The following is a 68,153-nucleotide window of genomic DNA, read 5'->3' on the forward strand; positions in this document are numbered from 1 at the left end:
GCCCTCCCAGTGACCAGTTTAAAGTTCTTCTATTTCAGGCATATCAAGATGAAGACCCTCCTGGCTTTACAAGTGCAAAATAGAAAACTTCCCCTTACCAGTTGAAGCCTCTTTTTTTGTCCTTTTTTGGGGGGGGGGAGGCTGCCTTCTGGAGCATCTCCAGCTCCATCGGATCAGGACCCTTCTGGTGTCCTCACATTTCCCTTTGCCTGGCCTGACTAGCAGCCAAGGCACATCTGCCTACTAGTGAGTAAACACAACCTTGAGGCTGCTTGGCTTTCAATAGGGCTCAAAAGACTGCAGCTGGGAGGGAGACAGGAACCTCCTTCTCCCTTTTGTGTTTTTGGGGGCTGCATTCATTGGATCTGACCATTCTGCTTGGAGTCCTCTCATTCTGCCCTTTCCGACGGACTACTCGCAAGTAAACGTGGCCACGTGGCTTCGTTTGGGCTCAGACAGCAGCTGGGAGGGATGGGACTTTCTCAGGTGTTTTTTGGAGGCTGCATTCATTGGATTGGGACCATTCTGGTGTCATTGGATTCTTCTCCACCTGCCCTTTCCAACGGACTATGGCAAGTATGCCTACTCGCGAGTAAACGCGCGATACGGCTCACTTTCACTTTCCATAGGGCTCCATGCATTTTTCCTTCCCGTTTTTTGGCCATAACTTTTGAAGGAAAGGAGCGATTTCCATTCTGCTTTTCGCACTGCACTCCGCTGGCCATTCCACATCCAACGGTGTGTGGCATGATAGCTCCTAATGCTGTGAAGTTAGCACATCCTCCCCCCAGGGTACGTCTCCCCCCCCCCCCCGCGCATCACCCAGTGCGGCCTGCACGCACCTCGCGACACCAGTGGTCCTTTGCACCTGCTCCCTGCAGTGGAGGGATACTGCCCTGCTGGTGCTACCTGAGAATCTGGGGGCCTTTTGCACACACAGGTAGACCTATGGCCTGATCCAGTGGGGCTGTTCTTATGTTCTTATGTTATGTTCTTATGTGGTACCACTGAGCTCTGGTACTGCACCTGCTCCCCTCAGCATGTGAACTTGAGGTGGGCAAATTGGTCACTGTTTCTCATTGTCCTTCCTTGGCCCAGCCTAAGCAAAAATGGTTCCTGCCCCCAACCCAACTGAGCAATCTGACCATCGCTGCCCTCCTCTGAAGCTTCCTTGGGTGTTAGATCAAGGCCCCAATCTTCATAAGAACATAAGAACAGCCCCACTGGATCAGGCCATTGGCCCATCTAGTCCAGCTTCCTGTATCTCACAGCGGCCCACCAAATGCCCCAGGAGGCACACCAGATAACAAGAGACCTCATCCTGGTGCCCTCCCCTGCATCTGACATAGCCCATTTCTAAATCAGGAGGTTGCGCATGCGCATCATGGTTTGTAACCCGTAATGGATTTTTCCTCCAGAAACTTGTCCAATCCCCTTTTAAAGGTGTCTAGGCCAGACGCCATCACCACATCCTGCGGCAAGGAATTCTACAGACCAACCACACGCTGAGTAAAGAAATGTTTTCTTTTGTCTGTCCTAACTCTCACAACACTCAATTTTAGCAGATGTCCCCTGATTCTGGTGTTTATCCTTTATCCTTCCCGTGCATAATTTTGTATGTCTCAATTATGTCCCCCCTCAGGCGTCTCTTTTCTAGGCTGAAGAGGTCCAAACGCTGTAGCCTTTCCTCATAAAGAAGCCTTTCAAGAAGGCCCAGTAATCCTGTCTTGGGGGAGAGAAGGCTGACCCTCTGCCTGCTAGAGCCAGGAAAGTTATAGGGTCTTTTACAAAGGAAAAAAAGGAATTTTTGGCAGGACAAAGGAGTTTGCGGACCTTTTATAGCTATGCATCTTGAGCTTCTGGGTTTGACTGAGTCCTGCTGAACAATGCAGTATGGCAGGGTGTGTTGCCTCAGATTCAGGCTGAGACCTTGACCCAGAGTCAGAAAAGAACTACCCAGTTGGGCAACTGTAATGTAAGTTAACATCCAGGCAGGACTTTGTTCTTGTTGACTGTCCTTCATCCTTAGAGGAGCCCCTCCTTGGAAGCCAGCAGATCTCGCCCCCTTTCACAGGTTAGGGGGCCTGCCTGACTCTGAAACCAAGACGAGATCAGTTTGAATTGCACTTGTTTGGGAAAGAGGGTGTCCAACAGGAGTGCTCCCTCCAACCCCTCGCCCCCCTCTCAGCTCAGTGAAGGTGAACCCCTTTTAGCAGGCTTCATGATACTGGAAAGGGCAATGGGGGTGCTGGGAACTGTGGGGGCTCACCGGCTTTGTTTTCTTTCCCACCGTCTTATTCTCTTCCTATAAAAAATGAAACAAAAGAGGGTGACTGGGTGGGAGGTGGGAAATGGGAGGCATTCGACAGCCTGCAGCTCTAGGAGCAGCGTGGCACAGCCGCCTACATGTGAAGGCAGGGGTGGGGGAGGAGAACATGTAGCCCTGTGGAAGGCACCGAGGTGGGTGGTGGTGATGGTGATGATGATGGAGGGCCAGAGGCGGGAATAGAGGGGTCGCTTCAGTGTAGGTGGAGCTTGGGGGGCCTGAGCAGGTCACCCATTGCATGAGGGCAAAGCAGTTGATTCTGAACAGGCCATGAATACCTGAAGCCTTCAGAGAGGCTGAGGACCAGCCGAGTCACTCTGCTGTGCCTTTGTTTCCAGCGCAGAGATATGTTCAGGACTAACAGAAACAGCACCATGTGTTCCAACCACTCAGCCTCCAGTCCTCCAATGTTCCTCTTGACAGGCTTCCCTGGGCTAGAGGAACATCATGCCTGGATCTCCATCCCCATCTGCTCCATGTACCTGGTGGCCATTGCAGGGAACTGCACTGTCCTCTTTATCATCAGAACAGACCAAGCCCTCCACGAGCCCATGTACTACTTCCTCTCCATGCTGGCATTTGTGGACCTTGGCTTGTCTGCTACCACTTTGCCCACCATGTTGAGTGTCCTCTGGTTCAACCACCGCACCATCAACTTCAATGCCTGCCTGGTCCAGATGTACTTCATCCACACCTTCTCCATTGTTGAGTCAGGCGTTCTGCTCTCCATGGCCTTTGATCGCTTGGTGGCCATTCAGAACCCTCTGAGATACACAAGTATCCTGACCAATGAGACCATCGTCAAGATTGGCACGGGGGTGGCCGTCCGGGCTGCCTTCCTGGTGTTCCCGGCCTCCTTCCTCTTGAAGAGGCTGCAATTTGGCAGAGAGAACGTGCTGTCGTATCCGTTCTGCGTGCACCAAGACATCATGAAGGCTGCACGTTCTGACAGGAGAGTCAGCAGCACCTACGGCTTGCTGGTGATGCTGTCATCGACTGCTGTGGATTCACTGCTGCTTGTCCTGTCCTACCTGGTGATTCTCAAGAACGTGCTGGCCGTCGCTGCCCAGGGGGAACGCTTGCGGGTGCTGAACACGTGCGTCTCCCACATCTGTGCTGTCCTCACTTTCTACACCCCCATGCTCGGCCTGACTATGATCCACCGATACGGGAAGCATGCACCCCCCATGGTTTACACCCTCATAGCCAATGTTTACCTGCTGGTGCCCCCTGTGATGAACCCTGTCGTGTACAGCGTGAAAACCAAGCAGATCCGGACACGGATAGTCATGAAGTTTCAGAGGGGGGAGAGGACTGCAGGAATGTCAATGCGGCCGAATCCTAGCTGCTAAAAGTGTGGGGCTGGATGTGTCCTGTCCCCTCCACCCCCCTCCCGGAAATACCCTCCAAGCATCTACTATGGCAAGAATGACAATGAACTGGAAGGGAAACGCCAGCGCTTGGAAGGCCTGTGGTGCCAAGAGGAGCAGCGCTCAGGGCCGGAAGGCAGCTTAGAGGCGATGATATTAGGAAAAGCTCCTGTGGCGAAGCTGTGTGGAGAGGAGCAGCCGTTCTGGCGCACCAGCCATGTCATGTGCACATGTGCCGTTTCCGTGGAGATCACCTGCTTGCAGCACAAAGAGCCAGTGTAGGCTTGTTACCAAGAGCTGGCAGTGGGCATCCGAGTAAAACATATTTCTCTGGAAAAGCATGGGGGGGGAGAGCCTTTACTGTGACCTGCAGAAAGGGGGGGGGGGAGAGAGAGAGAGAGAGAGAGAGAGAGAGAGAGAGAGAGAGAGTGGAGCCAACAGCTGGATCAACAGCTCTTGGCCTGGATAGCAGATCTGCATCCTGCAGAGAATCCCCTCCTTTAAAGAAAAGGCTGAGAGAGAGAGAGAGAGAGAGAGAGAGAGAGAGAGAGAGAGAGAGAGAGAGAGAGAGAGAGCTTCAAAGCAAGGATCGTGGTCCTAGTATAATAGGACAGGAATACAAGTGCTGTTTCCAAGTATTTTCAGCCCAAAGAATGAACAGCAAGCTGTGGCGCAGCATGTTCCTGGCCCAAAGCTCCTGGCCCCACTGCACACCACCCTCCTCCTCCTCCTCCTCAAGACTCCTCCACTACAGTCCTACCCCAGCCCCTTCCTCCTGCCTTCTGACCTCAGGGCTCCCTTCTGGTGCTGCCCCCATGCTCCAACCCCCCCCTTTTGAGGCACTCCTTCCACCCCCTGTCTGCCACCTCCACGCCCTGCCAGTGTTTCTGAGCACTGGGCTGGCATGTCATGAAGGGCACCTATTGTGGCAGCCTGCCCAGCTGGGCACACCCACACCCACCCTGTGCCCTTTGCTGCATCACTGGCAGCAGCTGGTGTGGCTGTCAACCTGCTGCCCCCCTGTTCTCTTGGCACTGCCCACCATGGCAGCAGAGAACAGGTGGCTCGTGATGACCGAGGAGCAATACCCCTTGGAGCCCAAGAAGTAATGGAGTGAGGATGCTACAGACCCTGTTTGGACACAAAGTGGAATGGGAAAAGCCTTGGTAGAATAGCCCTGTGCCACCAGCCCAAGCAATCAGACCAGGTGTGGGGAGCGGCAACTGGGCAAAACCCCTCCCAAGAAAATACAGAACCTCAGGGATTCCTATCAAAACCAGTCTCATGGAGACTGCGAGGAGATGTGACAATCCATGTACTTCTTGTACCAGAAACTGGACAGACTGAGGGTTAAAATATAACACTTTATTTAAGCTTTTTTGGCCCAACATTGCAGATACGCTACAGGGATGTAATACGTACACCTGCGGGCTGGGCAAAAATGGGGTAAAATATTAAACAAAAACTCCACTGTTATTTAATTATTACATCAACTCGATGGTGAGCTATCTAAATAACAGCGGCTTTCATTCCCCCAAAATGGCAGGGAGGCATATAACGACCTTGCTATATGCCGATGATGCCCCAATTGGCCTCAGACGAGCTCTGAGGGCCTTGGCTTTATACTGTAAAGGGAACTCTCTGATCATCAATTGCCATAAAACCAAAATTATGGCCTTTTCTAAAAGACTAAAGACCCACTCTTGGTGGATTAATAAACATAAAATAGAGCAGGTAACTCATTTCAAGTATGTGGGTGTAATATTACAGTCAAATGACTCGAGGAGAGCTCATGGGGAACAGGTAGCATTAAGTGCAAGTTCCTCACCAATTCTACAATTTATGTATACCAAAGGAGGACAATATTTCAAGCTTTTTCAAGCTAAAGTGTTATCCCAATTATTATATGGTGCGCAACTGGGACCTCTACCTAATATTAGAACCCTAAAATGTGTTCAATCTAAGTTTCTTCAGGCAGCGTTGGGGATGCCTAGGGGTATCTCAAACTCGATGTTGTGACTTGAGACAGGAAAAATAAATACTAATAATAATAACTTTATTTTTACCCCGCCTTTCTCCCCGAAGGGACTCAAGGCGGCTTATAACAGGTTAAAACAGATTAAGAACATAATTTAAAAACAGATAAAAGCATATTAACACATATCATAAAAATAGTAGTCAGATAAAAAGTAGTAAAAAGGTAAAAAGAGCATAGAGCAGCAAGTCATAAAAGAATCAGGACAAATTAAGATAGAGGCCAGAGTATGGATAACAATCTTTTCATACTGGTTAAGGCTTCGTTCGATATCCAATGGACTTGCCCGACTAATTCTCCAGGATTAGTGCAGGTGCACTAAGCGACTCCAGGTGCAAAAGAGAGCGACTAAGATGATTACAGGGCTGGGGCACCTTCCTTATGAGGAAAGGCTACGGCGTTTGGGCCTCTTCAGCCTAGAAAAGAGACGCTTGAGGGGGGACATGATTAAGACATACAAAATTATGCAGGGGATGGACAGAGTGGATAGGGAGATGCTCTTTACACTCTCACATAATACCAGAACCAGGGGACATCCACTAAAATTGAGTGTTGGGCGGGTTAGGACAGACAAAAGAAAATATTTCTTTACTCAGCGCGTGGTCGGTCTGTGGAACTCCTTGCCACAGGATGTGGTGCTGGCGTCTAGCCTAGACGCCTTTAAAAGGGGATTGGACAAGTTTCTGGAGGAAAAATCCATTATGGGATACAAGCCATGATGTGTATGCGCAACCTCCTGATTTTAGAAATGGGTTATGTCAGAATGCCAGATGCAAGGGAGGGCACCAGGATAAGGTCTCTTGTTATCTGGTGTGCTCCCTGGGGCATTTGGTGGGCCGCTGTGAGATACAGGAAGCTGGACTAGATGGGCCTATGGCCTGATCCAGTGGGGCTGTTCTTATGTTCTTATGATAGTTTTCAATCTAAACAGATCCAATTAATTGAGTCAAAATCGACCTCCTTAGGACTCTCTCAGATGTCCTTACCTAGGCTGGGTATGGTGCAGGCAAAAAGAATTATTAGTCAAAGGGTTATAGATAATAAACGCCAAAGTGACCTAACTAGGGTAACAGGACTTTATATTTCTGAGAACCTCAGGTATCTAGCTATTCCAGTATCCTATCTTACATCATTAGAAATACCAAATTACAGACAAGCTTTTACATTAGCTCGGTCGGGGGCTACCCTCAGTGGTATTGGAGGCCCGCTATATAGGTTGGCAACCTTCAGTCTCGAAAGACTATGGTATAAGCCTACAGCACCCAGTATTCCCAGGCGGTCTCCCATCCAAGTACTAACCAGGCCTGACCCTGCTTAGCTTCCGAGATCAAACAAGATCGGGCAGGTGCCGGGTAACAGAGGCCCACTATAAGAAAATTCCATATTCTGAGCGATTCTGTCCATGTGCAGAACAAATAGAGACTATCAAACATGTCTTATTGAGATGCTCTTTTTATGAAGATATCCGTGCTGAGCTTGTCTCCCCACTATTGAACAGTTTACCGGCCGCAAGAGTCAACACTATACCTCTTTGCTTCTATCAGATACCAATCAAACCACTACATACATGGTTGCGAAATTCCTCGTGGCAGCAATAAATATCCGTAGAATGATGGTTAAGAATGATGCCTCCCTTATTTAGCCCAGGAGTTATTGGCATGTGAGAATTCTTTATCTGTCAGATTTGATAAATGGGATGAATGTCTTATAAGGTTTATCGTTTTAGTTTATTGGTTTAGCATTACAGGGTTTTACGAACCAATAGCAAGTCTTAGTTCATTTTTTAAGTATTATTCTGATGAAATATCTAATCAAATTTTTTTCTTTTTAAACTGCCCTTGAGATTGGTTATGACTGTTATGTTACGATATGTTTGCAAAGCTGTATTGCTACTTTTATGCTGGTCTGAGACCGTTAAATAAATAAACTTATATAAAATAAAAAACTTAAGCTAAAAGGATTAAACAAAACAGAAAATGATCAAGACAAGTCAAAAAAAAAATGTGGGATGCAAAGGATTTATCTGTGGAACTCCTTGCCACAGGAAGTGGTGATGGTGCCTGGCCTAGACGCCTTTAAAAAGGTGACTGGACAGATTTATGGAGAAAAAGTCCCTCACAGGTTACAAGCCGGGGTAACTAAATGCAACCTCCTGATTTTAGAAGTAGGCTACCTCAGAAAGGCAGAAGCGGGGGGGGGGCACCAAGATGCAGGTCAGTTGTTGTCTTCTGTGCTTCTGGAGGCCACTATGAGATGCAGGAAGCTGGATGGATGGGCCTGGGCCTGATCCAGCAGGGTCCGTCTGTTCTTACGTTTTCCTTTGCCCCTTATGGGGTTGCTCCTACCAACATATTGTTTTTCTGGTGCCAGGGATGTGTCAGTTGCCTGAAGAGGGGTTAGCGTAAGGTGCACATTGACTTCTCCTGGTTCCTGTTCCCACGTCATGCCCAAATATCCTCCCTGCTTTGGCCTCTCTGCTGGTGAAGCTGTGCTGGCCTCCTGGTGAGATCTGAGTTACGTGGGGCTGGTGCTTTCCATGGAGGGTCCATCTGTGGGGGGGCTACTACGGCACCCTGGTGCATCTGGAGGAGAGCTGTCTCATGAGGTCATATCACCTGAAAGCACTGGCGGTGTGAGGTTTGCACGGCTCTCTGGCCTTGCTGCTTGGGAGGCGGGGTTTGTGCCCCCCACTTCTCCCCCCTCCCAGCTGTTGAGTGGAGAAAGGGCTTGTCAGGGCTGCCTCCTTCTGCTTTTCTTTGAACCCACATCCAGAGCAGAGTTGAAGGAGGGGGGGCGGGAAGAGCAAAAGGGAGTCCTTGTACATGCGTGTGGCCTGGGGGGGCACGGAGAGCCCTGCCATGTGCCATCCACCCCAGAGCAGCAGCAATGTCAATGGCCGGCGTTTTATGGGCGAGGGGGTGAAGCTCTCCCACTGGCAGTGGGGCTCACTGCTTTTTAGCCCCGCCCCCCGGCATTCGTTAGGGGTGCCACGGATGTGCATGGGGGCATCCAGGCTCCTCCAATCAGGAAGTGTCTGGTGAGCTCCTCCTGTGCCGCCTTAGTAGGGAGCTCCTCCACATGGGCTGGGACTGGGGGAGACCCCAGGGAATGTGGTGGAGGTGCAGCTGGAATGGCTGGGGGAGGAGCAAAGTTCACCCTTGTGGCTCTCACTCAAGTGAAGGGGATGAGGCTGAGTGGAGGACATTGCCCTGCATCGCTCCCCCTGCGCAGAGAAGGCTGCTCAGTGCATGGCGGGCTGGATGCTGCGCAGTCAGCACTGAGCAGGCTGGAGCTGGCTGGGTGGTGTTTTCGATGGCTGGTTGGCAGTCCCCACGACTGCCTTTTGGAGGGAAGGGGGGCAGTGCCACAAGGTGGGCCTGCTTCTCTTTGCTTCTGGTGTCGGAGAGAAGAGAACCAACCCTTCAGGAACACACTGGCTGGTGACATCCAAGACTCACCTGCCGAGCCCTGGAGAAAGGGGGCGCCTCCCATGCGTGGTCCCTCCCGAGGTCTCACGGACGACCCTTCCGCACCAGTCCTGTTTCTAACCAGTGCTGCACTGGAGGCAATCAGATGGGCCCCGCTCCCCCTGCTCCAGCGTGGCTTGGGGGGGGGGGGTGCTGCATGGCCACCTTTCAGTCCATATTGTATTTATTTCCATTTTTGAGGGTGGGCTCCTCGAGCAAACCATCCGGGGGCTCCTGCCTGGCGCTACTCACATTGCCTGCAAACCTGCTGGAAGTTCAGTGGTCCAAAGAAGAGGCAGGCAGGACAGCAGGCCCAGGTGCTGCGCAGACAGCCCTTTCCTTGCCCCTTCCTCTTAGGGAACCCTCTCCCTCCCTAGAGGCTTCCTGGGGGGCCTGGAGGGCCTAAGCCTTCCTTAGAGGCTTCAGCGTGTGGTCAGTCTGTGGAACTCCTTGCCACAGGATGTGGTGATGGCATCTGGCCTGGACGCCTTTAAAAGGGGATTGGACAAGTTTCTGGAGGAAAAATCCATTACGGGGTACAAGCCACAATGTGTATGTGCCACCTCCTGATTTTAGAAGTGGGCTATGTCAGATGCAAGGGAGGGCACCAGGATGAGGTCTCTTGTTATTTGGTGTGCTCCCTGGGGCATTTGGTGGGCCGCTGTGAGATACAGGAAGCTGGACTGGATGGGCCTATGGCCTGATCCAGTGGGGCTGTTCTTATGTTCTTAACTACAATTCCCAGGAGGCCTTGCAGGTCTCTTGTTATCTGGTGTGCTCCCTGGGGCATTCGGTGGGCTGCTGTGAGATACAGGAAGCTGGACTAGATGGGCCTATGGCCTGATCCAGTGGGGCTGTTCTTATGTTCTTATGTTCCTAAAGACGTGGCTTTTGAGATTCGCCTTCTGGGTTTGTAATCTGGGCCTTGGACTTCCATGTGTTTTGGATGGTCTGAGCTTTGCCTTTCTCCGTGCAGCTGGTTGTGTATTTTCATTAGCATGTTAAGATTGTTTCAAAGTTTAAGGTGATTCTAATGTTTATATATATATCTTACTGTTTAAAACATGTTTTTAATGTTTGTAAGCCGCTTTGGGTGCCCCTCAGGGAAAAAAGCAGGATACAAATCCAGTCAGTAAACAAATGAAGCCAAAGGCCTGGGGCTGTGGTCATTTCACACACTTCAGAAATGCGAGGAGAGGAGACCGGACCTTTGGGATCCTGCCTCAAAAGCACACACTGTCTGACAGGCTTCTTGTAGGTGCTCCCATTCACCACCTTCAAAGTGATGTTTCTCTTTTCCAGAAATTCTCCTGTGGAGGCCAGACTCGACTCTTGGTGTAAAACAAATCCCCCCCCCCCCCTGCACACTCACAAACACACACCTGGCTGGGTTATTCCACCTGGCATTCCTGGAAAGATTCATGGGGAGGGGGGCAGGATTGGAGCAAAGGTTGAATTCCTGACCACCAGCCGCACTGCTCCACTGTAGAACGTGCTTGTAGGTCACCAGCAGCTAGCCAAGTTTGACAAGGGAGCAAGAAAAAGTAAGGCCTCAGAAGCAGGGAGCCCCCCTGGCCAGTGCGACTCCCAGAGATGCAGCTGGGACCCTTTCCCCAGGTGATCTTTTTTTGTTAGGAAGCTCCATCTACCTCGACACTCCCACAAATGCTCTGGCTCTGGTCTTGAGAAGGTGTCCTCCTGCATTGTCAAGGACACCCAGGTGGACATAGCCCTGCATCAGACATGCTATTTGTAAAGCTAGAGTTGAAAATGTTCAGAATGTCACACTCTGAATAATGAAGACAAAGCAGACCATGGCAGGTGCCGGGCACATTTGGAGGACACCAGAAAGATGCTGCAAGATGAACAGACACTCCGTTTTGACGTGCACGTTGGGGGAAGAATACCAGGCAAATCTCTAACAAAAACCCTTGACTTCCGACGGGCGGACTTCCCTCAAATGAGGAGGCTGGTTAGAAGGAGGTTGAAAGGGAGGGTAAAAAGAGTCCAATCTCTCCAGAGTGCATGGAGGCTGCTTAAAACAACAGTAATAGAGGCCCAGCAGAGGTGTATACCGCAAAGAAAGAAGGGTTCCACTAAATCCAGGAGGGTGCCCGCATGGCTAACGAGCCAAGTTAGAGAGGCTGTGAAGGGCAAGGAAGCTTCCTTCCGTAAATAGAAGTCTTGCCCTAATGAGGAGAATAAAAAGGAACATAAACTGTGGCAAAAGAAATGTAAGAAGGTGATACGGGAGGCCAGAGAGACTATGAGGAACGCATGGCTGGCAACATTAAGGGGAATAATAAAAGCTTCTTCAAATACGTTAGAAGCAGGAAACCCGCCAGACAAGCGGTTGGCCCTCTGGATGGTGAGGGAGGGAAAGGGGAGATAAAAGGAGACTTAGAGATGGCAGAGAAATTAAATGAGTTCTTTGCATCTGTCTTCACGGCAGAAGACCTCGGGCAGATACCGCTGCCCGAATGGCCCCTCCTGACCGAGGAGTTAAGTCAGATAGAGGTTAAAAGAGAAGATGTTTCAGACCTCATTGATAAATTAAAGATCAATAAGTCACCGGGCCCTGATTGCATCCACCCAAGGGTTATTAAGGAATTGAAGAATGAAGTTGCAGATCTCTTGACTAAGGTATGCAACTTGTCCCTCAAAACGGCCACGGTGCCAGAAGATTGGAGGATAGCAAATGTCACGCCTATTTTTAAAAAGGGGAAGAGGGGGGACCCGGGAAACTATAGGCCGGTCAGCCTAACATCCCATACCGGGTAAGATGGTGGAATGCCTCATCAAAGATAGGATCTCAAAACACATAGACGAACAGGCCTTGCTGAGGGAGAGTCAGCATGGCTTCTGTAAGGGTAAGTCTTGCCTCACAAACCTTATAGAATTCTTTGAAAAGCTCAACAGGCATGTGGATGCGGGAGAACCCATGGACATTATATATCTGGACTTTCAGAAGGCGTTCAACACGGTCCCTCACCAAAGGCTACTGAAAAAACTCCACAGTCAGGGAATTAGAGGACAGGTCCTCTCGTGGATTGAGAACTGGTTGGAGGCCAGGAAGCAGAGAGTGGGTGTCAATGGGCAATTTTCACAATGGAGAGAGGTGAAAAGTGGTGTGCCCCAAGGATCTGTCCTGGGACCAGTGCTTTTCAACCTCTTCATAAATGACCTGGAGACAGGGTTGAGCAGTGAAGTGGCTAAGTTTGCAGATGACACCAAACTTTTCCGAGTGGTAAAGACCAGAAGTGATTGTGAGGAGCTCCAGAAGGATCTCTCCAGACTGGCAGAATGGGTAGCAAAATGGCAGATGCGCTTCAATGTCAATAAGTGTAAAGTCATGCACATTGGGGCAAAAAATCAAAACTTTAGATATAGGCTGATGGGTTTTGAGCTGTCTGTGACAGATCAGGAGAGAGATCTTGGGGTGGTGGTGGACAGGTCGATGAAAGTGTCGACCCAATGTGCGGTGGCAGTGAAGAAGGCCAATTCTATGCTTGGGATCATTAGGAAGGGTATTGAGAACAAAACGGCTAGTATTATAATGCCGTTGTACAAATCTATGGTAAGGCCACACCTGGAGTATTGTGTCCAGTTCTGGTCGCCGCATCTCAAAAAAGACATGGTGGAAATGGAAAAGGTGCAAAAGAGAGTGACTAAGATGATTACGGGGCTGGGGCACCTTCCTTATGAGGAAAGGCTACAGCGTTTGGGACTCTTCAGCCTAGAAAAGAGACGCTTGAGGGGGGACATGATTGAGACATACAAAATTATGCACGGAATGGACAGAGTGGATAGGGAGATGCTCTTTACACTCTCACATAATACCAGAACCAGGGGACATCCACTAAAATTGAGTGTTGGGCGGGTTAGGGCAGACAGAAGAAAATATTTCTTTACTCAGCGTGTGGTCGGTCTGTGGAACTCCTTGCCACAGGTTGTGGTGCTGGCATCTAGCCTAGACGCCTTTAAAAAGGGATTGGACAAGTTTCTGGAGGAAAAATCCATTATGGGGTACAAGCCATGATGTGTATGCGGAACCTGTGTATGCGGAACCTAAAATGCGGATTTTAGAAATGGGTTATGTCAGAATGCCAGATGCAGGGGAGGGCACCAGGATGAGGTCTCTTGTTATCTGGTGTGCTCCCTGGGGCATTTGGTGGGCTGCTGTGAGATACAGGAAGCTGGACTAGATGGGCCTGTGGCCTGATCCAGTGGGGCTGTTCTTATGTTCTTATGTTCTTATGGTGGCCTGGACTAAAGCCTCCAGCCTGGGGTGGGGTGGGGAGTCTCCAGGCACAAAGGGACCTCTTGGAGAGAGAACATTTCAGAGAACCAACATTGTCTAGAGCAGGGGTCTCCAAACTTTTCAGGCAGGAGGCCGGATCAAATATCTGCTGTTGAGGGCTGGAAAAAAATTAATTGTAAATATAAAATTCAAGTAAATACATTAGAGATGGAACTCAATGAATGAATGAGAGACAGCCAGGATGGTGGTGTAGTGGTTTGGGAGGTGGACTTAGACCTGGGAGATCCAGGTTCAAATCCTCCCTCAGCTATGAAGGTTCTTGGGTGACCTTGGGCCAGCCTCACAGGGTTGTTGTAAGGAGAAAAGGGGAGCAGCTGTGTACACGCCCTGAGCTCCTTGGAGGAAGGGCGGTATAAAATGTGAAAAACGAATACAATGAATGAATGGGCTCAAACTTACAGGATATCTCCAAGCACCAACACACACCACAAAGTAAAGCATACACTCAAATGGACCCCATTCTCCCACCTCCCAAGCAATTTACTTAAATATACAGGAGTAAATACGTCAGAGCCAGCACATCCCAGGAAAAACCCAGTGCATGTTCTGAGGGCTGGGGAGGCATCCCCCACCTCAGAAAGACTTCTAAGGCCTTCAGAGGGCACAAAAAGTTACTTCTGTTTTTTGGGGAAAACCAGGAAGTGATGTTTTTAGGCCTTTAGAAGGCGTTCAGAGGCCCAGGGAGGCTGCATGCAGCCTACCCAGTCCTCAGAACACCCCCCCCCCCCGGATGCAGCCGGAGCACAGCTCTGGTCATGTACAATCAAGTGGGCCAGAGGCTCACAGGGGACCAGCAGTTGGCCACGGGCCGGATAGAGGCTTGCCATGGGCCACATCTGGCCCCTGGGCCAGGGTTTGGAGACCACTGGTCTACAGGGTAGAGCTGCCGTTAAGCCCAAAGGTTTAACATCTGAAGGTTGTCAATTTAAGACCACCAGAAGTGAGTGGCAAGACCTGAAGAGCAGACAAGCTGAGATGAGCCCTTTTGGGTGAAAGTGAAAAGAAGCTGGCTGTAGCTCTTTCTGAGAGAGGGAAAGAAAGCTGTCTGTCGGCGTGGGAGGCAGAACATTGACCAGACCATGATGAGACCCACCTGGAACGTAGATCATTCTTGAAAGTCAGAACTTCTTTGGGATTGTAAAAACCCTCTTGAGGGGTTAGAAAAAGCCTGTCTGTGTAAACCGCCTTGAATAAAACCAAAGGAGTAATCCAATGGCCAGAAAGGCGGCATATGAATACCAGTTAGTATTTAATATTATGATCTCTCTGGCAGAGACCACAGTTCCGCCACAGCCCTCAACACTCCTGGATAGAGTTGGGGAAAGGCAGGGAAAATGCCTCCCCCCGCCACTTCCATGGGACTCTCTTTCTTTCTTGGAGTGCAGTCAGCAGTATTTCCCAGCCTGCCCAAACATGCGAACCAGCCTCTCCCGAAGCAGCCTGGTTCTCACTGCATAGACAATGGGGTTTAGCATGGGTGGGAGGAGCTGGTAGATGTTGGCCAGGAGGATGAGGACGTGCTGGGGGATGCTGTGGCCAAAGCGATGGGCAAAGAATGAGAAGAATGCTGGGGTGTAGAACAGGAGGATGACGCAGAGGTGGGAGGCGCAGGTCCCCAGGGCCTTGAGACGAGCCCCCTTGGAGGGGAGTCTGAAGACAGCCTGCAGGATGAGGGCGTAGGAGATGGTGATAAGCACCACATCTACACCAGGAGACAGGAGGGTGGTGGCAAAGCCGTACCAGATGTTGACAGCGATGTCTGCGCAGGCCAGCCGTGCAATGCCCATGTGCTCACAGTACGAGTGGGGCATGACCCTTCGCCCACAGTACGGCAGCCTCTTGAGGAGGAAGATGGTCGGGACCATGACACAAATGCCCCTGACGAGAGCTGCCAGGCCAATCTTCACTATAGCAGGGCGTGTCAGGATAGTTGTGTACTGCAAAGGGGCGCAGATGGCCACGTAGCGGTCGAAGGCCATGGCCAGCAGGATCGTGGACTCTGCAATGAAGCTCATGTGGGTGAAGAACATCTGGACAAGGCAGGCATGGAAAGAAATCTCCTTGGAGTGGGAGAAGAGGACGCCAAGGGTCTTGGGCACGGTGGAGGAGGACAAGGTCAGGTCAGCTACTGCCAGCATGGCCAAGAAGAGGTGCAGGGGCTCCCGCAGGCTGCACTCCACCTTGATGACCAGCAGCAGGGAGAGGTTGCCCGCAAGGGAGACAATGTACATCAGGCAGAAGGGAACGGCAATCCAGATGTGGTATTCTTCCAGGCCTGGGATGCCAGTCAGGATGAACGAGGCCGGGGAGGAGTTGGTCTGGTTGGAAGGGGGCCTGGCACTCGGAGGCATCTTGAGCAGTGCCTCTCCTTATACTAAATCAAGGCAAACTCCTGGTCTGCTGACATGGGAATGGGGACACCAGGATGGTTTCTGGGACAGGAGCAGGAACAGTGCGCCCCAGAAGGCAAGCAGGAGGTCATGGAAGGCGCAGCCAGCGCCGGTGTGCTGAGCTGCCTCGGCCCAAGGTCACGTGCTGACCTCTCAGTCCCCTTCATCTCCTCCATTCAGTTCTGTGGTGAAGTGCAGAGGTGGTCATTGCTTAGCATTCAAGGAGAACCTTTTGATTTGCATCCGTTGAGTTGCATTTGGGTGAAAGCAGGTTCCGAGCGTGATCCACAAGCACGTTCCGGATGGAGAGTCATCAGGGAGGCTCTGCAGAGTGGCCTCAACTGGCCAAAAGTGACAGGCGGTTGTAAAACAAGGCAAAAATGTCACCCTTCTGCCTTCTGGAACTTGGCGGGCTGGGAAGGGGCTGATGAGGCTGCAGCAGGTTGCAATGGTCCCCCACCCAGCCAGGGTGCCCCTGCACTTCCACCCGCCATGCACGCGCACACACGCCAAAATGAAGGGTAAAGACAACAGCCAGTGCTGAAGGTGGGAGGCGAGCCTTGGAGCTCATCCAGTGCACTGGGAAGCTTGCCAGCAATACGATTTCTTTCCAAGTGTCCTGCAGCACCTCCCCGAGCAGTGGGCCAGTTCTGGGCACAGGGCTGCCCAGCTTGGACTTTCCCTAGAGACAAACAGCCCACTCTGAGCTTTAGGTGCCCCCAAAGCCATCAGCACCAGGACAGGGCGAGAGGCCTGCCCCCACCCCTGGCCACAGCTCTCCTGCCTCTTGGAGTTTCTGTGCCAGGAGCTGCTCTGACATCTGTGCCCCAAAGGGGAGAAAAAGCACTCTTTTGGTGGTCGCTGCTGTCTCCCCCAGAACCTGCCGCCCCACATGCAGTCCCCCAAGAGTGTTCTGGGAAGAGGGCGACTGGGGCCTTTCTGCAGGCCTGGTGCGGTGCAGCCACAGAGGCGAAGGTGCCTGTTCACTGCAGCTGCATCTTCAAGTAATGGCGAAACATGTGGGTGCCAAATTTTCTGCCCCCCAGAGGGTTCTTTGAGAAGGGCCGACCCACCCAAAGCCCACCACTGATGGGAAGTGACTCACCGGAGAAGTTGTGGGGGGCAAATGTTGAGCCGCTTCTGCCTGGCGAGTTGAGAGGCTCCAGATTTGCCAGACAGAAACCAGCTACAGTCTGTGTATATCTGCTGTGGGCATCCTGTGTGCAAGGCCGCCTCCCCCATGCCCTCCACTCCCTTGCCTCTGCCCTCAGGCCACCTTCTGCATGCCACCCCCCCCCCCGGAGGGAGTTATTCCAGGTAGCTTAGCCAGTGAGGGCAGCTGAGCCTCCCCAGGTCCCTCTGCAGGCCTGAGGGCTGTTGCTGTCCCCCAGGAAGTGGTTGCTGTGTCTGCATTAGCATCTCACAGGGCCGCCTCTTGGTGGCGCTTCAGGTCCTCAAGCATTTGGGCTCTGCTGCCACACTTGTCAGCAGCAGGCCCCAGTTAGGCACAGGGGTGCACACCTCCCCAGTCCTGACTCCTGCGCAAATGGCCAGGAAAGGCGCTCTTCCTCCACCCCACGCCCATCCTGTGCAGAGGCGCTTCTCCCCCTGGGGTGTGGTGGGCTACGTAGGGAGAGGCGTGACCATGGAAGGCCAGGAGCTTGCGCTGACTCCGAGAGCAGGCAGGAAGCCAGTGGAGAGATCTCAAGAGGAGCCTGCCATGCTCAGCAGGACAAGACCCCAGCTGGGCGCAAGGAAGGACTTCCTCGCTAGAAGAGCTGGCCAGCACTGGGGCAGGCTGCTGCAGGCGAGGAGAAGGGGCAGGGTGCGGCCCACGTGCCATGACCTGGCACTTGCGCTCAGCCGACTGTTCTGCTGAGTCATGGCTGAGCCAGGTCTGGCTCCTCTGATAGCTCAGGGGGAGATAAGCAGCCTGCACTGGAGCTCACGCTTCGGACCTGCCTGAAGCCAGGGCAGGAATTCTGAGCTGACAGCGTGACTGTGAAGGCTGCTACTGAGCAGCTCTCAGGAGCGAAGAGAGCCTTGGCCGAGCAGGGGATCCTTGCAAGGCAGGCAGCTCGAGGGCTGAGCTCCCAGGTCCTTGTCTGGGGCGGGGGAGCCCATTCATGCTTCAGCCCACTCAGAGGCTCTGGGCAGAGGCTTCTCCGCTCTCAAGGGGGCACCGCAGGAGTTTCATAAAGGATGGTGGGTTAGATTGCCTCTCTACCCTGTCCCATCCTGAAAGCCTCCCAGCTGTGGCTGGTGGCCACTGTGAGCAGCAGGATGCTGGCCTCGGTAAGTCTTTGAACATAAGAACAGTCCCACTGGATCAGGTCATAGGCCCATCTAGTCCAGCTTCCTGTATCTCACAGCGGCCCACCAAATGCCCCAGGGAGCACACCAGATAACAAGAGACCTCATCCTGGTGCCCTCCCTTGCATCTGGCATTCTGACACAGCCCATTCCTAAAATCAGGAGGTTGCGCATACGCATCATGGCTTGTACCCCGTAATGGATTTTTCCTCCAGAAACTTGTCCAATCCCCTTTTAAAGGCGTCCAGGCTAGACGCCATCACCACATCCTGTGGCAAGGAGTTCCACAGACTGACCACACGCTGAATAAAGAAATATTTTCTTTTGTCTGTCCTAAGTCTCTCAAAACTCAATTTTAGTGGCTGTCCCCTGGTTCTGGTGTTATGTGAGAGTGTAAAGAGCATCTCTCTATCCACTTTATCCTTCCCATGCATGATTTTGTGTGTGTGTGTGTCACTCAAACACCATAGCCTTTCCTCATAAGGAAGGTGCCCCAGCCCAGTAATCATCTTAGTCGCTCTCTTTTGCACCTTTTCCATTTCCACGATATCCTTTTTGAGATGTGACGACCAGAACTGGACACAATAGGTGTGCCCTTACCATCGATTTGTACAACAGCATTATACGTAATATTAGCCGTTTTGTTCTCAATACCTTTTCTAATGATCCCAAGCATAGAATGTGGTGATGGCGTCTGGCCTGGACGCCTTTAAAAGGGGATTGGACAAGTTTCTGGAGGAAAAATCCATTACGGGTTACAAGTCATGATGTGCATGTGCAACCTCCTGATTTTAGAAATGGGCTATGTCATAAGGCCAGATGCAAGGGAGGGCGCCAGAATGAGGTCTCTTGTTATCTGGTGTGCTCCCTGGGGCATTTGGTGGGCCGCTGTGAGATACAGGAAGCTGGACTAGATGGGCCTATGACCTGATCCAGTGGGACTGTTCTTATGTTCTTAGCATTCAGCAAGGGCTGTTCTATGGAAAGGGAAGGACATTGACTGGCTGGTGAAAATGAGTGTCCCAATGCTTTCAAAGGGGCACCCCAAGGGACACCTCCAAATGTCATTGTCTGGCCTTGGCATCCTAAGAGCTGGAGTGGTTGCCCTGGCTGGCAGGGACATGCCTGGCTCCTTCCCTGCGCATGACCAAGCCGGAAACACTGGGGCCCATTGAGAGGGGCCTGTGCAGCTGCACGGCTGGTGCCAGTCCACAGGCTCACGGTGTCTCAAGTCCTTGGCACCTACACACTGGACCAGTTGGCTCACCCAGATCTCCTTGCTGGAGCTGTCGCTCAGGGTGGTAGCAGGGAAAGCCCCTGGCCCTGCCCTAGCAGAAGGCAGCAGAGAAACACACTGCTCCTGGGGGGGGGGGTCCATAAGCCCTCCTGGGGGAGAGGAGGGGTCCCTGACTAGCCCAGATGTGGGAGAGGCAAGGAGGAGAGGAGCTCCCACTGACCTCAGGGATCATAAAACACTGACGTGGGCCCCTGAGAGGAGGCCTAATGAGGGGCTGAGGGACTTGTTGGCATATGTGACTGCCCTCCTTGGGGACATGAGCTCTCCCCATCCATTGCATCAGTCACAGGTCACAAGGCATGTTGACTTAGGTATGTGCAAGCTCTTGGTTTTAGAGGCAGGCTGCCTCTGATTGCCAGATGCAGGGGAGGACACCAGGACGCAGGTTGTCTTGTGTGCTCCCTGGAGCATTTGGTGGATCACTGTGAGATGCAGGAAGCTGGACTAGATGGGCCTATGGCATGATCCACTCTTCTGATGTTCTTATGACTGTCTGCAGCCTCTGACTTCTACAAGGAGCCTGCCTCGGAGTGCTGGGACAAGAGAGCAGCCACAGGACACAGTGTGCTCCCAGAGGCACCTGGGAGGTGGCGGCCACTGTGAGATGCAGGAAGCTGGACAAGATAGGTTCCCTTTGGCTCCTATCTTGGATAGGAGCCAGCAGGGCTCTTCTCTGATGCTTGTCTGAATGCACGCAGTCACCAGCATAATGGACATTCTCCAAACCTCCCCTTAAAGCTTCCTGATAAAGGCCCAGTCACATTGAGCATGACTCCTTGCTTTCTCCACCAGTGCCAGCACTGCCCTGTGGAGTTCTCTGCCTAGCTGGGTCTTGGGATCTCTTCTGCCACCTTGTAAGAATGTGGTTGTTCAGGAACGTCACAGTTCAATCTTATACTGCACAAAACACTGGGCTTTGTGGAGGGAGATCTTCTTATAGAGGCCTGTTCCGCCCTCCACAAAGCCTAGTGTTTTGCGCAGAATAAGAGTAAACCGAGACGTCTTTGTAACGTAAAAATGCTTTGAAGGCTGTGTGCTCTCCTGTGACAGCACACCAGTCCCAGGGCTCTGAGAACCTTTCCAAAGGAGTGCAGAAGCAAGACCATGTGGGCCTCTCCTGCTGTCCCTCCCAGAATTGTTCTTGCAAGCCACAGACGTCTCTTCTCTTGCACTGGCCTGAGCAGTGGGGCAGTGGGCTCGTGCACTGGCCTCCCTGGATTCTAAACCCATAACCAAAATGCCCCTCCCCCCAGTGGGATTTCTTCAGGACATGAGGCTTCCACCTTCATTCATTCATATAAGACCTTCATTCGACCTTCATTCATTCATATAAGTTTCATCTCTAATATACTAATTTAGGTAAATTTATTCAAATTTTAAATGTACATTAATTCTGGTTTTTTCCTGGCTCACAACAGGGTCAGAAATGATGTGGACCTCCTTCCAAAAAGTTTGGACACCCCTGGCTTAGGTAGTTCAGGGAAGATGCACATTAATGTGTGCTCTGTGAACTTTTATTTTTTGTTGTTGAAAAGCGGTATATAAATACTGTTGTTAATAATACAGTAATAATAACACATTCTCTCATTCTCTCGATACCGAGCTAAACAAGCGCATCGGTAAAGCAGCTACCACGTTTTCCAGACTCACAAAGAGAGTCTGGTCCAACAAGAAGCTGACGGAACATACCAAGATCCAGGTCTACAGAGCTTGCGTCCTGAGTACACTTCTGTACTGCAGCGAGTCATGGACTCTTCGCTCACAACAGGAGAGGAAACTGAGCGCTTTCCACATGCGCTGCCTCCGACGCATCCTCGGCATCACCTGGCAGGACAAAGTTCCAAACAACACAGTCCTGGAACGTGCTGGAATCCCTAGCATGTATTCACTGCTGAAACAGAGACGCCTGCATTGGCTTGGTCATGTCGTGAGAATGGATGATGGCCGGATCCCAAAGGATCTCCTCTATGGAGAACTCGTGCAAGGAAAGCGCCCTACAGGTAGACCACAGCTGCGATACAAGGACATCTGCAAGAGGGATCTGAAGGCCTTAGGGATGGACCTCAACAAGTGGGAAACCCTGGCCTCTGAGCGGCCCGCTTGGAGGCAGGCTGTGCAGCATGGCCTTTCCCAGTTTGAAGAGACACTTTGCCAACAGTCTGAGGCTAAGAGGCAAAGAAGGAAGGCCCATAGCCAGGGAGACAGACCAGGGACAGACTGCACTTGCTCCCGGTGTGGAAGGGATTGTCACTCCCGGATTGGCCTTTTCAGCCACACTAGACGCTGTGCCAGAACCACCTTTCAGAGCGCGATACCATAGTCTTTCGAGACTGAAGGTTGCCAATACAATAATAACACAGGCCTACAAAATTGAGGGTCAGAAAAGTTTTTCCCAAACTTTATGGTGGTTTGATATGGTTACTGAGCTAACTGAGCCGTTAACTGAGGTGGTTACGGAGCTGTTGGGGAACAGTGATCATGCTGCAATCCGTTTTGACATGAACGTCGGGGGAGAATACCGGGCAAATCTCTCACAAAAACCCTTGACTTCCGATGGGCAGACTTCCTTCAAATGAGGAGGCTGGTTAGAAGGAGGTTGAAAGGGAAGGTAAAAAGAGTCCAGTCTCTACAGAGAGCATGGAGGTTGCTCAAATCAACAGTAATAGAGGCCCAGCGGAAGCGTATACTGCAAAGGAGGACGGGCTTGACTAAGTCCAGGAGGTGCCCACAAGGCTAACCAGCCAAGTTAGAGAGGCCGTAAAGGGCAAGGAAGCTTCCTTCTGTAAATGGAAGTCTTGCCCTAATGAGGAGAATAAAAAGGAACATAAACTGTGGCAAAAGAAATGTAAGAAGATGATATGGGAGGCCAAGCGAGACTATGAGGAACGCATGGCCAGCAACATTCAGGGGAATAATAAAAGCTTTTTCAAATATGTTAGAAGTAGGAAACCCGCCAGAGAAGCGGTTGGCCCTCTGGATGGTGAGGGAGGGAAAGGGGAGATAAAAGGAGACTTAGAGATGGCAGAGAAATTAAATGAGTTCTTTGCATCTGTCTTCACGGCAGAAGACCTCGGGCAAATACCGCTGCCTGAACGGCCACTCCTGACTAAGGAATTAAATCATATAGAGGTTGAAAGAGAAGATGTTTCAGACCTCATTGATAAATTCAAGATCAATAAGTCACTGGGCCCTGATGGCATCCACCCAAGTGTTATTAAGGAATTGAAGAATGAAGTTGCTGATCTCTTGATTAAAATATGCAACTTGTACCTCAAAACGGCCACGGTGCCAGAGGGTTGAAGGATAGCAAATGTCATACCAATCTTTAAAAAGGGAAGGAGAGGGGACCCGGGAAACTATAAGCTGGTCAGCCTAACATCAGGTAAGATGGTCAGGTAAGATGGTGGAATGCCTCATCAAAGAAAAAATCTCGAAACACAGACGAACAGGCCTTGCTGAGGGAGAATCAGCATGGCTTCTGTAAGGGTACGTCTTGCCTCACATAAGAATTCTTTGAAAAGGTCAACAGGCATGTGGATGCGGGACAACCCATAGACATTATATATCTGGACTTTCAGAAGGCATTTGATATGGTCCCTCACCAAAAGCTACTAAAAAACTCCACAGTCAGGGAATTAGAGGACAGGTCCTCTCGTGGATTGAGAACTGGTTGGAGGCCAGGAAGCAGAGAGTGGGTGTCAATGGGCAACTTTCACAATGGAGAGAGGTGAAAAGTGGTGTGCCCAAAGGATCTGTCCTGGAACCGGTGCTTTTCAACCTCTTCATAAATGACCTGGAGACAGGCTTGAGCGGTGAGGTAGCTAAGTTTGTGGACAACACCAAACTTTTCAGAGTGGTGAAGACCAGAAGTGATTGTGAGGAACTCCAGAAGGATCTCTCCAAACTGGCAAAACGGGCAGCAAAATGGCAGATGCGCTTCAATGTCAGTAAGTGTAAAGTCATGCACATTGGGGCAAAAAAATCAAAACTTTAGATATAGGCTGATGGGTTCTGAGCTGTCTGTGACAGATCAGGAGAGAGATCTTGGGGTGTGGTGGTGGGCAGGTCGATGAAAGTGTCGACCCAGTGTGCAGCGGCAGTAAAGAAGGCCAATTCTATGCTTGGGATCATTAGAAAAGGTATTGAGAACAAAACGGCTAATATTATAATGCCGTTGTACAAATCTATGGTAAGGCCACACTTGGAGTATTGTGTCCAGCTCTGGTTGCCACATCTCAAAAAGATATAGTGGAAATGGAAAAGGTGCAAAAGAGAGCGACTAAGATGATTGCTGGTCTGGGGTACCTTCCTTATGAGAGGCTACAGTGTTTGTGTGACACACACACAAAATCATGCATGGGAAGGATAAAGTGGATAGAGAGATGCTCTTTACACTCTCAAGTAACACCAGAACCAGGGGAGATCCACTAAAAGTGAGTGTTGGGTGTGTTAGGACAGACAAAAGAAAATATTTCTTTACTCAGCGTGTGGTCAATCTGTGGAACTCCTTGCCACAAGATGTGGTGACGGCATCTGACCTGGATGCCTTTGAAAGCGGATTGGACACGTTTCTGGAGGAAAAATCCATTACGGGTTACAAGCCATGATGTGCATGTACAACCTCCTGATTTTAGAAATGGGCGCTGTCAGATGCAAGGGAGGGCACCAGGATGCAGGTCTTTTGTTATCAGGTGTGCTCCCTGGGGCATTTGGTGGGCCGCTGTGAGATACAGGAAGCTGGACTAGATGGGCCTATGGCCTGATCTAGTGGCACTGTTCTTATGATATGAATTTGGGGTGCTGATTCCAAAAATGGCATCGTTTTTGCCCTATCACGTCGTTTTGGAGACATGGCATAGCCTCATTAGTGAATGGTTCAAGCAGCTTCCTCATGAGGAAGCCATGGTGTAGGCTTCCTCATGAGGAGGCTGCTTGAACCATTCACTTGAGGCTATGCTGTGTCTCCAAAACTAGACGTGATAGGGCAAAGCGGATGCCATTTTTGGAATCAGCACCCCTAATATACCCAGGAATTGGTGTAATGTTTAAGGAAGCAAAATGCGTGTTGGCCTGTGTAATGGCTGGAGGACACTGTGGAATTTACTGCTATGGGATCCAGGCTAGTTGCACTGGCCACAAGCTTCATTTGCCCTTTTGCCTCTCTGCTCACAGCTTTGTTAGGGCACTTGCACTCCACAGAGGAGGGATTCTGCCTCGCAGCTGTGGGGGCTGCCCAGTGCTTTAGCTCCCTCCTGCCTAGCCCATTTCTTGATCTAGCTGCTCATAACAGGTGTAGTATGCTCTGACGGCAGAGGCTAGACCTGGAATAAAATGGAACAACTTGTCCCAGGACACAGCAGAAGGCAGGCCTGCCTATGGAGCAACCTCTGGCCCGCCCCAACTATCCTGGTCCATGCTTGAGGCAGCATTTGCACAGCCCCCCCCCCCGATCTTTTTTGAGTTTTTACACTGCACAACCTGGATGAGCAGAGGTAGGACAAAGGGGTGGTGAATGGCCAGCAGCACATACCTCCAGCCCCGCACAGGGTGAACAAGAGACTGGCACAGGGGTGAGATGTCGTGCCCCCCCCCCCCGTTCTAACCAGTTACTCGAAAGCAGATGGTATCTATGCAAACTTTACAAGCAATGGACAGCAATGAAAGCACAGCTGGACTATCCCCTGTGATTAACCATTAGGAGCACAGTAGGTGGGGCTGGAGGCTGAGCCTTGTCTGAAAACAGCCAAGCAGGATCAGTTGCTTGGATGGAAGATGTAGGCTGCTGGCCAGCTGGCTGGAAAAAAAAGCTTTGAAAAGCCCACCCAAAGTCCAGTTTGCAGCTCTCTGAGAGCTTTGAAAGCGCAAGAACCAGCAGCCAGGATGACAACAGCACTGCAAAGGGAAGCAGCTGGAGAAATGGAAGTTTCATGAGACTCATGTTCAGCCTGCCTCTACAAACCAGCCTGAGTGAGCTGGTGTCTAAATCCAGGCATCCCCCTCTATTTGGGGTTCACCAATAACTTACCAGCTTCCACTTGCAGCCCTCCAGGCGCTGTCCCTGTGCCCTCTGCAAGCGCTAACAGGAAGCAGGTGAAGGGCTGAAAAGAATGTGATGTTTATCAGAGTTCAGAGAGTTGAGTGCCTTCTTTCCACCCCTCCAACCTGCTTCCAGTCAGCACTTCCCAATTTTTGTTAGTATTTGTAGAGAACAGGGACAAGAGGGCTGTGAACAGAGGCTGGTAAGTCGTTTGTGTGGGGGATCTGTGAACCCCCTTTTGTAAGGCTCATTTTTATCTGAGGTTTTGAATATCCACAGGTGGGGAGAACGCATCCCCTGCAGATACGAGACACCCATTTTATTTTTATTTATTGCAAGACAAAACATGCACCTTTTTTAGACACCTCAATTTGCAAAAACCATGGAAAGGAATGTTGTAGCCCAAGAACATTTGCTGACTTGGATGCAAGGTGGCAGTTGCATTTCTCCCTGTTATTTTTGGGAGTCAAGACACACATGGGCAAAGGGCCCAGCTATCGATTGGATGATCTGAAAGGGCCAAGTCATGAGAGGCTAGACCTAGCCCTGAAGGCTAGAGCATTAATAGCTGCATCAAGTGTACAACTGTACGCAAACTTTATTAGGTAATGGGTATAAAAAACAGCTTTCCAACCAAAAAAGTTGGGGAGTTCTAATTACACATGTTAATCAAAACATTTCCACAGGGCTAGGAAAGAGGCAAGCAGGCTCCTTGGAGGAGGCCTGGCAATCTTCAAAAGCAACAGAAACCCTCGAGAACGTTTGTTCAACAGAACACAACCGTAGAACAGGAGACCAGGGTGCAAGTGTAGCCAAGGTCACAGACACCCCATGAAGGCAGCTGCTCACAATTCAAGAGCGTAAAACCTCCCTTCTCACTTGCGCCCACTCATGCCACTGCAGAGGTTCACAAGCTGAGCCTGGAAAGAGAAAAATAGTCTTAGTGCACCAGCATTTCAGACTTGCGGCAACTGGTACAGGACTGCTTCCTCCTCACCCCCAGAGGCAAGTCCTATGTTAGCAGACAGTGCTGGCTGCCACCTGGTTTAAGGCCACTGAAGGAAAAAATGCACCTTCACAATGAACGCAGCTAGATGAGCCCCTGCAGTTCCAGTTTCAATGAAGTTGCAAAAACACCCCATCCTCTGTGGGGTAGAAGGGAAGTCAAGTGGCACTTTCCCTACCAAGCAGGGATGAAAGGAGCCATTAGGCAACCTGAGGACCTGGAAGTGCTCCAACCCCAGACCCAACCAGTTTCTCACACATCAGGCTACAAACTTCATTTGAAGCGGGGGAGGGGCAGAGGGCTGCAGGAGCAGGCTGCAGATTCCCAGGGAGTGTCAGCAGCAGCAACCCGGCAAAGCCCCATGCAGACTCACCGACAGCTTCTCCACTCTGCCCAAAGCATCTGGATTTAGCTGCATGAGGTTGCGTCTGGAGAGCTCGCTGGCTCTCAGGTGGACGTTCTGTGAGGAAGAAGAGCACAGGAGGGGGGACTCTGGAGTGCTGGATGAGGGCAGCATCCCAGTTCAGATTTAAGAAAAGGAGGGGGTCGAGCTGAGGCCCCTGCTAGCTGGATTTTCCCTCCCTGCTTTCTGCTGAGAAGCGGGCCCGAGGCAGTGACGCTTCCTCTTTGCCTTCTGAGCTATAGGAAAGAGGAGGTGAGGGTGTGCACAACAACTGCACTTGGGCACTGAAGGCAGCCTCCTCATTCATGGTCCACTGCTGGCCCTCTTTGCCTTTGAATCACTCTGTTGGCTCCCACACCCAAATTGTGACACACCCCTTGATGAGCTCCTCTTTAGTAGCCCCCCACCTCAGCTCTAGAAGCACACAAGGGTCCTCCAAAGAAGCACTGAAGTGTGTTCGCATCTGACCCTTGAAGATCTCCATGCTACATTTCAAGAGATAGTCATACAACGTAATCTGCTACTGCAAGTTCGTTCAGTGGCTTTATGGCCGTCTCAAATTAATCCTCCCTGTTTTAAAAGGGGATTGGACAAGTTTCTCGAGGAAAAATCCATTACGGGTTACAAGCCATGATGTGTATGTGCAACTTCCTGATTTTAGAAATGGGCTATGTCAGATGCAAGGGAGGGCATCAGGATGCAGGTCTTTTGTTATCTGGTGTGCTCCCTGGGGCATTTGGTGGGCCACTGTGAGATACGGGAAGCTGGACTAGATGGGCCTGTGACCTGATCCAGTGGGGCTCTTTTTATGTTCTTAACACACAACACCTCAGACCCCTGGAAACTCAGAAAGTTGGTCTCATTCGGTGTGCATGAAGCCCCAAAGTGCTCAAGGCAGGGTCACCCTGCTGGAGGGTATCATATAGCCCAGGAAGCCCTCTGTGGCCCTTTCAGCATGGAGCTGGGAAGCTCCCCCTGCCCTCTTGTATGGCTGCTGGTGGTCACAAGTCAGCACACTTGCCACTCATCAGAGACCTTCCCTTAGCCATTTCCAGCCACTGTGCCGTTGCACACTGGTGTGCTGTGAATGATCCCCAGGTGTGCCCGGGAATTTGGGAGAGGGTCATTTGTTAGTAGGGCCATTGGGGGTTGTGACAGCACAGTGTGCCTTGTCAATTGTCCTAAAACTGTTAGTGTGCCTTGACCATTTTAGTGCCTTGCCAGTGAAATGAAAAAGGTTGAAAACCACTGCTTTACCTCCCCTCCACCAACAGGGACAGTGATGCAGATGTTGTTGTCTGCTAGTGGACTGCCATTCGCAGAGACCAGGAACACCCGCTCATGTGTGGCAGGAACACGCAATCCAGGAGTTTTGAAGACACTGGGGAGAGGGAGCGAGTACATGCCAACGTGACACATGAAGGACCTCTCCCCAGGGGGACCCCAAACCCTCAGAAACAAGCACCCTGCTCAAGGTCAAGCATGCTCCTCCCCAGCCTCACAGAGACCAGAGAACACCAATGGCCCTGGGAGGAGACAATAAGGGAGAATAACCCCAGACTCTCTTCTGCCGTCTTTAGTTACATCACCCTCCACCTGCCAGCACATTAGGCACCATCTCTCTAGAGCGGAAGCTTATGGGCAGAAACTCCACACTGCGAGTTTGAAACACATACGGGGACAGGATTCTTTAGTGCTCAAATAACCCAGCCTAAAGCATGTCACTCTAGGAAGAGCAGCGCAAAGGGGAGAAGCAGCCAGGAGACATCCTGTGGCCTGAAGCTGCCAGCACTCTCAGGGCCCAGGGAGATCTGCCCCCTCCTCTTCTCCCCAACACTGCGTGCCTTACCTGGAGTCAAACTTGGGGGTGAATGCAGAAGTGCTTCCCCCAAGAGTGACTGCGTGGGCAGGTTGGCTGGCTGGCGTGACAAAGTTGCCTCTGCTGGGCCTGTTAAGACAAAAAGGAAAAGCCTGTGATGGATCTCATCTGCCAAACTCAACCATAGCCAGCTTAGCACCACTTGCCCACAAAACCCACAGTGCCAGAGCTGAAACCCTCCATGTTCTTCTCCAACCGTGCTCTTCTGTTACCTTTTACTGAAGCGAATAGACCTGGAAGAAGGCGGTCTACTCCTCTTGGAAGCAGGAATCTTTTTGGCGGATGCTTTTGCCTGGAACACAGAGCCACCACATGACTTGACCCTTGCTTGCCTGGCAGAGCTATCTAGACAGCCCACAGCAACCCTAAGCCCCAGAGCTGCAAGGAAAGAAGGATGCTTCTTCCAGCAGTTAGAGATCCTGTGGCGAGAAGGCCCTGGTGCCCACACACAAGTCCCTTCTGTGCAGCAAACCAAGTATGCAAGTGAGTGATGGGGAAGCCACATGTACAACCTGCAGGAGGGAGAGCTATCTGTGTCAGCAGAGCAGGATGATCAGTTCCTCCCCCTGCCCGAGAACTTTACCTTCCCTGGTTTGTGGTGAAGGTTTGTAGACTCTGGCAGCCCAGAAGCACTGTCTGGTCTGGCTCTCTTCACCACAGGCACAAGCAACGGATCAGCCTCTTCGTTGATGGTCTCGATGGCCTGCTTGACTTTCTTGGCTGGAGAAAGGCAAAGCAAAGGGGGTTGGATGCTGCCCAGAAGTGGCACTAGCCACATGACATGTACTGGGAAGCAAAGGCCACTCCCCAGGTCCCCATGGCTGAGGAGTGATGCAGCTCAGCCTTCAGACCACCACACTCAGTGCCAGGCACAGGTGCCACCCCCTCTTGCCTCAGCCTTGCCACCTTCCAGGAGGGCCTGGTGAAGGGAGAGTATATCATAAAACAAACTGAATGAAATGTATTCTGTCAGACATTTTAGAGACCTCATCACGAACTGCAGCATGTGCTAGAACCTTTACCAAAAGGGCAAAGGACTGGGAAACAGGATCATCCCTTGTTCCTCTTTTGCCTTCCAGAGAATGGTAAATAAGGGCGCAATCCTAACCCCTTATGTCCGTGCTTTCCAGCACGGACATAAGGGCAATGCAGCTCCGAGGTAAGGGAACAAACATTCCCTTACTTTGAGGAGGCCTCCGTGAGTGACACCCAACTGCAGGATGCAGCACACGTCCCATTGGCACTGCTATGCCAGTGCTGGAAAGTACTGACATTAGGGGTTGGGACAGCACCTTAAGTAAATTAAGGTATATTGCCTCAGGGGCAAACACAAACAGTAGGTAGACCAGGGGTGCCCAAATCCCGGCCCGGGGGCCACTTGCGGCCCTCGGGGACTTCCAATCTGGCCCTCAGGGAGCCCCCAGTCTCCAATGAGCATCTGGCCCTCCAGAGATTTGCCGGAGCCCGTGCTGGCCTGACGCAACGGCTCTCAGCTGGAGGGCGACTGTTCAACCTCTTGTGTGAGCTGTGGGATGAGGGCTCCCTCCACTACTTGCTGTTTCACCTCTGTGATGCAGCATCGGCAGCAAAGGAAAGGCCAGCCTTGCTTTGTGCAAGGCCTTGAGCTACTGCAAGACCTGCATTCATTCATATAAGTTCCATCTCTAATATATTAATTTATGTAAATTTATTCAAATTTTAAATGTAAATTAATTTTTCCCCCGGCCCCCGACACAGTGTTGGAGAGATGTTGTGGCCCTCCTGCCAAAATGTTTGGACACCCCTGGGGTAGACAGTGGGAAATTTAGGGAAGAGCTTTGTGTTGCAAGAATATAAGGGGCTGCAAGAAGGAATGTACCATCAAACAGTTAAATGGGGGTATTGACTGATTTTAGGTATTGTTCCTGGAAGACCACAGAAGGACCCCAGGAAAATGAGATATGGAGATAATATTATCCCACCAAGGAAAAAACAAGGGATGACTTATAAACTCTCTTCCGTGAAGGGATTGAAATAGTTAAGGATATATTCACTAGTAATAAGCTACTACGTACAAATCACACAAGAACGTGCTGCATGGACCTTCTGAATGTATAAGAAGCTGGTGACAGAGACCCACCGACTTGTGTCCTTGTATTGCAATATAAGATTTTTTTAAACCCAGCACTGGTAATTTTGTTCATTTCTTCTACACACCAGGCAGAATCCTCAACCTTCTAGGCCCCTCTGCTTCCTCCCACAACATTGGCACCGACCTTTCCGGACAGACTTGAGGGGGGTCTGCACCGCTTCAGAGGCCAGCCGCGTGATCTCCGTGATGTCCAGATCCACCTGCGGGCAAGAGAGCAATATGAGCAGTCACGGGTGGCCGGATGGAGCATTGTGGTGGGGCCACTCCGAGCAGCCCCTGCAGATGGTGGGGGGGGCGGCGACTACATACTGAGGCTGCCTTCTCCAGGGCCTTCTCGTTCCCACCTAGAGCTGGGGAGAGGAAGTGTCTGGTTAGATGGTGGTGGTGCCCTGTGGCCCCCCCAGAGGCTGTGCTATGGGTGGAAGCAGGTGAGGCAGAGCCTCTCCCCTGAGTCCTTCGAAAGCGCAGCCACCGCATGAGGTGCTCAAGCAGTCAACCCACGCTCTTTGCATGCAGGCTGACTATGTGCAGCACCTCATGCAGTGGCGGCGCTGCCCCCACTTACCGTAGTAGCTCAACCAGTTCATGGTGCGCAGGGCGGGGGGCAGCCGCAGCAGCTCCACACGGAAGGCATCCTCCACCTCCTTCAGCAGCGCCGCCTCCTCCGCCCGGATCCGGGCCACGCGAAACTCCACTGTGGGAGAGGAGGGGGTCAGTGGGTGGGGGTGGAGGCCCTCAGAGTCAGTCAGGGGGTCAGTCCATGGGGGGGGTGCCCCCTCCCTCAGGGCTGCAGAGGGGTGAGGCAGTCAGTAGGGGGCAACGCCCCCTCCCCCCAAGGCGGGGGGTAAGGGGGAGGTTCTGCCACACCTGAGGGTGGGGCAGTCAGTGGGGTGGCGCCCCCTCCCCTCAGGGCTGGGGGGGAGGCTGTGCCTCACCTGAGGGTGGGGCACTCAGTGGGGGTGGCGCCCCCTCCCAGGGCTGGGGAAAAGGGAGGCTCTGCCTCACCCGGGGGGCACTCAGTGGGGGTGGCGCCCCCTCCCAGGGCTGGGGGAGGGGGAGGCTCTGCCTGACCGGGGGGGCAGGCGGGGGGCGGCCCCCGCGCCTCACCCTCGCGCTCGAAGTCCCTGAGAAAGGCCTCGACCCTCCTGCTGGCCTCGGCGCCCCCTCCGCGGCCGCGGCCGCCCTTCCTGCGCTTGGGGGCCATCGCTGCTCCGCCGCCGGCCGTTGAGACGCCGCGCCCGCGCGAGCCCTTCGAATTCGGGCGGCGCTCCGAGCCCGCCAATGGGAGCGCGCGGCCCACGCCCTGCTCCGCCGCGCGGACTACATTTCCCGGCAGGGCTCGGGCGGGGCGGGCTCGGCCGTCCTGGGTGCGCCGCCGGTCCTGTGGCGGGGAGTTCCGCGGGCTGATTGCTTGCTGGATCAGGCAGACGGAAATGTTTCAACCTGCGGAACTGCCTGCCGCAGGACGTGGCCGGTAGCGTAGCTGGAGGGGGCGGATCACCCACGGCAGGGGGTCTCAGTGCGCGGGCAAGCGGCCCCTCCCTTCGGAGCCATTCCCGGCGGGGGGGGCAAAAGGGAGGGGCCGCTTGCCCGCCCTGCTGAGACAGGCTGCCATGGGTGCTCCGTCCCCCTCCAGCTGTGCCACGGGGTGGCGGCTGCTCTGGGTGCCTTGAAGGGCACTGGACGGAGTTCTGGAGCCGGAGCCCGTCCGGCTGCAGGCCGCCTGTGTGTGCGCAGCCCCGGCCTTTAGAAGGAGGCTGCCTCAGTGTGCAGGAGGGCCCAGGACACAGGCTCCCCGAGGCAGCTGGGGGCCCTGGGTGCAAGATACTGGACCAGAGGGGCCTCCGGCCCCATCCAGCGGGACTCGCCAGACCCCTGTGGACCTTGCCGCTTCCTGCAGACCCTGGAAGAAGCTGGGCGTCCAGCTGCAGGAGGCAAGGGCAGTCTGGGCTCCACCGAGAGCGGGCAGGGTGGGGAAGAACAAGGGGGAGGCCCTCTGGCGGCTCTCCCTCCTCCCGCTGCCTTCTTGGGGTTCTGTGCGTGGCTCCCACATCTGTCATTAGGCTGGCGCTGGGTGTTTGGGGCATGCCTGTCACCTGGGTGCGTGTGATATGATGCCAGTTGACCCTCGCCCACCCATGTCTCCTCAGGGTGGGGTTTACACTGCCAGCCTTGCAGGTGTGCCAGCAGCATGGCCTTGCACCAACCCCTATAGGGCTCACCTACCAGCAGTGGGACTCCATGGCCCCAGTGCAGCAGGCGTGACAGTGCCCAGCAAGGTGAACTGGCATTCATGCCACAGGCCAGTGTGGTTCAAAGCCCCAGGGGTGTGAATTGGAGAAATTTGTCCCTGGGCTGGCAGGGCTCCACTGCACGCTGTGGTGAGGCTATACACTTCCCAGAGTCCTCACCTGTGGGGCAGCAGCCGGCGGGAAGCAAGGGGGGAGAAAGAGCAGAGGTCGCAAGGCAGGGAGAACAGCAGCAGCATCCTCATCTGTCTCTTTGGGCTCCTGTGGTTCTCACCTGTGGGGCAGCAACCTGCAAGGGGTGAGGGGGAGACACAGCAGAGGCAACAATGGCAGCATTCTCTCCTGTCTCTTGGGGCTTGCAGGTGCATTCCTATACTTGCCTGTCTTGAGGTAGGTCCCACTGGATTCAGTGGGGCGACTCTCAGGAAAGTGTGCATAGGTTTGCAGCCTGGAAGGGAGTAACAGCCCAATCCTATGCATGCCTACTCAGAAGTTAAGAATATAAGAACAGCCCCACTGGCCAGGCCATAGGCCCATCCAGTCCAGCTTCCTGCATCCCACAGTGGCCCACCAAATGCCCCAGGGAGCACACCTGATAACAAGAGGCCTGCATCCTGGTGCCCTCCCTTGCATCTGACATAGCCCATTTCTGTAATCAGGAGGTTGCACATACACATCATGGCTTGTAACCCATAATGGATTTTTCCTCCAAAAACTTGTCCAATCAAGTTCCACAGGGAGTTCCACAGACAAACCACACGCTGAGTAAAGAAATATTTTCTTTTGCCTGTCCTAACTCTCTCAACACTCAATTTTAGCGGATGTCCCCTGGTTCTGGTGTTATGTAAGAGTGTAAAGAGCATCTCTCTATCCACTTTATCCTTCCCATGCATAATTTTGAATGTCTCAATCATGTCCCCCCTCCGGCGCCTCTTTTCTAGGCTGAAGAGGCCCAAACGCCATAGCCTTTCCTCATAAGGAAGGTGCCCCAGCCCCGTAATCATCTTAGTCGCTCTCTTTTGCACCTTTTCCATTTCCACTATGTCCTTTTTGAGACGAGGCGACCAGAACTGGACACAATAGGTGTGGCCTTACCATCGATTTGTACAACAGCATTATAATATTAGCTGTTTTGTTCTCAATACCTTTCCTAATGATCCCAAGCATAGAACTGGCCTTCTTCACTGCCGCCGCACATTGGGTCGACACTTTCATCGACTTGTCCACCACTACCCCAAGATCTATCTCCTGATCTGTCACAGACAGCTCAGAACCCATCAGCCTATATGTGAAGTTTTGATTTTTTGCCCCAATGTGCATGACTTTACACTTACTGACATTGAAGCGCATCTGCCATTTTGCTGCCCATTCTGCCAGCCTGCAGAGATCCTTCTGGAGCTCCTCACAATCACTTCTGGTCTTCACCATGCGGAAAAGTTTGGTGTCGTCTGCAAACTTAGCCACCTCACTGCTCACCCCTGTCTCCAGGTCATTTATGATGAGGTTGAAAAGCACCGGTCCCAGGACAGATCCTTGGGGCTCACTGCTTTTCACCTCTCTCCATTGTGAAAATTGCCCATTGACACCCACTCTCTGTTTTCTGGCTTTCAACCAGTTCTCAATCCAGGAGAGGACCTGTCCTCTAATTCCCTGACTGTGCAGTTTTTTTTAGTAGCCTTTGGTGAGGGACCGTGTCAAACGCCTTCTCCCGCAACCACATGTCTGTTGACCTTTACAAAGAATTCTATAAGGTTCGTGAGGCAAGACTTACCCTTACAGAAGCCATGCTGACTCTCCCTCAGCAAGGCCTGTTCGTCTATGTGTTTTGAGATCCTATCTTTGATGAGGCATTCCACCATCTTACCCGGTATGGATGTTAGGCTGGCCGGCCTATAGTTTCCCCGGTCCCTCCTCTTTCCCTTTTTTAAGATCGGTGTGACATTTGCTATCCTCCAGTCTTCTGGTGCCATGGCCGTTTTGAAGGACAAGTTGCCTATTTTAGTCAAGAGATCAGCAACTTCATTCTTCAATTCCCTTTAAAGGGACCTAATTCCCTGGGTCCCTTTAGGGAGAAGGGCGGGATATAAATAAAGTTTTATTATTATTATTTTATTATTATTATTATTCCTTAATAACTCTAGGGTGGATGCCATCAGGGCCCAGTGACTGTTACCCTGCACATGCCCAGTCTTGTCTGATCTTGGAAGCTAAGCAGGGTCAGGCCTGGTTAGTACTTGTATGGGAGACCACCTGGGAATACTGGGTGCTGCTGGGTGTCTCTTTCGAGACTGAAGGTTGCCAGCCAACCAACCAGTGACTTATTGATCTTTAACTTATCAATCTCTATCTTACAATCTCAGTCTTTCAATCTCTATCTGACATAATTCCTTGGTCAGGAGGGGCTGTTCGGGCAGCGGTATCTGCCCGAGGAAGTTAGTTCCATTAGAATCAGTGGGGCTTATCCCAGGAAAGTGTGGATAGGATTGAGCTGATAGGCAGTACTGAACCAGGCAGGGACTATCTGTGAGGGAGAGGGTGCCACAGGGGTGTGGCTGCAGTACTGCTTGGGGGTCTTCTGGGTGTGGCTGCTTGGGTCCTTGTCCACTCAAACTGCCACTTGTGTGGGGCAGACCACAGGTGTGTGGGACTTCTGTCAGTCTCATCCAGGAGGTCTCCTTCTGTCCTGCCTTCTGTGCCGTTTTCACAGTTCCAAGGAAAGTGCCTCATGAGATTTGGGGGCAGGGGTCCCCTCTGCTCTGCTTGGCTGGTGAAGGACAGAACTTATCAAGAGGGCATGAAAGACTCTGCTGGGAAGGAGACGGAAATGCAAAGATTTCAGCCCTAAGCCCTCCACTGCAGGGTTCTGGAAAGGGTGGGGGGTGGGGCTAGAGGTGCCCTGCACTGAGAAGGATGAGTTACCCCACATGCCAGCACCCCCCCACCCCCCAGTGTGTGGAACAAATGTGCCTTGGGTGGTCCTACACCAAGACAATCATGTGAAATGGGACCAGGTATTCCCCTCTATGAAGTCTCCTGTCTGTGATCTAGGCCAATGCTATGCTTGGGATCATTAGAAAAGGTATTGAGAACAAAACAGCTAATATTATAATGCCGTTGTACAAATTGATGGTAAGGCCACACCTGGAGTATTGTGTCCAGTTCTGGCCGCCACATCTCAAGAAAGACATAGTGGAAATGGAAAAGGTGCAAAAGAGAGCGACTAAGATGATTGCTGGGCTGGGGCATCTTCCTTATGAGGAAAGGCTACACCGTTTGGGCCTCTTCAGCCTAGAAAAGAGATGCCTGAGGGGGACATGATTGAGACATACATAAGAACATAAGAACATCCCCACTGGATCAGGCCATAGGCCCATCTAGTCCAGCTTCCTGTATCTCACAGCGGCCCACCAAATGCCCCAGGGAGCACACCAGATAACAAGAGACCTCATCCTGGTGCCCTCCCTTGCATCTGGCATTCTGACATAACCCATTTCTAAAATCAGGAGGTTGTGCATACACATCATGGCTTGTACCCCGTAATAATACAAAATTATGCAGGGGATGGACAGAGTGGATAGAGAGATGCTCTTTACACTCTCACATAACACCAGAACCAGGGGACATCCACTAAAATTGAGTGTTGGGGGAGTTAGAACAGACAAAAGAAAATATTTCTTTACTCAGCGTGTGGTTTGTCTGTGGAACTCCCTGCCGCAGGATGTGGTGATGGCATCTGGCCTGGACGCCTTTAAAAGGGGATTGGACAAGTTTCTGGAGGAAAAATCCATTATGGTTACAAACCATGATGTGTATGCGGAACCTCCTGATTTTAGAAATGGGCCATGTCAGAATGTCAGATGCAATGGAGGGCACCAGGATGAGGTCTCTTGTTAACTGGTGTGCTCCCTGGGGCATTTGGCGGGCCGCTGTGATATACAGGAAGCTGGACTAGATGGGCCTATGGCCTGATCCAGCAGGGCTGTTCTTATGTTCTTATGCTTCTGTTGTGAAGCATCCAGAGGGCAATGGATTTGGGATGCCCCTTGTCTTGCGTCTGCTGTTCCCACCTCCCTCCAGCCTGCTGCCCATGTAAGCCACCACAATCTGCTCCCTTGAGTAAGGTGCGGGTTGGGCCCTGCTCCTCGCACACTGCTGCTGCTGTGAAACCTGTGCTCAGGTGCTCCCTGTCAATGGCAGCAGAGGTTTCGCAGCAGCCCGAGGAGCAGGCTGAGAATTTATTCTTTGTTTTTGTTGAGGTGGCATCAAGTGTGAGAGATATAAAATTATGTATGGGATGGATAGAAAGGAGTTATGTTCCCTCTCACACAAGACCAGAACCAGGGAACTGCCACTAAAATTGACTGGCAGGAGAGTTAGAACAGTGAAAAAAAAATACTTCTTTACCCAGTGTGTAATTAGTCTGTGGAACTCCGTGCCACAGGATGTGGTGATGGCACCTGAAAGGGAATTAGACAGATGTATGGAGGAAACGTCCATCACAGGTTACAAGTCATGATGGGTATATGCAACTTCCGGGGTCTAGAAGTAGGATACCTTCAAATGCAGACAGGTCCTTGTCCTTAGTGCTCCCTGAGGCATCTAGTGGGCCACTATGCGATACAAGAAGCTGGAGGGGATGGGCCCTGGGCCTGATCTCGCAGGGCTCTTTGGATGTTCTTCTGTTGTTCCTGCACACCCAAGTTTTGGATTTCAGTGGTTCGCAGCAGGCTTTGCTTCTCATGGGCACTCATTCAGCTTTCATGGCACCTGTCTCACTGCACAGAGCACATAGAAGGCACATCCTGCCCGTTTCACGAGTGGCTATGTGCACCTCTTGTCAATCCTTTCCACAGTCAGGGTTCTGCTTGCCAGGTTTTTGAGAATGCAAACACCCATTTGGGGGCCATCTTGGTGGGCTGAGCTTGGCCTGGGCCTCAGGTCAGGAATACTGGGTCACATGAGCCCAAGTGAATGAGGACCGGCTGCAGTGGGCGCTCCCCTTTGTCCGTTCACACAAGATGCCTTTGTCACCCATGGGTGGCACCCTGCTATCAGCCCCAGGCAAAGAGGGGCCTCTTTCCCTGCCATGTTGTGGACAGATCTTGCCAGTGCTGCTCGTTCCAGGACTGATAAACCCTGCTGGCAATGGAGGTGGCTGCAACCGGCTTTGCTATCTGGACCTCCTGCTCCCCAGAGAGAGCCACACCCCAGGACAGGCTGCCTGCTTCTCCCCAGCTCCACCAAGCCATGGTTCTCCCCCCCCCGCCCCGCTCATAGCGCCACCCAATGACTGCACCCACCTGGAGTGAGGAGGAGCTTTGGCACAGGGTATAAAGACCTTGCTGAGGAGACCTCTGCTCAGCTCAGACACTTCTGCTGCACAGCCGAGTGACGTTCCTGACCCTCCATCCTCCACCATGGTGCACTGGACTGGAGACGAGAAGAAGCTCATCACTAGCCTTTGGGCCAAGGTCAATGTGGCAGAAATTGGTGGCGAGTGCCTGGCCTAGTAAGTTCAGGGAAGGCCTTGTGACTTGGCTGTTACCTGAGGTCAGTTGGGAGTGCCTCCTCCTCCCCACCCCTGAAACCTAACCCCTGTGTGCCTTTCTCTCTCCCTACCTGCAGCCTCATGATTGTGTACCCCTGGACCCAGAGGTTCTTTGGCCACTTTGGGAACATTTCCAATGCTGAATGCATCCTTGCCAATGCCAAGGTCAAAGAGCATGGCAAGAAGGTGCTCACCTCCTTTGGAGATGCCATCAAGAACCTGGACAACATCAAGGAGACGTTTGCCAAGCTGAGTGTCCTGCACTGTGAAAAGCTGCATGTGGACCCTGAGAATTTCAAGGTGAGGTGTCCCCCTTGCTAGGCGGCTTGCCTTGATTGAGGGAGGAAAAGGGTGGCCGGGTCCTACTCCTCGCTGGCCCAGCTGTCACCACAACCACAAGCTCCCCCTCTCGTCTGTGAAGGGTGATGCTTAACACCCCCAACGTTCTCCGCCGGACTTAGTCTGGGGTGGGTTGAGTGCTCCACAAATCCACGGGGGTTCAACAACAAGAGGGTTGAGGTGTGTGTGCATGTGAGAGGCAGAAGAACCACAGTGCACTTCTGTGCTAGGTGTTGCTTTCCTGGCCGGTTGGGGTGGGGGGCGGGGAGGAATGACTCCGCCTGTGACCTCAGTGAGGCTTAGTGGAGAACCCAGGCAGGAGGCGGTTTGCTCCGGCCGTCCTTTGCACTTTCTTCTGCGCTCCCTTCTAACTTCTCTGGGGCTTTTTTCCAAACTAACACTCTCACAGCGGTGCTGGCTGTTGCAAGCTAAGGATGACATAAAGTGGCCGGATGGAGAGCCAGAGCCTGCCTGGGCCTTCGGTGTCCGTTCACATGCTACTCTTTGGAGTAGAGGAAACACCTGCACATGTCTGGCTCTGTCCACTGAGTGGGAGGCCTGGCTGTGAAGGGAGCCTAGTCACCCCTCAAGAACGCCACCCTGAGAAAGCCCCACTCCTGGACTTTTTGGGTGGGGAAGCCCAGCCGTCCTCCCCCCTCCAGCTCTCCCCAAAAGGAGCAGCTTGTGGCTGGCTGCGGCTCCGTGCAGGGCAAGCGAGGCAGACAGCTGTGGGGCAGGGCAGGCCTCAGGCTCCACAAGCACACGGCTTCATGGCCTCCTCTTCTCTTCCAGCTTCTGGGCGACATCCTCATCACCCGCTTGGCAGCCCACTTTGGCAAGGAGTTCACCCCGGAGGTCCAGGCTGCCTATCGCAAGCTGGTGGGTGCCGTGAGCCACGCTCTGGGACGTCAGTACCATTGAGGGGAACCAGCTGCCTCCCGGCCACCTTGTCACCCGCAGGAACTCCCTTCCAGCCACTTGTGACAGTTCCTTCGAATAAAGTTGACTCCCTGCAGTCCAAGCTGGTGCCTGTGTCTCTGTGGGTCCTGCTGGTGGGGTGTAACTGGTCAATGGCATCTCCTGGGGGAAGGGGAGGCCTGCTTAGGGGGGTAGGCCAAGTGCAGGTTGGAGGGAAGGCAGGTCGATTTTGGACGCTCTCCACACACATCAACCTGGGTGTTTGGGTTTCACGCTCCTTGCATCGCTTCCTGTGTTGTCGTCATCCCCCCCCCCGATTGGAAACCCAGCTTGTTGATGGCGGCTGAAGGCCACAGGCCTGGTCCCTTCTTGGGCAGGCAGTCAGGTGGGTCAGTGGTCAGCAAAGGCCCTCTTTCCAAGGGCCAGGGCAGGCCAAGCATGTTCACCCAGGTTCAGTGGGTGAGGAGGGCCGTTACTGTGGTGGGGGTGGGGGATGAACCCTAGCCCTGGCCCTTCATTTGAGAATCCATGTCAGGAAAGTACAAGCACACCCCCCCCCCAGTTGACAGCGGATGCCTGGAGCCAGGCCTGCTCTTCCACCTCCCTTCAGGTGCTCTCGTTCTGCATGCCCACTTGGCATCGACTGGACAAAGACTCCTGGCAGGGGCAGCTCCCCTTTTGCTGCCCACAAACACCTCTTCTGGAGGGCGAGAGCCCTCCCGAGCTGGCCCCTACCTTCCGAAGCAGGGGTCCTCACCCCAACCCTGGCTATGCTCCTGTCCTGCTGAAGGCGGGGCTGCAAAGGGGCTGTTGAGTGTTGGGGGGGGGGCTGCTGAATGTCACAGTCTGGCCTCTTGTGGGGGAGCACAGTGACAAAGGCCCAGCCTCAAAGAGGGGATGGGAGGCTGCCTGGCCGAGTACCAAGGCGGGCCGTAGGCTGCACAACCTCTCTTGGATGAAGAAGATGGGACAGGTGGGGAAATGAGGGGAGAAGCAGGAAGAGCCTCCCCACTGCAAGATGCATAGGCCCAGGAGTAGTCAGGCAGCATGGGGAAGGCAGCTCCCCCCCCCCATGGAAGGATTCCAGGCAGAGACTGGAGGACCACCTGTCAGGGACACTGTCGTTGCCTGCAGTGAACAGGAGGCTGGGCCGGGTGGCCTCCCAGACCTTTCTGACTCCAGTGCTCCAGTCTGGGAGGCCTGCAGGCCCTGTGGCCAGTTCCCACGGGAAGGACAGAGGAGGCCAGGCTCAGAGGGGAACAGCCCACCCGATCTGCCTGACCCCCCCCCCCGCCAGTATTGCAGGAACCGTGCATGTGCCTAAGAGGAGTGACAGTGACAGTGACAGGCCCGGCCCAACCAGCTGCCAACTCAGTGGGCAGGCCAGCCCAGGACAGCCTGGTCCCTGGCAGTGCCGAGGCTGGACAGGGATCCTCGCTGGCCTCGACCGCCCTCGTTGCTTTGGGGGCCTCTGGAGTTGGTCCCAGCTCTTGCCCCCAGCCCCCCACAGGCCACAGCCCCAAACTGTGGGCTGCAGACCCAGCCGTCCTGGGAGCTGCTCCACTGGTGTGCTTCTCCTGGCGGTGCTCTCGGCAGCAGGAATGAAGCCAGGCAGCTCTTCGGGTGGGGCACCTCCCCTGCCCAGTCCCTGGGCCTCAGGTTGCGGGGAAGAGTGCAGCGGCAGGGCAGTCCCCACTTCCTTCCTGCTCCCCTTATGCACTGCCAGTGATGCCACACTCCGGGGGGGCGGGGAGGCTGACCACCAGAGCTGCACTGCCCCTTTCCCGGCACCCTGACTGCCAGACTCTTCCCTGTTCTCTTATGACCTTGCCTTCCTCCTGCCAGCCCCAGCTAGACAAAGAGGTTGCTGGTCTCCTGGGTGGTGGGGGTCCCACAAGTCGGCCGGTGTGAGGTGCCCTCAGCATCTTGGACACCTCCTCCAAGTGCCCCTGCCACCCCTACTCCTTCTAAGCAGCAGCGACCAAGGCCAACAGGGCCAACCCTCTCCATGTGCAAAGAGGTGCATCAGCCTGGGCAGAACATGGCAGCTAAGAGCGCACCCCCACCAGAGGGCTGACCCCCTGTGCCCCAAAGATCCCCCCATTTGCCAGGGGTGGAGCTGCCACCTGCTGCCAGTGAGCCCTGATCCCCCAGCAGCCTACAGTGACCCTGCCTGGGCCTCCCCATTTCACTTGCAGGTGGGGAACACAAATGTGCTGCCAACAAGAGACCTCATCAAGAGAGGGCACCAGGATGAGGTCTCTTATTATCAGGTGTGCTCCCTGGGGCATTTGGTGGGCCGCCGTGAGATACAGGAAGCTGGACGAGATGGGCCTATGGCCTGATCCAGTGGGGCTGTTCTTATGTTCTTAAACTACAATTCCCAGGAGGCCTTGCAGGTCTCTTGTTATCTAGTGTGCTCCCTGGGGCATTTGGTGGGCCGCCGTGAGATACAGGAAGCTGGACGAGATGGGCCTATGGCTTGATCCAGTGGGGCTGTTCTTATGTTCTTAACTACAATTCCCAGGAAGCTTTGCAGGTCTCTTGTTATCTAGTGTGCTCCCTGGGGCATTTGGTGGGCCGCTGTGAGATACAGGAAGCTGGACGAGATGGGCCTATGGCCTGATCCAGTGGGGCTGTTCTTATGTTCTTAACTACAATTCCCAGGAAGCCTTGCAGGTCTCTTGTTATCTAGTGTGCTCCCTGGGGCATTTGGTGGGCCGCTGTGAGATACAGGAAGCTGGACCAGATGGGCCTATGGCCTGATCCGGTGGGGCTGTTCTTATGTTCTTAAACTACAATTCCCAGGAAGCCTTGCAGGTCTCTTGTTATCTGGTGTGCTCCCTGGGGCATTTGGTGGGCACTGTGAGATACAGGAAGCTGGACTAGATGGGCCTGTGGCCTGATCCAGCGGGGCTGTTCTTATGTTCTTAACTACAATTCCCAGGAAGCCTTGCAGGTCTCTTGTTATCTAGTGTGCTCCCTGGGGCATTTGGTGGGCCGCTGTGAGATACAGGAAGCTGGACTAGATGGGCCTATGGCCTGATCCAGTGGGGCTGTTCTTATGTTCTTATGACCCCAAAGGATCACTGTCAGGCAAGCCACACACACCCCCAACTAGCAGAGCAGGCTGGAGTGGGCAAGTCTCTGTGGCCCAGATCCAATACCCACCCCCCGCCACCAAACGGTGTGATTGCAGGGCATCAGATGACACAGGCAAGGCAGGCCAAGCAGCAGGCAGAACTAGCCAGTCCTCACCAAGAGTCTTTTTCCACAGCCCCCCAGGCAGGCAGGCAGGCAGGTGGGTTCCCTGCAGCAAGCTGGCACTGCTTGATCTGCCCTGTTGCATACATGGCAGGAACAGGCAAGGTGGGGGCCTGTACACTGGCCTGTGGCCTGCCATGGCCTCCTCCAACCTGGAGTTGCTTAGCTGCCCCCCATTGCGCCAGGGCTCTGGATACAGAGGCGGCTCCCAGGATTAGCAGTGGGCCTGTGACGCCACCCCGATGGGAAACCTCTGGAAGACGCAGCCGTGCTCCCCCCCGCCCGCCAAACAAGCACCCCAGCTGTCCCAGGGTGGTATTTTGCAAAGGCCAAGGCCATCTCTGCTCCCCTGGCATTGATGGCACCACCTTCAGGCAAAAAGGGCATGGGGGGGAGATAGATTGTTCTCAGCGACTTCTCTGGGGTTAGGAACCTGCTTTGCCCCCAGACCCACCCTGGAGCACCATGGGTGTCATTCCATATTTCCTCCTCGAGTGGTTTGGAGGGTGCAGGTGAGTGGACTGAGGACGGTGGTGTGGGAGGTGTGTGTGATCTACTGGTGTGCTGTTTCTCCACTTTTGAGTCATTCCAGGGTGGTGCTGGGGTGTCTTTGTGGCCCTTTGCGCCTGTCCCATGTGCTCAGGGTGGAAGGGGGGCAGAGGGGCAACCCAACCCACTGTCCTGTTTGAAACTCCTGAGGTGCCCCCTTGAGAGAGTGGGGAGGACTCTGCCCTGGAGTCTCCATAGAAGTATGGACGGGCTGTGCCCCCACAGAGATGGGGACCAGGAGCTTGGCCCTCTGGCTGCCCGTCTCATCTGGATCTCTTGCTTGGCTGACACTCCCTTTGCTACCAAGAGTGGCTGAGCAGCACCCTTTGCACAGTTGGGTCAGAATTCCTGCCTCAAGTTCAGGCAGGGCCCAAAGTGCGACCTCCGGCACAGGCTGCTTATCTCCCCCTGAGCAAACTATCGGAGGGGCCAGACTGGCTCAGCCATGACTCAGCAGAACAGGCAGCTGGGCAGAATTGCTGAGTCATGGCATGTGGGCCTCGCCCTGCCTTTCTCTTGGCAGAAAGTCTTTGCACACCCTCCACTCCCCCCCCCCCAACACTCTTAGCAAGACCTCCTCTGCTAGAAGAACCTGCAAAGAGACCAAGAGCCCCTATAGAATGAATGCGGGACTGCTGGGTAGGTGGTCCCTCTGCCAATATTGTGGCTCCTCTTTCCCAGAGAGGGGCTCTTACCCGGCCTCCACAAACACAGTTTTATACTCGTCCTCTGCCTGGAATGAATCCAGAGGAGTGGACACATTTCAGTCTGTTGCCCTGAAGCCAAAATGGAGGCCTGGTGGAACTTTTGCAAGACTGCTGTATTTATTGTATAATGCCGTTGTACAAATCGATGGACAGGCCACACCTGGAGTATTGTGTCCAGTTCTGGTCGCCGCATCTCAAAAAAGACATAGTGGAAATGGAAAAGGTGCAAAAGAGAGCGACTAAGATGATTACGGGGCTGGGGCACCTTCCTTATGAGGAAAGGCTACGGCGTTTGGGCCTCTTCAGCCTAGAAAAGAGATGCCTGAGGGGGGACATGATTGAGACATACAAAATTATGCAGGGGATGGACAGAGTGGATAGGGAGATGCTCTTTACACTTTCACATAACACCAGAACCAGGGGACATCCACTAAAATTGAGTGTTGGGAGAGTTAGAACAGACAAAAGAAAATATTTCTTTACTCAGCGTGTGGTCGGTCTGTGGAACTCTTTGGCACAGGATGTGGTGATGGCGACTAGCCTGGATGCCTTTAAAAGGGGATTGGACAAGTTTCTGGAGGAAAAATCTATTACAGGGTACAAGCCATGATGTGTATGCGCAACCTCCTGATTTTAGAAATGGGTTATGTCAGAATGCCAGATGCAAGGGAGGGCACCAGGATGCAGGTCTCTTGTTATCTGGTGTGCGCCCTGGGGCATTTGGTGGGCTGCTGTGAGATACAGGAAGCTGGACTAGATGGGCCTATGGCCTGATCCAGTGGGGCTGTTCTTATGTTCTTATGTCTGAGTTGTCTGTGACAGATCAGGAGAGAGATCTTGGGGTGGTGGTGGACAGATCGATGAAAGTGTCGACCCAATGTGCGGTGGCAGTGAAGAAGGTCAGTTCTATGCTTGGGATCATTAGAAAAGGTATTGAGAACAAAACAGCTATAATATCTTTGTACAAATCGATGGTCAGGCCACACCTGGAGTATTGCGTCCAGTTCAGGTCACCACATCTCAAAAAGGACATTGAGAATAAAACAGTTAATATGATAATGACGTTATACAAATTGATGGTAAGGCCACACCTGAACTATTGCAACCAGTTCTGGTTGCTACATCTCAAAAAGGAAAAGGTGCAAAAGAGAGCGACTAAAATGATTCCTGGGCTGGGACAAAGGCTGCAGCATTTGGGCCTCTTCAGCCTAGAAAAGAGGCACCTGAGGGGGGACATGATTGAGGCATACAAAATTATGCTGAGGATGGACAGAGTGGATAGAGACACTATTTCCCCTCCAATATAACACCAGAAGCAGGGACATCCACTAAAATTGAGTGTTGGGAGAGTTAGGACAGACAAAAGAAAATATTTCTTTACTCAGTATGTGGTTGGTCTGTGGAACTCCTTGCCACAGGATGTGGTGACGGCATCTGGCCTGGATGGCTTTAAAAGGGGACTGGACAAGTTTCTGGAGGAAAAATCCATTACGGGGTTACAAGCCATGATGTGTATGTGCAACCTCCTGATTTTAGAAATGGGCTATGCCAGATGCAAGGGAGGGCACCAGGATGCAGGTTATCAGGTGTGCTCCCTGGGGCATTTGGTGGGCTGCTGTGAGATACAGGAAGCTGGACTAGATGGGCCTGTGTCCTGATCCAGCAGGGCTGTTCTTATGTTCTTAAAGAGTTTTGGATTTGAAGATTAGTCATAAGATGAACTGTTGGAGATATAGCTTTTGTAAGGGTAGATAGTCATCAGCAGGACCTGTCACTCTCATCAGTGCTTATGCACCGACTCTGTCGTCTCCAGCAGAAGCCAAAGACAAATTTTATGATGACCTGGCCACCACTATCAAGAAGATCCCCATAAAAGAGCCATTGTTCATCCTCGGCGATTTCAACGCTAGAGTTGGTGCTGATAACAGTTCGTGGCCCACTTGCTTAGGTCAGTTCGGCACTGGGAAGATGAACGAAAATGGCCAACGCCTGCTAGAGTTTTGCTGTCATCACGGTCTCTGTGTTAGCAACACGTTCTTCAACACGAAGCCCCAACATAGAGTCTCTTGGAGACACCCAAGATCAAAGCACTGGCACCAGCTCGACCTGATTCTCACCAGACGCTCCAGCCTTCCCAGCATCAAGATCACGCGCAGCTATCAGGGTGCTGCTTGCGACACTGACCATTCCCTGGTGTGCAGCAGAGTGAAACTGCAAACAAAGCGACTGTATCACACGAAAAGGGAAGGAAGACCTCGCATTGATACGAGCAAGACCCGGGATCAGAGAAAAGTGGAGGAATTTGCATGAGCGCTTGAGGAATCTCTTCCAGGCCCGGTCAATGCAAACGCATCCAACAGATGGGAACATTTCAAGAATGCCGTTTACAACACCGCCTTGTCCATATTTGGCAAGAAGACCAACAAGACAGCAGACTGGTTTGAAGCCCACTCTGAGGAGTTGACACCAGTCATTGAGGAAAAGAGGAGAGCTCAAGCAGCATACAAGGCCTGTCCCAGTGAGCGCAACCTGCAGGTCCTCCGAGGTGCTCGCAGCAAAGTCCAGCAGACTGCCAGGAGATGTGCTAACGACTACTGGCTCCAGCTCTGTTCCGAGATACAGATAGCAGCTGACACGGGCAACATCAAGGGGATGTATGATGGTATCAAGCAGGCCCTAGGTCCAACACAGAAGAAAATTGCCCCTCTGAAGTCTGCAACAGGCGAGGTCATCCAGGATCGGGCGCAGCAGATGGAACGCTGGGTGCAGCACTACTCTGAGCTATATTCCAGAGAAAATGTAGTCACCGAAGAAGCGCTGAACAACATTGAGTGCCTGCCTGTGCTGGAGGAGCTTGACAGTGAACCAACCCTAGAAGAACTTCACGTGGCCCTGGACTCCCTTGCCTTTGGCAAGGCACCTGGAAAAGACAGCATCCCTGCTGAAGTCCTAAAGTGCTGCAAAGAGATCATCATCACTGAGCTGCATGAAATCCTTTGTCTCTGCTGGAGAGAAGGTGGAGTACCTCAAGACATGAGGGATGCAAACATCATCACGCTGTACAAGAACAAAGGTGACAGGGGTGACTGCAACAACTACCGTGGCATCTCTCTCCTTAGCGTTGTAGGAAAGTTGTTTGCCCGAGTTGCACTAAAGAGGCTCCAGGTACTTGCAGAGAGCGTTTATCCAGAATCACAGTGTGGATTCCGAGCCAACAGGTCCACCACTGATATGGTATTCTCCCTTAGACAACTGCAGGAGAAATGCAGGGAACAACGACAGCCACTCTTTATAGCCTTCATAGATCTCACGAAGGCTTTCGACCTGGTCAGTAGGGATGGCCTCTTCAAGATTCTCCCCAAGATTGGATGTCCACCCAGGCTCCTCAGCATCATCAGATCCTTCCACAAGGACATGAAGGGCACTGTTGTCTTTGATGGCTCCACATCACACCCCTTTGACATCCGAAGCGGCGTGAAGCAGGGCTGTGTTCTTGCACCAACCTTGTTTGGGATCTTCTTCGCTGTCCTGCTGAAGCAGACCTTTGGAACTACAACAGAAGGCATCTATCTCCGGACCAGATCAGATGGAAAGCTCTTCAACCTCTCCAGACTGAGAGCAAAGTCCAAAGTCCAGCTGAAATGTCTACGTGACTTCCTCTTTGCCGACGATGCAGCTATACTACCCACTCTGCCAAAGATCTCCAGCAGCTCATGGATCGTTTTAGCAAGGCCTGCCAAGATTTTGGACTGACAATCAGCCTGAAGAAAACACAGGTCATGGTTCAGGATGTGGACTTACCTCCCTGCATTACAATCTTTGCACATGAACTGGAGGTTGTCCATGACTTTGTGTACCTTGGCTCAACGATCTCCGACACTCTTTCTCTGGATTCCGAGCTAAACAAACGCATCGGTAAAGCAGCTACCACGTTTTCCAGACTCACAAAGAGAGTCTGGTCCAACAAGAAGCTGACGGAACATACCAAGATCCAGGTCTACAGAGCTTGCGTCCTGAGTACACTTCTGTACTGCAGCGAGTCATGGACTCTTCACTCACAACAGGAGAGGAAACTGAATGCTTTCCACATGCGCTGCCTCCGACGTATTCTCGGCATCACCTGGCAGGACAAAGTTTCAAACAACACAGTCCTGGAACGTGCTGGAATCCCTAGCATGTATGCACTACTGAAACAGAGACGCCTGCGTTGGCTCGGTCATGTCGTGAGAATGGATGATGGCCGGATCCCAAAGGATCTCCTCTATGGAGAACTCGTGCAAGGAAAGCGCCCTACAGGTAGACCACAGCTGCGATACAAGGACATCTGCAAGAGGGATCTGAAGGCCTTAGGAGTGGACCTCAACAAGTGGGAAACCCTGGCCTCTGAGCGGCCCGCTTGGAGGCAGGCTGTGCAACATGGCCTTTCCCAGTTTGAAGAGACACTTGGCCAACAGTCTGAGGCTAAGAGGCAAAGAAGGAAGGCCCATAGCCAGGGAGACAGGCCAGGGACAGACTGCACTTGCTCCCAGTGTGGAAGGGATTGTCACTCCCGAATCGGCCTTTTCAGCCACACTAGACGCTGTGCCAGAACCACCTTTCAGAGCGCGATACCATAGTCTTTCGAGACTGAAGGTTGCCAACTATATGTATTGGCAACCTTCAGTCTCGAAAGACTATGGTATCGCGCTCTGAAAGGTGGTTCTGGAACAGCGTCTAGTGTGGCTGAAAAGGCCAATCTTGGAGTGACAATCCCTTCCACACCAGGAGCAAGTGCAGTCTGTCCCTGGTCTGTCTCCCTGGCTATGGGCCTTCCTTCTTTGCCTCTTAGCCTCAGACTGTTGGCAAAGTGTCTCTTCAAACTGGGAAAGGCCATGCTGCACAGCCTGCCTCCAAGCGGGCCGCTCAGAGGCCAGGGTTTCCCACTTGTTGAGGTCCATCCCTAAGGCCTTCAGATCCCTCTTGCAGATGTCCTTGTATCGCAGCTGTGGTCTACCTGTAGGGCGCTTTCCTTGCACGAGTTCTCCATAGAGGAGATCCTTTAGGATCCAGCCATCATCCATTCTCACGACATGACCGAGCCAACGCAGGCGTCTCTGTTTCAGCAGTGCATACATGCTAGGGATTTAGATCATTAATATAAATGCAGTAAATAATTAGAACTTTTGGCTTTGCTCTTGCTGCACTGTTAGATATAATCTATGTATTTTTTTCTTTTTTGTTTCCATGTATTTTTATGTATTTTTTGTATCTTTTTGTATTAATTTTGTGTGTTTATTGTTTTTCTTTTTAATAGCATTATAAATAAAATGAATATGTATTTTTTAAAAAGGTGCACTGGCTGACTGGAGGAGTGGGCATTTTTAATTGTCTGTGGGCCTCAAGGCACGAGGAGGGGGCAGAGGCCTGGGCTCCTGGAGCACTGTGTCTGTTGCCTTTCGTGCAGCAAGCATGATGGGAGGCCTTCTTCTAGGCCACACGTCCCTCAACCTCTCTGCACTTGCTGCCTTTGTGTAGAGGCCTCCAGTCAGGTGGCGGAACAGCATTTTGGGGTGGTGCTGGGGGGAAGCAGAGGGGCCAAGTGCATCCTGGTGGTGGGGGGGAACTTTGTGCCATGTGTGAGACTCCTAAAAGGAACAGGACAGCAGAGGTGAGCCTCTAACCCAGGTGTCCGTCTGCTGAGGGATGGAGACAACGGCCAGGGCTCTGAGGCAGTGAGGGTGCCCCCCTCTGGCACTGCCTGTGTTGCTGCAGGCACTGGATCTACAAAGGGTCTTGTGGTACAAAGGGTTGGCTGGCCGGCCTGTTTGTGATGCTAACAGCATGACTCTGGGAGGGGAGCCGGGGAAGGGGAGGAGGTGCTGGCCAGGAACCTGCCACAAACCCACTCCTGGCCGAAGCTCCAGGCCCCCCACCCGAGAGCTGCTGGCTTGTTTTCTCTGCTCCTGCTCTGCCCCCCCCCCCCGCTTGACTTGGGACAGTCACTCTCCTCCTCCTCTATCAGGATCTCCCAGCCCTATCGACAGGCCTTCAGCAGCTGGGTGTGGGCAGGTGGCTTCAGCTGCCCAGGGAGATAGGGCAAGAAGGGGGTCGGAAGGGAGGGGCCCAGGCCTCAGGGAGTGCCCAGGCACCCTGGAAAGGCTGATAGCATACCCAGCCACGTGGCTGCGGATGATGAGTGGAGGCAATGGGAGTGGCTGGCAGGGAAGGGCAGTTGGGGGGCAGGCGGAGCTCCACAGGGCCCCGGGGGGAGGCTGGTCCTGCACCAAGGAAGAACAGGAGCTGCCCCCAGCCACCTGGAATGTCCAATGTCTTGTCTGACAGCCCCCCTGCTAGAAGAGCCCCCTTGCTGGGGCAGCTCCAGGTCCCAAGAGAAATGCCCCCTTGACGGGTCTGTTGTGAAGTGGGGAGCTGCACCCTGCCCGCCAGGCCATTGGGCACCCTGGCCTTTGATACCTGGCTTTCTTGGGGTACCTGGAGACCTGGGGCACCTTCCTGATGAGGAAAGGCTACAGCCTTATAATGCCGTTGTACAAATCGATGGTTAGGCCACACCTGGAGTATTGTGTCCAGTTCTGGTCGCCGCATCTCAAAAAAGACATGGTGGAAATGGAAAAGGTGCAAAAGAGAGCGACTAAGATGATTACGGGGCTGGAGCACCTTCCTTATGAGGAAAGGCTACGGCGTTTGGGCCTCTTCAGCCTAGAAAAGAGACGCCTGAGGGAGGACATGATTGAGACATACAAAATTATGCAGGGGATGGACAGAGTGGATAGGGAGATGCTCTTTACACTCACATAACACCAGAACCAGGGGACATCCACTAAAATTGAGTGTTGGGAGAGTTAGGACAGACAAAAGAAAACATTTCTTTACTCAGTGTGTGGTTGGTCTGTGGAACTCCTTGCCACAGGATGTGGTGATCGCGTCTGGCCTGGACGCCTTTAAAAGGGGATTGGACAAGTTTCTGGAGGAAAAATCCATTACAGGTTACAAGCCATGATGCGTATGCACAACCTCCTGATTTTAGAAATGGGCTATGTCAGAAGGCCAGATGCAAGGGAGGGCACCAGGATGAGGTCTCTTGTTTTCTGGGGTGCTCCCTGGGGCATTTGGTGGGCTGCTGTGAGATACAGGAGGCTGGACTAGATGGGCCTGTGGCCTGATCCAGTGGGGCTGTTCTTATGTTCTTAACTACAATTCCCAGGAGGCCTTGCAGGTCTCTTGTTATCTGGTGTGCTCCCTGGGGCATTTGGTGGGCCGCTGTGAGATACAGGAAGCTGGACTAGATGGGCCTATGGCCTGATCCAGTGGGGCTGTTGTTATGTTGTTACTTCACCCCCTCTTCCAAGGAGCTCAGGGCGGGGCATGTGATTCTCCCCGCCCCCAATCTTGTGCAGGGCTGAACCTGGGTCTCTCTCCTCCAAGTTTGGCACTGCGCACTGCACAGCCCTCCTGGCTCCTCAGCATCATGCTTACCTTCCTGGTGTCCGTGAGTCCCACATCCCTGACTCACACACTCACCAAGCCACTCATGAGCTTATTGACACCTTTAATCCTTCCTTCTACCAGCTTTTTTCCCCCAAAATGAGAGGAGGGACCATCAGGAAGATGCCCCCATTCCTTATCATTGTGCTGCTTGATTCATAGGCTATTTTCTCAGAAGTAAGCCCCACTTAATTTAGTGGGACTTGGCTCCTCATTTGTGTGTCAAAGACTTCGTTACCCTTTCAAAAACCCTGAAAGTAGCACCACAGCTTGTTGTGGAGATCTCTCCCCTCACCCTGGGCAGTTCTGGCAGTTTTGCTGCTGCCAGCAGAAAAACATAAGAACAGCCCCACTGGATCAGGCCAAGGGCCCATCTAGTCCAGCTTCCTGTATCTCACAGTGGCCCACTAAACGCGCCAGGGCGCACGCAAGAAGGGCCACCACGAGCTTCCATTCAGACCTTCCCAGAGCAGCCATACGTCTTCCTGGTAACACAAGCTGGTCCAAGCCCTCGGCCACTTTCCTGTCCAGGCATTCCATGATTGCGTATGGAGGGGGTGGGCAGCAGGGGATGTGGTTTGGCTGCTGATCTCTCATGGTCAGCAGAAGCCGAGGACATGCCCAGAGGGAAACCAGGCATATGGTGCTGGGCCTTCAGTGGCTGCACCCAGAGGGAACCTTCTCAGCTGCAGAAGAAAAGGATCGTCTTCCCTCTGACCCCTCCTCTTCGTCAGGAGCCTGTGAAAGGCACTGGAGCCCCATGGCCTTCCTCTGTGCTTGTTTGCCTGGAATTAAACCCTGGGGAACCAGATGTGCACATTTCCCTTTGGGAGGGGAGTGAGCTCCTATTATTCCCATTTGCCAGCTGAGGCAGAGGTTTGCCCCCAAACAGCACACAGCAGGGGGTGTGCATGCACTGAACTTGGATCTCCAGCAAGCCTGAGCATCAAGTGGCTCCCTGAACACATCATGGAGCGTGTCCCAGTGAGGCCTCAGGGACGCTGGCAGGCCCACAGAAAAGGGCCGTGTCCCTGAGTCCGGTGGAAATGGGCCCCAGAGCCTGGCCTGACTGAGAAGTGGCCGTTGGTAGCCTTCAGAGTTTGCATGCCTGCTGCTCTTCTGGTGGAGCCTGGAGTGTGTGCTGGAGCCCCATGGGTGGCACAGGAAGCCCCCTGCCCAGTCCCTGCATGGCTGCAGCAGCTTGAGGAAGGCATTGTGGATACTGAGCACCTACAGATGTGCCAAGGAAGCATCCTCCATACTACACTCTGAGTGGCAATGCCAGGTGGCCATCAAGGGCCTGGCAAGAAGAAGTTGAGCTCCTTCACCAGGCTGCCTCTTGCCCTTCTGCAGCACACACTGCCCCTGCCCCAGAGCACCTGCCCTTCCTGGGGCAAATGCCAGCAGACTGAAGGGGCAGGTCCCTCGCCACCACCCAGGCTCAGTCTGTGCTACACTGTGGGAAGAGGGCTCCTCTCGAGGGGCTTCCAGGAGAGTCTAAGGGGTCACAATTGTCCCCATCCCCTCACCTTATCTTGGCCTGTTGCTGCAGTCACCAAGCTGCTGCTCACAATCAGGGTGGCAACGCCTCTCCCCCCCCCCCACAGACCTGGCCCATTATCGCTGATCTGCAGGCAAGGAATCTGTGGGTGGAATGGGGGCTGAGCTCCCCCACCTTGCCCAGGAGAGCCTCTGTGAGCTGCATAGAAAATGGGGAGGGGCGAGGAGGCTTGAACATTTGGGCAAGATGGCTGGTGGGGTTCATCCTGGTGCTGAACGGAGGATTCAGCCTGGCAGATCAGACCCAGCTCCACCCAACCCAGCCTGGCCTCTGGGGGTGCACTTTAGGGGCAGTGCCTGCCCCACAGAGCACACAGCTGGAGGAGTTGTGGGAGAATCTTGCTCACACTCAGCAGCCAGAGGCTGGGGCCAGGACACTGAGCCACCACACAGATGTTGAGGCCCCAGACCAGCCATGCTTTGCTCAGCCTCCTAGATCTGGGTCCTGCTTTTCATTCCAAAGGACTCGCCATGTGGCTTTCAATGAAACCTCGCACAGATGAAAATACAGCAACACAAGTCACACAACTGCCCCACACGAGTAGAAGGAAACAGGGGTTCCATTTGCCCACTTGTCACTGTGCAAGCCACGCAGGGGTCGGAGGTACTGCCAGTGCGACTCAAGAGGGCAGGGAGAGTCTCATGCATTGCGCTCCAGGTTCACCGTCCTGCTTTATGAGGTGTGTGTGTGGGGGGGGGGCAAATTCCACAGCTTCACACCAGTGTCTCAGTGCAGTATGGAACAAAGGACACGAAAACACGCAGCCGTGCACTGGCGTGTGATTTGTTGCTTGTCAGAAGCAGAAGCCTGTCTTTGGGACGCTGTTGGTGTGCTGAGCCTGCAGGTCCGTGTGTGATGCACCTGGCCACGCTGCCTGCATGCTCCAGTCAGTGGATGGGCTTCCAGCGATGTGCTGGGCATGGATGTGTGTCTGCAGGCTGGCGAACAGGAAGTGCCTGAGAGAAGCTGGAGCAGCCCCTGCTCCTGCCCTCCACTGTAAGCAGAAAAGAGGCTGTGGGCTCCCAGCAGGGTCCCAGAGTGTGTACCTTTCTCTCAGATGTCCTTGCAGGTGTGACTGGGAACACACTGGACCTGAGGCAAGGCCTTGCCCGGGGCCCCAGCCCTCCATCTGGCCACCTCCAGGTGCCGATCCCACAGTGCAGGGGTGGGATTCTCCCAGGACCGCTGATCAGTCTGCCCCCAGGAGCGTTCTCCCAAGCACGCCCTGTAAGAGGCTGCATCCTTCCTGGTCCTCAGCCCTCCCAAGCAGTGCCTGGCAGCTCCACCCAGGGAGGGCCCCTGCCCAGAGGAGGAGGAGGAGCTCTGGGTGAGGGTATAAAGGGCTTGCCGGGGGGCAGCCAGGCAGCTTCTGAGGTTTCCTCCAAGAGACACAGACAGGAGTCCCCACACCCCAGCCGGCCATCATGGTGCACTGGACCGCCGAGGAGAAGCAGATCATCACCAGCTTATGGTGCCGGGTGGATGTGGGCAACGTTGGTGCCGAGACCCTTGGCTGGTGAGGCCCAGAGGGCTGGCTGCCCCCTCCCTGCCTCCCTCCCTGCCTGCCTCGAATAACCCTCTGTGTGCCTTCTCCCTCCCTGCAGCATGCTCTCGGTGTACCCCTGGACCCAGAGGTTCTTTGCCGATTTTGGGAACCTCTCCAGCGCCAGCGCCATCTGCGGCAACCCCCGGGTGAAGGCTCATGGCAAGAAGGTGCTCACCTCCTTCGGGGAGGCCGTCAAGAACCTGGACAACATCAAGGGCACCTTTGCCAAGCTGAGTGAGCTGCACTGTGACAAGCTGCATGTGGATCCTGAGAACTTCAAGGTGAGGCAGCCCCCCTGCCCTCCAGCCTCAGCAGAGTCTTCTCCAGGGGGAGTGGGGGAGGGGTTTGTGTGCAAGGCTGCGACTGGTGTGTTCATCTGCCTCGAATGACAGATGCAGGGGAGGGCACCAGGCACAGGTTGTGTCTGTTGTCTTGTGTGCTCCCTGAAGGACTTGGTGGGCCGCTGTGAGATTCAGGAAGCTGGACTAGACGGCCTGTGGCCTGAGCCAGCGGGGCTCTTCCCATGCTCTTACTTCTTGGTCCCTGAGATGTGCGGCAGCCTTCTCCAGTGGGTACTTTAGAAGAGTGATGTGTTCTGAGGGCAGAAGTGGAACCCAGGTCTCCAATGTATACTTGGCTTTACGAAAGCATAACGGAGAACGGAGCCGTGCACGGCAGTGTCTGCTGAGCATACTTCCTGTCTGAGACCCCAGCCTGTCCCTGTCACTGTTTCTGGGGGGGGGCGCACCCACCCTTGTCCTGTCCAGCCTGCCCATGTTCTCCCCAAAAGAGCACTTTGGCTGTGCTCACAGGGGGTGGTAGGATGAAGGCAGGAAGGGAGTGGCACCCCCTTGGCCGGTTGTGTGTGTATATGTGGGGGGGACGGGACGGGACGCAGGCCTTGGGCTCCGCCAGCAGAAGGCATCACCTCCCCCCTCTTCTCTTCCAGCTCCTGGGCAACATTCTGCTGATTGTCCTGGCTTCCCACTTTGGCAAGGAGTTCACCCCAGCCTGCCATGCAACCTTCCACAAGCTGGTCCACGTGGTGGCCCATGGCCTGGCCCACCGGTACCACTGAGCCCTCCTGCAGGAGTGGCAGCTGTGCCTCCTTCCCCCTGCTGCCCTCAGGAGCCCCCTCCAGCCCCGTGTGAAGCTACCACCAAATAAAGGTCACCCTGCAAGCTGAGTAACCTCCCTGTGTCTCTGTGGGTCCTGTGGGGCGGGAGTTGGAGAATGCCTCCGTGGCTGGGGGGCAGGGGGGTCTCTCCAGGTCCTGCCACACTTGTGCCCAAGGTAGACCCTTCAGCAGCTGTCTGGAGGAGAGAGCAGGGGGGGTGCAGTGGTGGGACACAAGGCTGAAAAGTGCGCTGGAGGGTGGCTGGGTGTGTGGGTCCTCCCTTTACCTCCACGGAGAAACCCTCTGCTGAGCGCCTGCCCCTCTCTGCCCAGCAACTAAAGGGACAAAATCCTTTGTTTAGCCTCTGGGGACTGGGGCTGCTACAACCTGGAGAAGCCCCCCAGCTCCTGAGGGCAGGGGCACTCCTTTCTTTTGGTCACCTCCCTCGGCAGCGCAGGGTCTGTCCCCGCCAGCAATGCAAGCGATGCCCCAGGGACAAAGAGCGGCTGCTGCTGGCGGGAAGCCCTGCTGCGTCTCTGGATCAGAGTCCCCAAGGTGATCAGTGGTTGTCTCTGCTTTGAGTAGCTTTGTGCAGCCTGAAGGGGTCGGCTGGCAGCGCCCACCTGGCTGGAGAAAAATACTCCCTTGCAAGAGACAACAGCAAAACACACAAGTCTTTCTCTGCGCTGGGTTTCTTTCTACCTGCCCCGGCTGAGGAGGAGAGAATCCTCTTGACGGGTCCACAAGGGGCCCCCACAAGGCCACTGATGGCCCCCAGCAGAGGCTGCGCTTTCTGGTGCCTGTCAGAGCCCATTGGTGTGTTGTGGCCTTTGGGGCTGTGGCACCCTCTGGAAGGGGGAGGAGGCTCAGATTGTGCCTGTCCAGCCCTGGATGCCCCTGCCTTTGTCCCGGAGAAGGCCCAAGGCAGAAGCTCCTCCTTTGCCCCCAGGCACAGGATCTCCCACTGGGCCTGTTTGCAGGCAGGGAAGGCACCCGCACAGCCCACATGAGCCCCAAGTTCCATCACATCACACCTGAAGAGGGCCGAGGGAAGGTCTGGCGTCTGTCCCAGGGAAGTGGGGGAGGGGATCTGGCCCAGAGTGGCCTTCTGTAGGCCCCACTGCCCCTTTGCTGGTCCTTCTGGGGAGCTGGGAGCAGGTTCAACTGGAGGCCAAACTCCCCGAGAGCCCACCACAAATGTGAGGAGCTGTACTCCGGGAGGGGCCTTTCCCTCTTCCCTGAGCAGTCCTGCACATCACAGATCCTACAGACGTATCTGTCTCTCCGTAAACACCAAATCCTCACTGGAAACTGTTCCGTTATCAGGGAGGAGCTCAGGCCTTAGCAAATCAACATACAAAATTATGCAGGGGATGGACAGAGTGGATAGGGAGATGCTCTTGACACTCTCACATAACACCAGAACCAGGGGACATCCACTAAAATTGAGTGTTGGGCGGGTTAGGACAGACAAAAGAAAATATTTCTTTACTCAGCGTGTGGTCGGTCTGTGGAACTCCTTGCCGCAGGATGTGGTGCTGGCGTCTAGCCTAGACGCCTTTAAAAGGGGATTGGACAAGTTTCTGGAGGCAAAATCCATTACGGGTTACAAGCCATGATGTGTATGCACAACCTCCTGATTTTAGAAATGGGCTATGTCAGATGCAAGGGAGGGCACCAGGATGAGGTCTCTTGTTATCTGGGGTGCTCCCTGGGGCATTTGGTGGGCCGCTGTGAGATACAGGAAGCTGGACTAGATGGGCCTATGGCCTGATCCAGTGGGGCTGTTGTTATGTTGTTACTTCACCCCCTCTTCCAAGGAGCTCAGGGCGGGGCATGTGATTCTCCCCGCCCCCAATCTTGTGCAGGGCTGAACCTGGGTCTCTCTCCTCCAAGTTTGGCACTGCGCACTGCACAGCCCTCCTGGCTCCTCAGCATCATGCTTACCTTCCTGGTGTCCGTGAGTCCCACATCCCTGACTCACACACTCACCAAGCCACTCATGAGCTTATTGACACCTTTAATCCTTCCTTCTACCAGCTTTTTTCCCCCAAAATGAGAGGAGGGACCATCAGGAAGATGCCCCCATTCCTTATCATTGTGCTGCTTGATTCATAGGCTATTTTCTCAGAAGTAAGCCCCACTTAATTTAGTGGGACTTGGCTCCTCATTTGTGTGTCAAAGACTTCGTTACCCTTTCAAAAACCCTGAAAGTAGCACCACAGCTTGTTGTGGAGATCTCTCCCCTCACCCTGGGCAGTTCTGGCAGTTTTGCTGCTGCCAGCAGAAAAACATAAGAACAGCCCCACTGGATCAGGCCAAGGGCCCATCTAGTCCAGCTTCCTGTATCTCACAGTGGCCCACTAAACGCGCCAGGGCGCACGCAAGAAGGGCCACCACGAGCTTCCATTCAGACCTTCCCAGAGCAGCCATACGTCTTCCTGGTAACACAAGCTGGTCCAAGCCCTCGGCCACTTTCCTGTCCAGGCATTCCATGATTGCGTATGGAGGGGGTGGGCAGCAGGGGATGTGGTTTGGCTGCTGATCTCTCATGGTCAGCAGAAGCCGAGGACATGCCCAGAGGGAAACCAGGCATATGGTGCTGGGCCTTCAGTGGCTGCACCCAGAGGGAACCTTCTCAGCTGCAGAAGAAAAGGATCGTCTTCCCTCTGACCCCTCCTCTTCGTCAGGAGCCTGTGAAAGGCACTGGAGCCCCATGGCCTTCCTCTGTGCTTGTTTGCCTGGAATTAAACCCTGGGGAACCAGATGTGCACATTTCCCTTTGGGAGGGGAGTGAGCTCCTATTATTCCCATTTGCCAGCTGAGGCAGAGGTTTGCCCCCAAACAGCACACAGCAGGGGGTGTGCATGCACTGAACTTGGATCTCCAGCAAGCCTGAGCATCAAGTGGCTCCCTGAACACATCATGGAGCGTGTCCCAGTGAGGCCTCAGGGACGCTGGCAGGCCCACAGAAAAGGGCCGTGTCCCTGAGTCCGGTGGAAATGGGCCCCAGAGCCTGGCCTGACTGAGAAGTGGCCGTTGGTAGCCTTCAGAGTTTGCATGCCTGCTGCTCTTCTGGTGGAGCCTGGAGTGTGTGCTGGAGCCCCATGGGTGGCACAGGAAGCCCCCTGCCCAGTCCCTGCATGGCTGCAGCAGCTTGAGGAAGGCATTGTGGATACTGAGCACCTACAGATGTGCCAAGGAAGCATCCTCCATACTACACTCTGAGTGGCAATGCCAGGTGGCCATCAAGGGCCTGGCAAGAAGAAGTTGAGCTCCTTCACCAGGCTGCCTCTTGCCCTTCTGCAGCACACACTGCCCCTGCCCCAGAGCACCTGCCCTTCCTGGGGCAAATGCCAGCAGACTGAAGGGGCAGGTCCCTCGCCACCACCCAGGCTCAGTCTGTGCTACACTGTGGGAAGAGGGCTCCTCTCGAGGGGCTTCCAGGAGAGTCTAAGGGGTCACAATTGTCCCCATCCCCTCACCTTATCTTGGCCTGTTGCTGCAGTCACCAAGCTGCTGCTCACAATCAGGGTGGCAACGCCTCTCCCCCCCCCCCCACAGACCTGGCCCATTATCGCTGATCTGCAGGCAAGGAATCTGTGGGTGGAATGGGGGCTGAGCTCCCCCACCTTGCCCAGGAGAGCCTCTGTGAGCTGCATAGAAAATGGGGAGGGGCGAGGAGGCTTGAACATTTGGGCAAGATGGCTGGTGGGGTTCATCCTGGTGCTGAACGGAGGATTCAGCCTGGCAGATCAGACCCAGCTCCACCCAACCCAGCCTGGCCTCTGGGGGTGCACTTTAGGGGCAGTGCCTGCCCCACAGAGCACACAGCTGGAGGAGTTGTGGGAGAATCTTGCTCACACTCAGCAGCCAGAGGCTGGGGCCAGGACACTGAGCCACCACACAGATGTTGAGGCCCCAGACCAGCCATGCTTTGCTCAGCCTCCTAGATCTGGGTCCTGCTTTTCATTCCAAAGGACTCGCCATGTGGCTTTCAATGAAACCTCGCACAGATGAAAATACAGCAACACAAGTCACACAACTGCCCCACACGAGTAGAAGGAAACAGGGGTTCCATTTGCCCACTTGTCACTGTGCAAGCCACGCAGGGGTCGGAGGTACTGCCAGTGCGACTCAAGAGGGCAGGGAGAGTCTCATGCATTGCGCTCCAGGTTCACCGTCCTGCTTTATGAGGTGTGTGTGGGGGGGGGGGCAAATTCCACAGCTTCACACCAGTGTCTCAGTGCAGTATGGAACAAAGGACACGAAAACACGCAGCCGTGCACTGGCGTGTGATTTGTTGCTTGTCAGAAGCAGAAGCCTGTCTTTGGGACGCTGTTGGTGTGCTGAGCCTGCAGGTCCGTGTGTGATGCACCTGGCCACGCTGCCTGCATGCTCCAGTCAGTGGATGGGCTTCCAGCGATGTGCTGGGCATGGATGTGTGTCTGCAGGCTGGCGAACAGGAAGTGCCTGAGAGAAGCTGGAGCAGCCCCTGCTCCTGCCCTCCACTGTAAGCAGAAAAGAGGCTGTGGGCTCCCAGCAGGGTCCCAGAGTGTGTACCTTTCTCTCAGATGTCCTTGCAGGTGTGACTGGGAACACACTGGACCTGAGGCAAGGCCTTGCCCGGGGCCCCAGCCCTCCATCTGGCCACCTCCAGGTGCCGATCCCACAGTGCAGGGGTGGGATTCTCCCAGGACCGCTGATCAGTCTGCCCCCAGGAGCGTTCTCCCAAGCACGCCCTGTAAGAGGCTGCATCCTTCCTGGTCCTCAGCCCTCCCAAGCAGTGCCTGGCAGCTCCACCCAGGGAGGGCCCCTGCCCAGAGGAGGAGGAGGAGCTCTGGGTGAGGGTATAAAGGGCTTGCCGGGGGGCAGCCAGGCAGCTTCTGAGGTTTCCTCCAAGAGACACAGACAGGAGTCCCCACACCCCAGCCGGCCATCATGGTGCACTGGACCGCCGAGGAGAAGCAGATCATCACCAGCTTATGGTGCCGGGTGGATGTGGGCAACGTTGGTGCCGAGACCCTTGGCTGGTGAGGCCCAGAGGGCTGGCTGCCCCCTCCCTGCCTCCCTCCCTGCCTGCCTCGAATAACCCTCTGTGTGCCTTCTCCCTCCCTGCAGCATGCTCTCGGTGTACCCCTGGACCCAGAGGTTCTTTGCCGATTTTGGGAACCTCTCCAGCGCCAGCGCCATCTGCGGCAACCCCCGGGTGAAGGCTCATGGCAAGAAGGTGCTCACCTCCTTCGGGGAGGCCGTCAAGAACCTGGACAACATCAAGGGCACCTTTGCCAAGCTGAGTGAGCTGCACTGTGACAAGCTGCATGTGGATCCTGAGAACTTCAAGGTGAGGCAGCCCCCCTGCCCTCCAGCCTCAGCAGAGTCTTCTCCAGGGGGAGTGGGGGAGGGGTTTGTGTGCAAGGCTGCGACTGGTGTGTTCATCTGCCTCGAATGACAGATGCAGGGGAGGGCACCAGGCACAGGTTGTGTCTGTTGTCTTGTGTGCTCCCTGAAGGACTTGGTGGGCCGCTGTGAGATTCAGGAAGCTGGACTAGACGGCCTGTGGCCTGAGCCAGCGGGGCTCTTCCCATGCTCTTACTTCTTGGTCCCTGAGATGTGCGGCAGCCTTCTCCAGTGGGTACTTTAGAAGAGTGATGTGTTCTGAGGGCAGAAGTGGAACCCAGGTCTCCAATGTATACTTGGCTTTACGAAAGCATAACGGAGAACGGAGCCGTGCACGGCAGTGTCTGCTGAGCATACTTCCTGTCTGAGACCCCAGCCTGTCCCTGTCACTGTTTCTGGGGGGGGGCGCACCCACCCTTGTCCTGTCCAGCCTGCCCATGTTCTCCCCAAAAGAGCACTTTGGCTGTGCTCACAGGGGGTGGTAGGATGAAGGCAGGAAGGGAGTGGCACCCCCTTGGCCGGTTGTGTGTGTATATGTGGGGGGGACGGGACGGGACGCAGGCCTTGGGCTCCGCCAGCAGAAGGCATCACCTCCCCCCTCTTCTCTTCCAGCTCCTGGGCAACATTCTGCTGATTGTCCTGGCTTCCCACTTTGGCAAGGAGTTCACCCCAGCCTGCCATGCAACCTTCCACAAGCTGGTCCACGTGGTGGCCCATGGCCTGGCCCACCGGTACCACTGAGCCCTCCTGCAGGAGTGGCAGCTGTGCCTCCTTCCCCCTGCTGCCCTCAGGAGCCCCCTCCAGCCCCGTGTGAAGCTACCACCAAATAAAGGTCACCCTGCAAGCTGAGTAACCTCCCTGTGTCTCTGTGGGTCCTGTGGGGCGGGAGTTGGAGAATGCCTCCGTGGCTGGGGGGCAGGGGGGTCTCTCCAGGTCCTGCCACACTTGTGCCCAAGGTAGACCCTTCAGCAGCTGTCTGGAGGAGAGAGCAGGGGGGGTGCAGTGGTGGGACACAAGGCTGAAAAGTGCGCTGGAGGGTGGCTGGGTGTGTGGGTCCTCCCTTTACCTCCACGGAGAAACCCTCTGCTGAGCGCCTGCCCCTCTCTGCCCAGCAACTAAAGGGACAAAATCCTTTGTTTAGCCTCTGGGGACTGGGGCTGCTACAACCTGGAGAAGCCCCCCAGCTCCTGAGGGCAGGGGCACTCCTTTCTTTTGGTCACCTCCCTCGGCAGCGCAGGGTCTGTCCCCGCCAGCAATGCAAGCGATGCCCCAGGGACAAAGAGCGGCTGCTGCTGGCGGGAAGCCCTGCTGCGTCTCTGGATCAGAGTCCCCAAGGTGATCAGTGGTTGTCTCTGCTTTGAGTAGCTTTGTGCAGCCTGAAGGGGTCGGCTGGCAGCGCCCACCTGGCTGGAGAAAAATACTCCCTTGCAAGAGACAACAGCAAAACACACAAGTCTTTCTCTGCGCTGGGTTTCTTTCTACCTGCCCCGGCTGAGGAGGAGAGAATCCTCTTGACGGGTCCACAAGGGGCCCCCACAAGGCCACTGATGGCCCCCAGCAGAGGCTGCGCTTTCTGGTGCCTGTCAGAGCCCATTGGTGTGTTGTGGCCTTTGGGGCTGTGGCACCCTCTGGAAGGGGGAGGAGGCTCAGATTGTGCCTGTCCAGCCCTGGATGCCCCTGCCTTTGTCCCGGAGAAGGCCCAAGGCAGAAGCTCCTCCTTTGCCCCCAGGCACAGGATCTCCCACTGGGCCTGTTTGCAGGCAGGGAAGGCACCCGCACAGCCCACATGAGCCCCAAGTTCCATCACATCACACCTGAAGAGGGCCGAGGGAAGGTCTGGCGTCTGTCCCAGGGAAGTGGGGGAGGGGATCTGGCCCAGAGTGGCCTTCTGTAGGCCCCACTGCCCCTTTGCTGGTCCTTCTGGGGAGCTGGGAGCAGGTTCAACTGGAGGCCAAACTCCCCGAGAGCCCACCACAAATGTGAGGAGCTGTACTCCGGGAGGGGCCTTTCCCTCTTCCCTGAGCAGTCCTGCACATCACAGATCCTACAGACGTATCTGTCTCTCCGTAAACACCAAATCCTCACTGGAAACTGTTCCGTTATCAGGGAGGAGCTCAGGCCTTAGCAAATCAACATACAAAATTATGCAGGGGATGGACAGAGTGGATAGGGAGATGCTCTTGACACTCTCACATAACACCAGAACCAGGGGACATCCACTAAAATTGAGTGTTGGGCGGGTTAGGACAGACAAAAGAAAATATTTCTTTACTCAGCGTGTGGTCGGTCTGTGGAACTCCTTGCCGCAGGATGTGGTGCTGGCGTCTAGCCTAGACGCCTTTAAAAGGGGATTGGACAAGTTTCTGGAGGCAAAATCCATTACGGGTTACAAGCCATGATGTGTATGCACAACCTCCTGATTTTAGAAATGGGCTATGTCAGATGCAAGGGAGGGCACCAGGATGAGGTCTCTTGTTATCTGGGGTGCTCCCTGGGGCATTTGGTGGGCCGCTGTGAGATACAGGAAGCTGGACTAGATGGGCCTATGGCCTGATCCAGTGGGGCTGTTCTTATGTTCTTAAATCCGGCCCCAGAATATCTTTTCAGTGCTCTGATGGGCCTTGTGAATTGAGTTCTCTGGAGCATGTGCTAAATACACTGCTGAGTAACTGCATTCAGGATGGGGCCCAGAAGCTTTCAGCCTCAGGCTTTTCAGGCTTGAGTCCTGGCCGGGCAGCGACCTCACACTCTGATCCCATTCCTGTGGTTCCCAGGAGGTGCAACTAGTCTGCATCCTTCCCTACTTTGCTTCCCCCACTTTGCTCTTCCCCTCCTCCTCTTCCCTCAACCCGCTCCTCCCAATGGCAGTCATGCCTGAGTGTCAGTGGCAGAATCCTGGTCCAAAGTGAGTGTGAGTGCCAAAGTGGTCCAAAGTGAGTGAGTGTGAGTGCCCAGCAAGTCCCTCTTCAAGCCCTGACTGGGTTCTCCTCCACAAACATTTGCCCCTCGTATTGTGGTTGTCACAGTGAAGTCACTGGCAGGGCTGGCAAGAAACGTTCCTAAGCATTTCAGTTGCTCAGGGAACAAAGCCCTGGAAATGCTAAATGACATGCTGAACAATTGAGCCTTAGAACAGCTAGTCAAGGAGCCCACCAGAGGACATGCGACACTGGATTTAATATTGTGTGGTGCTCAGGACTTGGTTAGAGATGTAAATGTTACTGAGACACTGGGGAACAGTGACCAGGATGCAATTCATTTTGCCATGCATGTCGGGAGAAAAGTGCCAAACAAATCTAGACACAAAAACCCCTTGACTTCAGAAGGGCGGACTTCCCCTAAATGAGGAGGCTAGTCAGAAGGAGGTTGAAAGGGAAGGTAAAAAGAGTCCAATCTCTCCGGAGTGCGTGGAGCCTGTTTAACACAAGGGTTATACAGGCCCAGCAGAAGTGTATACTGCAAAGGAAGAAGGGCTCGACTAAGTCCAGGAGGGTGCCAGCATGGCTAACGAGCTAAGTTAGAGGCTGTGAAGGGCAAGGAAGCTTCCTTCTGTAAATGGAAGTCTTGCCCTAATGAGGAGAATAAAAAGGAACATAAACTGTGGCAAAAGAAATGTAAGAAGGTGATATGGGAGGCCAAGCGAGACTATGAGGAACGCATGGCCGGCAACATTCAGGGGAATAATAAAAGCTTTTTCAAATATGTTAGAAGCAGGAAACCCGCCAGAGAAGCGGTTGGCCCTCTGGATGGTGAGGGAGGGAAAGGGGAGATAAAAGGAGACTTAGAGATGGCAGAGAAATTAAATGAGTTCTTTGGATTAGTCTTCATGGCAGAAGTTGTCAGGCAGATACTGCTGCCTGAATGGCCCCTCTTGACCAAGGATTTAAGTCAGATAGAGGTTAAAAGAGAAGATGTTTCAGATCTAATTGACAAAGATTAATAAGTCACCGAGCCCTGATGGCATCCACCCAAGAGTTATTAGGGAACTGAAGAACAAAGTTGCTGATCTTTTGACTAAAATATGCAACTTGTTCCTCAAAATGGCCACGGTGCCAGAGGACTGGAGGATAGCAAATGTCACACTGATCTTTAAAAACAGAAGGAGAGGGAACCTGGGAAACTATAGGCCGGTCAGCCTAATATCTGTCCCAGGTAAGATGGTGGAATGCCTCATCAAATATAAAATCTTAACACACAACCCTTGCTGAGGGAGAATCAGCCTGGCTTCTGTAAGGGTAAGCCTTACTTCACAAACCTTTTAAGAAGTCTTTGAAAAGCTCAACTGGCACATGGATGCGGGAGAACCCGTGGACATTATATATCTGGACTTTCAGAAGGTGTTCGACACGGTCCCTCACCAAAGGCTGCTAAAAAACTCCACAGTCAAGGAATTAGAGGGCAGGTCCTCTCGTGGATTGAGAACTGGTTGGAGGGCAGGAAGCAGAGAGTGGGTGTCAATGGGCAATTTTCACAATGGAGAGAAGTGAAAAGCGGTGTGTCCCAAGGATCTGTCCTGGGACCAGTGCTTTTCAACTTCTTCATAAACGACCTGAAGACAGAGTTCAGCAGTGAGGTGGCAAAGTTTGCAGACGACACCAGACTTTTCCGAGTGGTGAAGACCAGAAGTGATTGTGAGGAGCTCCAGAAGGATCTCTCCAGACTGGGAGAATGGGCAGCCATATGGCAGATGCTTTTCAATGTAACTAAGTGTAAAGTCATGCACCTTGGGGCATGTCAGGGTTCATGTTGGTCCCTCTGAAAGAAGGGAGCAGTAATCTCAGGACTCTCAGTAAGATCCAAACTAAAGGGAACATGGAACACAGGGTTTATTAGGATCCAATTAACAAATAAAAAAAACTTTAATAAAAATCCAATGCAGTTACTAAGGCACTACAAAAACGAGGCTCCTAAATCAGCAGGACTTCCCCCAGGGAAACAATCCTTTTATGAACTTGCCAAGAAAAAACAACTGCAAAGTTGTTGGGTTGACACCACCCCAAGTTCTCTCTCCTGATCTGTCACAGACAGCTCAGAACCCATCAGCCTATATGTGAAGTTTTGATTTTTTTGCTCCAATGTGCATGACTTTACACTTACTGACATTGAAGCGCATCTGCCATTTTGCTGCCCATTCTGCCAGTTAGGAGAGATCCTTCTGGAGTTCTTCACAATCCCTTCTGGTCTTCACCACCCAGAAAAGTCTGGTGCCGTCTACAAACTTAGCCACCTCCCTGCTCAACCCTGTCTCCAGGTCATTTATGAAGAGGTTGAAAAGCACCGGTCCCAGGACAGATCCTTGCGGCACACCGCTTTTCACCTCTCTCCATTGTGAAAATTGCCCATTGACATGCTCTGCTTCCTGGAACCAGTTCTGGCCTTCCTTCCTTCCTTCCTTCCACCTCCCAGAACTCCTTCTTTCCTGCCAGAGTCCAGGCAGGTAGGCCCCCTCCGCCCCTCTTAGCGTGGAGTTCTCACAACGAATCTCTCGTGTCTCTTGGGATTACATGTTATGAAGGGGTCTCCTTCATCACAGAGGACTCCTAAGCCTAAGTTGTGGAAGTTAGTTGTGTTAGCAAGAGAAGGGTGGAAAGCCTGTGCCCCCATCCCACGCCCTGAGGCGTTCACACCAGAGGTGCCCCATCAGGACATCTTAGTCTATAGAAGGAATTGCAACCAGCATGTGTGCTGCAGGAATCTGCTGGGTCTCTCAGCTCCCATACAACCCTCAAGCCTGGCAACGGGGTCCCTGGTGGGCACGGAGCCCCTGCAGCATGACCAGAGGAGAGGGCATAAAAGGGCCTCCCTCCCCGCAGAGCAGCCTTCCCTGGCGTGCTGGCTGGCCTCACTGCTACCCAGGCACTGATTCTGGCGGACCCAGTCAAGCTCGCAGCCCCCTCTCCCAGGTAAGCAGCTTTGGGGGAATGATGCCCACTGGCTCTGGGGGCTGAGTGTGCAGCAGGACCAGGCAGGGCTGGTGCTCCTTGTAGCAGGTGCAGCTGGTCAGTGCGATGGCTGTGCAGGGACAAGAAAAGGCCTGCCCGTTTCTCCCACTGGCTCCCATTAAGACAGTGCAGGGTCTCTGTGCATCCTACGGTCAGTCAGCACCCTTCAGAAGATGTGACTTGGCTGCGGTCTGAAGCACACTGACCTGGGAGTAAGCCCATTGAACAGGGTGGGACTGACTGCCGACTAAACAGGCTTAGGCTTGCACTGTTGGTGGATCCTCAGCCTCTAGGAAAGGAGCAGAAGCAGGGGGCCTTCACACCCCAGGAAGGCTGTGCACCTGCCTGCCCCCTCTGCTTCCAGGGTGGTTCCTCCTGCTGCGTGGGGCAGGTCCCTTGGACCTGGGGCACAGGCTCTGTGTGTGCAGTTGCAGGGTGGGGCAGAGGTCAGAGGCAGGTGGGGTCTCTGTCCAAGCCTGGTGCAGGAAAGGTCGACTTTGGGGCAGGGCCATGGCTCCCCCATTGCAAGGGAAGCCCCAGCGCCCTGCTGCTG

The 68,153-nt window shown here is 53.7% G+C and overlaps 6 protein-coding genes and 1 pseudogene across 6 annotated transcripts; 5 read left to right on the top strand and 2 right to left on the bottom strand.

Moving 5' to 3' along the window:
• Positions 1-2,700: 2,700 nt before the first annotated feature.
• On the top strand, positions 2,701-3,678 carry LOC136643880 (olfactory receptor 51G2-like). Its single transcript, XM_066619294.1, has one exon. The coding sequence runs from the start codon at positions 2,701-2,703 to the stop codon at positions 3,676-3,678; it is 978 nt and encodes a 325-aa protein (XP_066475391.1).
• An 8,388-nt stretch (positions 3,679-12,066) lies between these two features.
• LOC136643883 (olfactory receptor 52B2-like) lies at positions 12,067-15,870 on the bottom strand (the record flags this gene model as incomplete). Its single annotated transcript, XM_066619296.1, has 2 exons — positions 14,933-15,870; positions 12,067-12,088 (listed from the first exon to the last, which is right to left on the bottom strand). Coding segments are annotated over exons 1-2 (960 nt in total), but the record flags the coding sequence as incomplete, so codon positions are not given.
• Positions 15,871-26,136: 10,266 nt separating this feature from the next.
• CDCA8 (cell division cycle associated 8) lies at positions 26,137-32,231 on the bottom strand. The gene is made up of 10 exons (XM_066621094.1): positions 32,083-32,231; positions 31,541-31,669; positions 31,285-31,325; positions 31,100-31,175; positions 29,428-29,564; positions 29,057-29,136; positions 28,815-28,913; positions 28,223-28,346; positions 26,936-27,022; positions 26,137-26,476 (listed from the first exon to the last, which is right to left on the bottom strand). The coding sequence occupies exons 1-10, from the start codon at positions 32,177-32,179 to the stop codon at positions 26,432-26,434; spliced, it is 915 nt and encodes a 304-aa protein (XP_066477191.1). The 5' UTR covers positions 32,180-32,231; the 3' UTR covers positions 26,137-26,431.
• Positions 32,232-35,382: 3,151 nt separating this feature from the next.
• LOC136646269 (5S ribosomal RNA) lies at positions 35,383-35,499 on the top strand (annotated as a pseudogene).
• A 3,077-nt stretch (positions 35,500-38,576) lies between these two features.
• On the top strand, positions 38,577-40,132 carry LOC136645998 (hemoglobin subunit beta-1-like). The gene is made up of 3 exons (XM_066622510.1): positions 38,577-38,733; positions 38,850-39,072; positions 39,904-40,132. Exons 1-3 carry the CDS (start codon positions 38,642-38,644, stop codon positions 40,030-40,032), a joined length of 444 nt encoding a protein of 147 aa, XP_066478607.1. The 5' UTR covers positions 38,577-38,641; the 3' UTR covers positions 40,033-40,132.
• Positions 40,133-54,952: 14,820 nt separating this feature from the next.
• Positions 54,953-56,327, top strand: LOC136646067 (hemoglobin subunit beta-2-like). The gene is made up of 3 exons (XM_066622630.1): positions 54,953-55,111; positions 55,200-55,422; positions 56,091-56,327. Exons 1-3 carry the CDS (start codon positions 55,020-55,022, stop codon positions 56,217-56,219), a joined length of 444 nt encoding a protein of 147 aa, XP_066478727.1. The 5' UTR covers positions 54,953-55,019; the 3' UTR covers positions 56,220-56,327.
• Positions 56,328-61,132: 4,805 nt separating this feature from the next.
• Positions 61,133-62,507, top strand: LOC136646081 (hemoglobin subunit beta-2-like). Its single transcript, XM_066622652.1, has 3 exons — positions 61,133-61,291; positions 61,380-61,602; positions 62,271-62,507. Exons 1-3 carry the CDS (start codon positions 61,200-61,202, stop codon positions 62,397-62,399), a joined length of 444 nt encoding a protein of 147 aa, XP_066478749.1. The 5' UTR covers positions 61,133-61,199; the 3' UTR covers positions 62,400-62,507.
• The last annotated feature ends 5,646 nt before the right edge of the window (positions 62,508-68,153 follow it).

The sequence above is a fragment of the Tiliqua scincoides genome, chromosome 3 (genome assembly GCF_035046505.1).
Source record: "Tiliqua scincoides isolate rTilSci1 chromosome 3, rTilSci1.hap2, whole genome shotgun sequence".
Lineage (NCBI taxonomy): Eukaryota > Metazoa > Chordata > Lepidosauria > Squamata > Scincidae > Tiliqua > Tiliqua scincoides.

Coding starts and splice junctions, on each gene's coding strand:
- LOC136646067 (XM_066622630.1), top strand. CDS start 55,020: ATGGTGCACTGGACCGCCGAGGAGAAGCAGATCATCACCAGCTTATGG. Junction 55,112..55,199: donor GGTGCCGAGACCCTTGGCTG/GTGAGGCCCAGA, acceptor CCCTCCCTGCAG/CATGCTCTCGGTGTACCCCT. Junction 55,423..56,090: donor TGGATCCTGAGAACTTCAAG/GTGAGGCAGCCC, acceptor CTTCTCTTCCAG/CTCCTGGGCAACATTCTGCT.
- LOC136643880 (XM_066619294.1), top strand. CDS start 2,701: ATGTGTTCCAACCACTCAGCCTCCAGTCCTCCAATGTTCCTCTTGACA.
- LOC136645998 (XM_066622510.1), top strand. CDS start 38,642: ATGGTGCACTGGACTGGAGACGAGAAGAAGCTCATCACTAGCCTTTGG. Junction 38,734..38,849: donor GGTGGCGAGTGCCTGGCCTA/GTAAGTTCAGGG, acceptor CCCTACCTGCAG/CCTCATGATTGTGTACCCCT. Junction 39,073..39,903: donor TGGACCCTGAGAATTTCAAG/GTGAGGTGTCCC, acceptor CTTCTCTTCCAG/CTTCTGGGCGACATCCTCAT.
- LOC136646081 (XM_066622652.1), top strand. CDS start 61,200: ATGGTGCACTGGACCGCCGAGGAGAAGCAGATCATCACCAGCTTATGG. Junction 61,292..61,379: donor GGTGCCGAGACCCTTGGCTG/GTGAGGCCCAGA, acceptor CCCTCCCTGCAG/CATGCTCTCGGTGTACCCCT. Junction 61,603..62,270: donor TGGATCCTGAGAACTTCAAG/GTGAGGCAGCCC, acceptor CTTCTCTTCCAG/CTCCTGGGCAACATTCTGCT.
- CDCA8 (XM_066621094.1), bottom strand. CDS start 32,179: ATGGCCCCCAAGCGCAGGAAGGGCGGCCGCGGCCGCGGAGGGGGCGCC. Junction 31,176..31,284: donor CCCTGGAGAAGGCAGCCTCA/GTATGTAGTCGC, acceptor TCTTGCCCGCAG/GTGGATCTGGACATCACGGA. Junction 27,023..28,222: donor TCCCTGTTGGTGGAGGGGAG/GTAAAGCAGTGG, acceptor TCTTCCTCACAG/AACGTCCACCTGAGAGCCAG.